The sequence below is a fragment of the Mauremys reevesii genome, linkage group 12 (genome assembly GCF_016161935.1).
Source record: "Mauremys reevesii isolate NIE-2019 linkage group 12, ASM1616193v1, whole genome shotgun sequence".
In the NCBI taxonomy this organism is placed as follows: Eukaryota; Metazoa; Chordata; order Testudines; family Geoemydidae; genus Mauremys; species Mauremys reevesii.
The window spans coordinates 3,737,149-3,806,551 of record NC_052634.1 but is presented as its reverse complement, the minus strand read 5'-3'; the positions used below and the strand labels follow the sequence as shown (position 1 = coordinate 3,806,551).

The 69,403-nt window shown below is 45.7% G+C and overlaps 5 protein-coding genes and 1 long non-coding RNA gene across 8 annotated transcripts in view; 5 read left to right on the top strand and 1 right to left on the bottom strand.

Moving 5' to 3' along the window:
- The window catches only part of LOC120375803 (nicotinamide N-methyltransferase-like), a 10,978-nt gene extending 2,250 nt beyond the window's left edge, over window positions 1–8,728 (top strand). The window contains exons 2-3 of one of the 2 annotated variants that reach the window (XM_039496740.1): window positions 6,312–6,519; window positions 7,368–8,728. In XM_039496740.1, coding sequence (XP_039352674.1) covers window positions 6,312–6,519; window positions 7,368–7,803 — 644 coding nt within the window. In that variant the 3' untranslated portion in view covers window positions 7,804–8,728. Of the gene's footprint in view, window positions 1–24; window positions 540–6,311; window positions 6,520–7,367 lie in introns of those variants that run through there. The other variant, XM_039496741.1, reaches the window with a different exon arrangement.
- Window positions 8,729–12,083: 3,355 nt separating this feature from the next.
- Window positions 12,084–17,077, top strand: LOC120375870 (nicotinamide N-methyltransferase-like). The gene is made up of 3 exons (XM_039496861.1): window positions 12,084–12,300; window positions 14,546–14,753; window positions 16,388–17,077. Exons 1-3 carry the CDS (start codon window positions 12,141–12,143, stop codon window positions 16,812–16,814), a joined length of 795 nt encoding a protein of 264 aa, XP_039352795.1. The 5' UTR covers window positions 12,084–12,140; the 3' UTR covers window positions 16,815–17,077.
- A 4,266-nt stretch (window positions 17,078–21,343) lies between these two features.
- LOC120375569 lies at window positions 21,344–48,306 on the bottom strand. Its single transcript, XR_005586638.1, has 3 exons — window positions 48,292–48,306; window positions 24,973–25,144; window positions 21,344–23,133 (listed from the first exon to the last, which is right to left on the bottom strand). It is a non-coding gene; the product is annotated as an uncharacterized LOC120375569 (long non-coding RNA).
- Window positions 31,759–35,328, top strand: LOC120375563 (nicotinamide N-methyltransferase-like). 2 transcript variants are annotated; one of them, XM_039496258.1, is made up of 3 exons: window positions 31,759–32,044; window positions 33,784–33,991; window positions 34,837–35,328. In XM_039496258.1, the coding sequence occupies exons 1-3, from the start codon at window positions 31,807–31,809 to the stop codon at window positions 35,270–35,272; spliced, it is 882 nt and encodes a 293-aa protein (XP_039352192.1). In that variant the 5' UTR covers window positions 31,759–31,806; the 3' UTR covers window positions 35,273–35,328. The 2 variants fall into 2 exon arrangements, with proteins under 2 accessions (XP_039352192.1, XP_039352193.1); XM_039496259.1 differs by having other exon boundaries at window positions 31,759–32,053; window positions 33,796–33,991.
- On the top strand, window positions 39,469–44,485 carry LOC120375565 (nicotinamide N-methyltransferase-like). The gene is made up of 3 exons (XM_039496261.1): window positions 39,469–39,764; window positions 41,991–42,198; window positions 43,108–44,485. The coding sequence occupies exons 1-3, from the start codon at window positions 39,605–39,607 to the stop codon at window positions 43,532–43,534; spliced, it is 795 nt and encodes a 264-aa protein (XP_039352195.1). The 5' UTR covers window positions 39,469–39,604; the 3' UTR covers window positions 43,535–44,485.
- A 7,875-nt stretch (window positions 48,307–56,181) lies between the features above and the next one.
- LOC120375564 (nicotinamide N-methyltransferase-like) lies at window positions 56,182–61,809 on the top strand. The gene is made up of 3 exons (XM_039496260.1): window positions 56,182–56,400; window positions 58,615–58,822; window positions 60,457–61,809. Exons 1-3 carry the CDS (start codon window positions 56,241–56,243, stop codon window positions 60,881–60,883), a joined length of 795 nt encoding a protein of 264 aa, XP_039352194.1. The 5' UTR covers window positions 56,182–56,240; the 3' UTR covers window positions 60,884–61,809.
- Window positions 61,810–69,403: the final 7,594 nt, after the last annotated feature.

The following is a 69,403-nucleotide window of genomic DNA, read 5'->3' as shown; positions in this document are numbered from 1 at the left end:
TTGTATATGTGTATGTCTCTGTAGGGGAAAGGAGGCCGAGAAAGTGGCAAAATTAAGGAAAACCATCAAACAAGTTCTAAAATGTGATGTCCACCAAAGCAACCCCATGGATCCAATCGTCCTGCCTCCAGCTGACTGCCTCATTTCATCACTGTGCTTGGAAGCTGCTTGCAAAGATCTGACCACTTATCGCATTGCTCTGAAGAACATCAGCTCCCTGTTAAAGCCAGGAGGGCACTTGGTGCTGAGTGGAGTTTTGGGCTGCAGTTTCTACATGGTTGGCCCCAAAAGGTTCTCGTGTTTGGTCCTGGGAGAGGAATTTCTGAGGGAAGCCCTCAGTGACACCGGCTTCATCATTCAGGAGTTTGAGGTTCTCGTAAGGGACGATAATATCGATGACAGCTCTGATTTCTCTGGGAAGTTCTTCATTCTTGCTCGCAAAGAGGAAGCAATATAAATCCTTTGGGGAGTACAGGTAAAGGAAACCCTCCCTGAAGAAAGTGAGATAATATTACCAATAAATATAACAATGAAATCAATGCAGTATTTTCTCCATCCATGTTAAATACATTAAGCCTTTGTTGTGAAATACACAATGCCAGTGACAAATTGTTACTGGCTAAGTACCAATCAATCAGAGCTAGAAAACTTGTTAAGTGTTTTCTTTTTTGTTCTTCTCTTTCTTGGATGCCTTAAAAATAGAACTAACCCATAGATGTCCTTGTTAGGCATGAGGCTAACACAATTCACACTTTTTAAGACCCTCAGATGCCCATAGTGAACATGTTTGGTTGTGAGCGGACTGCCAGCTGGTCCAGGCACTGGGGTCCCACAAAACTCGGCCAGGACATCTCAGTCTCGACCCACAGCTACTCTTGCTACTCCAGTGCTCGTCACCCAGAGCTATGCTGCCCATACACCTCCGTCATACCAAGTGTGGCATTCATCACACAAGTGCCTCAGCTCCACTAATTATATCCCCCTCACAGTTTTTCCTCAACATGGATTTTGAAGCCCATGGTGCATCGGGGAAAATCTTGACACATTTTCCCGCCCCCGTAATTCACTTCACAGGCTTCTGCCTTCTGCTTTCTGAACGTTAGGAGGCATCAGTGTGCAGAGCTGATCTGAAAGCAGCGTCTATAGACAGACAGACAGACCTGGACAGTCTGTTTCTTTATTGTTTTCTTTTCAGACTGGGAGCTCTTCAGAGCAACGATTGTGCCTTTCTATGTGTCTGTGCAATGCCTAGCCCACTTGGCTGCTACTATAATACCAGTACGGATACTAACACTGCAAATGCTGGGTACCTATTAACATAGCTAACCATGCATTCCCCTTAGGAGAGCATTGGGGTTTTTTTGCTTTGGCCTTTGGTCAGTGCCTTTCAGCCTGTATATTACTATAGTAGGTCAGGCAAACCTAACCCAGCAGATGATGCGGCTGCAGGTCTTTTTGTCTTTGTCTTTTCCAAGGAAAGCACATTCACGGCCCCACAGCCAGCTTGGACACCTTCCCTCTGGCTCCCAACATGCTACTATTAACAGTCTCTCAGATCAGAGCAACCTGGGGGGGTCACAGATGATAAGGCAGTTCCTGAGGGAGCCTCCCAGGTCCACCTTGGAAAAGAGCCTGTGTGTGTGTGTGTGGTGATTGGGCACCAGTCTCACCCCAGTCTGGGGGCACTGTGTGCCTCAGTTCCCCTCCTTCTTAGTCCCCTGAGGCATCACACACCCATGACAGGTGATTCAATTTAATCCCCCACTCTCGATTCCTGCTTTATTGAGCCAGAAACAAAACGACGACAACCAGTTCACTTGACTCAGCTAAGCATAATCTGTTTTGTTGTCATCTTTGCAATTTAAACATGAGTGTCACAATATCTGGTGTTTTCTTAAAGTCCCACCTGCTGAAGTCACCTGATGATGTGAGAATCTCAGCTTCCGTTTTTTGGAGGGGTGTGGGGAGAGGGGGCAAGTAAGTTTCTAGCCCTCATGGTTTTGGGGGGGAACCCTGAAAAACACGACCTGAGTGTACGCAACAGGCTCAGCAAGCAAAGAAAAAGGACCCAGCGTATATAATTATTTTTATTTTAAAGTCCCTTGATTTTTAAGCCTGTCGTGTTTTTTGGGGCCTTGTGGTGTCCCTTGCTTGGGGTTGGCCATACTGCTTTCCCTTGTCATTAGGGTTTCCCAGGATAGTCCTGCTACCCTTCCCAGCAGGTCTCTCCTAAGCCATTCACCTAGTTAGTGTGTAAACTTCCCCACCTGCTTCCCTTTCCCCGGCACTCTCAGAAACAGAGAGAGTGCTGCCAGCCCCTTTTACAGCAGGCGTGCTCCCAGCCTGGACTCAGGTGATCCTAATCTCATGCTCTTAGGCAGGCCTGTGCTCCCCCTGCTCAGGTTTTCACCAAGAGCTGCTCAGCCCCATCCTTCAGAGGAAAACCAGGACAGCTAGAGCTATGCCCGAGCTCCCTTCAAGGGCGAGCTCCCCTTATGATGGGGCCACAGGGAGGAGATGGAACACAGAAGCCCAGGGACGCAGGGCCAGCCCTAGAACAAATGGTGCCCCAGGTGAGGAGTGTCCTCAGCGCCCCCTCCCTCCCCCACACACATTTGCTAAACTTTTGAATATCTTACAGCACCCTGAGCTCGGCACCCTCCCAATCCCGGCACCCGGGTCACCTGCTCCTAAATCTGGCTCTGAATGGATGTACTCCTGTCAGATTGTCACCTGCACCCCTGACCCACATCCCTGCCTTGTGAAGTGCCCTCAGGGCATCAGTCGAACCTGTTTATCCCAGAAGGTAACACGAGGATGAGTCGGAGGTTAAATAACTAACTGCAAATTGCCCAAGAGAGTCAGGCAAGGGAACATGGCTTAGTGGCACGTAGTCCTAGTCCACTTTCTCTGAGGTAAAATGAGGGGTTAAGTACAAGAGGAAGAGCAATAAACCTGTTTAGATACAAGCGATGTCAGGGCAGCGCTTCAATAAACAACATATTTCCCTTCACCCCTTCCCTCCTGTGCAGCTGGGACGCTGACCTGGTCAAGGCTGAAATGGAAGCGGTGCCTCCTCGGACATGAGGCCAAAGTCCCCAAGGGCTCAGTTGACTCTGGTGGAGTTACGCCACCAGCAGAGAATTTAGCCCAATGCTCCTTCTACAGAGAGGCTCCTTTCCAGTTCTCTCAGGGTATTAGCCAGAAGAGTTTTAGACCCAGATCCACAAAGGGACTTGGGCGTTGCAGCATTCAGCATCATGGCACCTAACTTTTAGATGCCTAGAAAGTCACAGGAACAACACAGCGATCCACCAATGCAATGAATAGGGAGTGTGGAAGCAGGGAAAGAATTAACAAGGATTTGAAGGGATCTTAATGCATGTCAGTTAGTTAGCATGACTTAGGCTAACTGTGACCAAGCTGTGGATGCGTTCCAGAGGGACTTCCAAGCCAGCAGACTCACCAGTACTCCTAAGAACATGATGTACGGACTTGGAAGTCTCTGAATGTATTTGAGCACTTAACAACTCTTAACCCTTAACAACTCTTTATAATAAACCTTTAGTTTTAGACACTAAAGCAGGGGTAGGCAACCTATGGCACGTGTGCCGAATGCGGCACGCGACCTGATTCTCAGTGACACTCACACTGCCCAGGTCATGGCCACCGGTTCGGGGGGCTCGGCATTATAATTTAATTTTAAATGAAGCTTCTTAAACATTTTAAAACCTTATTTACTTTACATGCAACAATATTTTAGTTATATATTATAGACTCATAGAAAGAGACCTTCCAAAAACATTGAAATGTATTACTAGCATGCGAAACCTTACATTAGAGTGAATAAATGAAGACTCGGCACACCACTTCTGAAAGGTTGCCGATCCCTGCACTAAAGGATTGGCTGTCAGCACGGTATTTTGGGTAGGATCCAAACTAATATTGCCCTGGTAACGTGGCTGACGCTATGGGGTCAGAAGGACGTTTGGTATATGTGAGCAGAGTTTTTAAATAACTTCTCACTGCACTGGACCTAGGTGCTGATTGGGAGCCAGAGAACTGGAATGCAGTAAGGTGGCTGGGGGGGATTTCTTTTTTTTTGAACTTCTTGATAACCAGTGTGGAGATCAGAAGTACAGTCTGTGAGTGCTTGGTGAGTTTAACTTCAGTGTTAACCACTAGTTTGGGGAGTCTCTGCTCTCCCTTCTGCAGCCTGCCCTGACCCTGGCATTTTCAGTGAGGGCAGCCCCGGGCACCCCGGGTCACAGGGGCGTGTGAGGGAGTTGTGCAGAAAGCCTGTAATCTGATACTTGGACAAAAGAAGGTGGAGCCATGGCCGGGAAGAGCGGAGGAATCCCATATAAACCCAGATCGGGAACAGCTGGGCAGTTGAACGTTTCCAAACTCAGAGAGAAAATGGACCAGAGTCCCCCTAAGAAAGAATCTTTGGAGAAACTTTTTGATCCAAAAGAGTTTTTGAAAACGTATTATTCCTTTGACTCCACAAGCAGTGAAAAAAATGATATTTTGATGTTTCTTCTGAGAAACTTCTTTAAGACCTTCATTTTGGGTGAGTCGGGTGTGTTTTGTGCCATTCTGTTTGCACAAAGGCTGTTTTATAGTGGGAAACGTGTTGGTGGAAACATGAATGTGTAGATCTGGATTTCTTTTAGCAGAGGAGATTTTCCCTAATTATCTTTCTACCCCTGTTTTATGGCGTGATGGGTCACAGCTGGTCATCCTCATTACAAAAGCCTGCCACAATAGGTGCATTGAGAGTAGTATTGTCCTCTAGCATAATAACTCTTGTGTGTGCAATGACAACACTGGGCTGTGCTAATGACCTAGATGGGTCTCCCAAAGTCAATAGGAGAGTCTGAGATGAAGCATAAAATGGGGCCCCCTACAGGCTGAAGAATCAACAGTGGAGAAGGTGCACCTGGATCGTGGCAGCATGGAAGAGGGGAGAGGAGAGAGAGAGAGGTGGAGAGCCTGCATCAGTGCTTGTGCACTGGGTTCTTTAGGGGGCAGTAGTTGGTGACATCACTGGTGACAGTGGGTATGGCACAGACCAGGACAGAGCAAATCCTCCTTGACTCGTTTGTGCCTTAAGTACAGTCTCTCTACATGACTGATCAGCTCCTCATCCCATGCAGTAGAGCTCTGTGCCATTCCCCATCAAGCCCTGGTCCCAGCATTGCGATGATGAATGGCTGGTGGTAGAGCAGAAGTCAGCATGTGCCATTGAGCCGGGAGTCGCTAGTCAAGGAGCTCCCCTGCTGTCCCCGAAAGAGGGACTTTCTCCCAAGCTGTACATGTATCTAGGCTTGTGGGCCTGTACGATGTACTTTTAAAACTACCTGGGCTGTGTGGGTATTGCTAACTCCAAGCCAAGTGAGTTTAAATAATAGATTTTAAAAAACAGCACATCTTGGGTTTTGTTTTGGTGCCTTCTGGATTTTGAGCTTTTCGGGTTGTTATTTTTTTAAAGCTTTCTCCACAACTCCTCAGGGTAGAAACTAGCTTTAATTGAATGTGTTTATTGAAATGAAAGATGAGATGAGATCTCCCAGTGCCAGCTTTAAGAAAGACACGGACGAATCAGAGAGGGCCCAGGGGAGAGCAACAAACAAAGAGGGAAGGCTTAAAAACCTGACTTATGATTGGCACAATTCAATGTTCATGTTTTTTATAATTTCAGTGGAGAAGATCAATGTTTATTTTTAAGTTTCTTTATTTTGATTGATTTAAATGTTCACACTTGTGGGAAATTATATGACACTTGGGTGGGGGGAGTCAGAGAACAAGTATTTAATGACAGTAGACACAAATTTAAAAAGTTCAAGTTTTATAACCTTTAAAACACCAATTGTCAATATCACATGTCAAAATATTACAGCTAAATATCATCAAATCCAAGTCAAAGAAGTTCTGGAGCAGGATTTCTCTTACTTTGTCTAGCTGTATATTTCAGTTACTATCAATGGAAATGCTTTTTAGTCAGTCTGTGTGTCTATGGTGACATCAATCTTTATTGACGTTTACTGATACAAATCAAATCCTTTTCAACCTACTTATGAGGCAACCTCATCATACCATCCCCTCCATAAACTTATCAAGCTCAGTCTTGAAGCCAGTAAAGGGTCCTTTGCTGCATTTTCTCTCTCCTGGAACTGGCCTTCTTAAAACCCTTTATAAACCCAGAGAGGAAATTGTCCAGCTTGAACCCTCGGCCCCCTAAACCTCCTCCTCTCCCATCCTCTGCTGCTGTATGTGCTGATACACAGGTATTTTGCATTTCAAACCAGATGGTGTTAAAGGCAACACCCTGATTTATATTGGCGGTGGGCCCAGCATTTGCGAACTACTCTCTGCCTGTGAGTCCTTCGAGGAGATCATTGTCACAAACCATATGGATCGGAACTGCCAGGAACTGCAGAAATGGCTAAAGAAAGAGCCAGGAGCATTTGACTGGACTCCGCTGGTGAAATACGTGTGTGAGCTGGAAGGGGACAGGTACGGGAGGGAGACCTAGTTCTGTTACAATTTAACTAAGGAAAATATGTCAAAATCCCTTTTAATTTGTGGATCTTCCTTCTCTGGGGTGCTTTTTTCCTAAGAAGTATTATGTATTATGGTGGTGTTCAATACATATAAAAAGAAAGAAATGGATTGAAGGAAAGGAAAAATTTAAGAGAAGTATGGAACCAGGACTCCTCTCCAGCGATCCCAGCAAGGGATTCCTATCAATTCAGCAGACTCAGGGCTTGAACTTGCAACGCTTGCAAGAGGAAGGTTTACTCTTACAAGGGTAATTCCCAGCGCCCCCGGCAGAGTGGCAAACACTTCAGGATTAGACCCCCCCCTTCACTCCCATTTTAGCCTTCAAAATGAGATGGTAAGTGCCAGATGTTCCAAACAGCTGAGCACACGGGGTGCTGAGCTCCTTAGATTATTGGCCACGCTTTATATAATCTTCCATTTATATGAATGGCCTATAAAGGGTGAACAAATGGTGCACGATTCGCACCATTTTCTACAGACTTGTTGATAACCAAACATTTATGACGCATAGTATTTGTGTCTGTAAAATGCCGGTGTCATTTATTAACCCTTATGAAAGCATTGTAAATGGGAGCTTTATATAAAGTGTGACCAACTCTGGCTAAATGGGAGCTGAGCTCTTCTGAAAATCTGGCTTTAAGCAGGTGAATTCCACCCAGCAGAGATTTCGTGTGACTATGTAACTCTCATCCACTGAGCCGATTGCAGATATATTGACTGTGTGCACTAGTCCGAGATATGAAGGGTTCTTTGGCACAACAGTAGCACATTTATCTTCAGTGTTATATTTATCTTTCCAGGAAAAAGTGGGCTGAGAAGGAAGAGAAATTACGAAGAACGGTCAAGCAGGTTCTGGAATGTGATGTCACCAAATTCAACCCTGTGACCTTTGCCTCTCTGCCCGCTGCTGACTGCCTGTTCTTGAACCATTCTTTTAAAGCAATTTGCAAAGACCTGAGTACCTACCGTGCTGCCCTGAAGAATGTCAGCTCCCTGTTAAAGCCAGGGGGTCATTTGCTGATGGTGACCACAATGAAGTGTAATTACTATATGGTTGGCCAACACAAGTTTCCCTGCCTCTTTCTGGAGAAGGAGTTTCTGGAGGAAGCAGTGAAGGAGGCCGGTTATGATATTTTGAAGTTTGAGGTGACTCCCATATGCCATACAGCTAGTTTGGTAGAGCATGAGGGGATCTCTTACCTAGTTGCTTCCAAAGGGAAGGGCAAAGAAGATTAAAGAGAAAATACATCAGCCCAAGGCAAGTAGAGAGGCAGAATAGATTAGCTGTAGATACTGGTAGACCTGAAAATCAATGTGCGCTATAGAGCTTTGATGACCTCCAAGCACCTTGGAGAACCTGTTTGTTCAAGATGCACTAGCTTGAACCCCTTGTTGTGCCACTAAAGCTGCCCTCATCTCTGTCCTTTCCCATTCAGAGCTGCCATAATGTCTCCCTGGCCTCCAACCCCACTGTGCTTCATCTTCTCCCTGCTCTTGCCATGTTTTGCCTAGTCTCATGCTGCAGCTGTGCAATTAATGATAATTACATAATGAATCATATAAAGTCCTTCTCACTGCTAATGGACTGGAGCCTGCTCCCAGTAGTCAGTGGCAAAACTCCTATTGGCTTCAGTGGTGCAGCACTGGGCCCAATCAGTGCTGGATTTGGAATTATTGATGGACGAGGTTTAGAAAGAGGATCAAAACACATCTACAGGCCTAACCACCGCAGACCTTTAAGAACAGAGGTTCTGCCCCTGAGCTGATTCTACATTCAAATTCCACAAATAGCTACATTAGATAATGGGTTGAGCTACTCCTTTCTTACCACAAATTTTGGAGCTCACACCCATGTCACGTGTTTAGCTTTGTGCCTTTCTATGCCATCTGCACTAGAGTGTGAACTGCTTGGGGCAGGCATCATGCCTCCTTGGGAGTCTTGTCTCCCGGCACTGAGAACATGGCTCACACTGGACACATCGTTATCAATAACGGCAATAACCTCACTGTGATTTTAACATTGATCAGTTTGAACTGATTGGCTGGGGCTTGACAGCTGCATTGGCCCATGGTGTTGGATGAATGATTTGTTTTGGTGAATAATTGCAATCTCCACCCAATCGGTGCTTGCCTAATAAAGATCTGTTTCCCATATGCAATAATCTGTGTTTCCAGGTCTTATTATTACCTTTGCAGAAGGAGATTTACAGGTTAATATATCTGGATTAAAACTATATCATTTTGTGTACACAGGGATAAAAAACCTGAGGCTGGCCCAGGTCAGCTGACCAGGGCTCATGGGGATTGGATTCCGGGGCTGGAAAATTGCTGCATAGACATTTGGGCTTGGACTGGAGCCCGAGCTCTGGAACCAGACCAGCCACAGCCATGCCCGGCATGCAGCTCTTTTACCCCTGTGTAGACATACCCTGAGTCAGTCCTCTCGTCTCTTAAGGGGACACAAGTGAAAGGCTCTAAATTCTCTCCTGAAAACCCTCTAAAGCAGAGGCTCAGTGCTGAATGTAAAAGGAAAGTTGAGTGAAATACCACTACACTTTTTCTCTCCCCAAAAGGGGAAAAATCACAACCAATGTACACCTCTCACTGCTGCAGAATACACCTAAAACAGGTGAAAAGATGTTGCAGAAACCATTACTGCGCAGTTGGCAGATGCGTTCTTGGGGATCCATCACACATCACCAGAAATGATAACAGCGGTTCAGTGAGAGCCTGTAGCTTGCTCACGTGCCCTTCTCCAATGCCCCTGAAGTTTCCCTTTAAACACCAGCTCAGATATATTTCGTTCTCCCTCTCTTCCACCAGCTAATACTTTTCTGCTTCCTGTGAGTTCTACAAGAATCTATCTCGGTGTGAAGAATGAAACCCCGTGATGGTTACATGAAGAATGCAATTTGCATGTGCAATAAGGGGTTAAAGTGTCAACAGGAAGGGCTACCGGTATCCAGCAGGATCAGAGGGCAGGGCACAGATCCATTGTGTAAGATGTAATGTCCAGATGAGTTTATCCCCCCGTTAAGCTACCAGAGGTAGGCAGGAGATAGCGAACAGAGATGGGTGAGTAATGCTTTCCTGTCATGGCCAAACATACGACATTTCAGAAATGTTCCTGTTCTGCATTGTGAGGGACCTGAGACTTTTCCAGTTTTTCTCAAATAAGTAGAAGGAGTGAAAGACCCAGCCCAGACTAGCAAGTAGCCGGAGCTACTTTGCAAGTAGCCTGGAAAAAACAGGTTCTGCTCTGCCTTATTTAGAGCAGTGACGAGAACTTCTCCCACCCCCACACTGATTGCCCTAACTAGCAGACTATTAGCTATTCTTAGGGGGTGAATCTCTGCTGTGTTGTGCTCTGCATTGTCTACACCAATGCTGCATTACAGCTGGAGATATTTTAACTGAAACATTATTATGGACCAGGATTTATCTTTTATCAAAGGAGATTTTCTTAGTTACCTTTCACCCCTGGTGGTAGAACGGGATGGGTCAGTGGTTCTTGTTAACAGACCCTGTCAACACAGCTGCATTGAGTGTAACATTGTCCTCCAGAGAAATGACCAACAACTCCAGTTTGTGCAGTGACAGCACTGGACCGTGCCCACGAGTCAGGTGGGCCATCCAAAGTCAATGGGGGAGCAGGAGGGGGGCATAAAAATGGGGCTCCTCAGAGTCCAAGAAGCAACACTGGAGGAGATGGAACAGTACCGGGCCATGGCAGCATGACAGGGTAAAGGGGAGAGAAATGGTGAGCACATGTGCAGGGTTCTTCAGGGCAAAGGCTGCAGGGGTCAGGGAGAGCATGGGAGATGGAGCTCACTGCACAAATCAGGGCAGCGTAAATTGTCCCATCTCACCCAGTGCCTAGATTACAGTCTCTCTAGAGGTGTGATCAGCTCCTCATCCCATGCAATCCTCCATCCAGCCCTAATCCCAGAATTGCACGCATGAGTCGGTGATATTAAAGAAGCCAGCATGGGCCATCAAGCCAGGAGTTGTCCGTCACGTAGTTTCCATGGTGCCACTCACAGCGGGTGTTTGTCCCGGGCTGTTCATGCTCCAGGGCTTGTGGCCACCTGGAAGGTACTTAAAGTTCCAGCTGCAAAGAAAAATGCCAAATACTGCGAAACTCACAATTAATATGATACGATGATGCAACACTGCTGCTTTATGTCTTCCCTCCCCTTGGACCCAGGTACTTCTATGTGCAATGTTGGATGGAAGGTGAGCCACAGTCACGCCCTGTTTCTGGGCAGAGCACCATCTGTGTACAGCTACTGGGCACTGCCATCCAGGGCTGCCTATCCATGACCAGCAGCAGGGCATGTAAGGTGACTCTTCCTACTTCACTGGGCCAGACCTTGAAGTTCTCATTTGAATGGGGCTCAAGCAAGCCTAAGTGACAACCTCAGTTTTTAGCCTGTTACATCACAGGTATTCAGACTGTTGTATCTGTTGATCATTGTCACAATAGACCTTTCACATGCTGATCTCAAAGCATTTTACAGACATCCCTGTGTGAGGGAAATGCTGCATACAGGGTCCTTCGTTGCATTTAACTCTCATGGGAAATGACCTTCTTGAAACCCTTAAGAAATGTAGTGGAGAAATCCTTAAGCTTGCTAAACTCAGCCTCTATCCATCCAACTTTATTGTCCATTCCCTGCTGCTGTGTGTCCCGAGAAGTTGGGATTGTTTATTCCAAATCAGACGATATTAAAGGGGAGACCCTGATTGATATCTGCACCAGCCCCACCATATACCAGCAAAACCTTCTAGGAGATCATTGCCACAGACTTAGATGGACCAGAACCCCAAGGAGATGCAGAAATGGCTGCAGAATGAGCTGGGAGCATTTGACTGAGCTCCGGACCAGACCAGATCCAACCAGACCAGATCATCGGAGCTCAGGACCAGATCATCCTCCTATGGCTAGTGTAGACATAGCCTCAGACTAGGGTGACATATGTCCCATTTTGACTGGGACAGTCCCTTTTTTAAGCCCTGTCTCAACCGTCCCCATTTTTTTTTGGCATGTGTCCCATTTGTTCTTGCCAACTGATCATCAGCTGGGAACAGCAAATGGGGCAAATGCCCAGTTTGGCCAAAAAAAGTGGGGTGCAACCCCTTGTGGGACACGGAGGAACGTGCGGGTGGAGGTGGGAGAGCGGCAACGCCAACCCTGAGAGGAAGGGAGGGAAGGCTCAGGAGAGCAGCTGGGGCTGGGCCAGCCCAACGCAGGTGGGTGGCAAGGGGCTTCAGGCTGGCCCCATACAGGGAGCCTCGGGCCAGCCCCACCCGGTGTCCCATTTTCCCTTTGGGAAAATATGGTCACCCTACCTCAGACACTTTCTTCCCCGTATATTCTTTTCTGCTGCTGCTTCTTTCGATTCTACAGACTGAGAAAATCTTGCAGAACCTGTGGGTTCTTTCAGCCTGAAAAATATCCTCGTCTGAAGTGAAAGTGAAATTTGCAAGTACAAGGAGGAGTTGAAGTATCCATAGGAAGAGCTATCAGTCTCCACTGGGAACAAACACAGAGCAGAAGTTGTTTGTGCAAGATGGAATCTCCAGCTAGTTTCACAGCGGGAGACGCTTACCAGAAAGATTTTGACCCTGCAGTGTATTTGAAGACCTACTATTCCTTCGGTTCCAGTCATTGCCAAGGGAATGAATTTCTGGAATTAAACCTGAGAAGCCTGTTTAAGATATTCACTTCAGGTCAGTACAGTGTCCTGTGGGCATAGTGCTCTAGGGCTGAGATGTTCTCAGCTTTTCCCTTGCCCTGTGATCTCATGCTCGTTTAATAATGCTGTCTGTGACGGGAGACAACAAGGCTCTATAAGGGCAGTAAGGCTTTTGGGACAGGAATCTTGTCTTCATACTCATGGCATGTCTGGGGCATGCCCATAATAAATAATTTTGGAAGCGTTTCTAATTGTAATTAGCAGCTGTAGAGGCCATGATGGTTCAGCATGATGTGGGGTTTTGTACGTTACACACACTAATCTCTGGAGCTACATACACTAAGCTACTGAAAGTGTTTCAGAGTATGTCAGCCCCTTTGTTTTCTAAGTGTTGCAGGTAGTTTTAGCTACTTGATTTTCCCCTTTAAAATCCATACGTCAGTGGCAATCTCAATTCTGGAGAGGTCGAGGGCTGGAATAATGGGAGGTGCTGTGGGTCAGGATTGAGGGCTATTGGCAGAGCTGTGGCTGGAGGAGACCTAGACTAGAGAAAGGTAGGGACTGAGTCAGGATTGAAGACCGTCTGCAGTTGCAGAGGTGTGTATAGTGAAGCTCGGGATTAGAATAACAAGTGTATTGTGATATAGGATTGAGCTGCATTAGCAGAGCTGTGTGCGTAGAGCCCAGGAGGGGAAGAGCGAGTGGAAGCTGCGGCTCAAGAATGAGATGCAGTGGCAGAATTGAGGCTGAGGCCCAAGGCTGGAATGGCAGAGTCAGGATGGGGTACCCACAGTCATCAACCCCAGACTTTCATGAGAATTAAAATCACTGACTCGGATGGACTGGCAATTGCAACTAGTAAAAGGAGCAGGTGACCTGGTTCCCTACATCCTACTATGATCAATGTTGCAATCTGGAATGGTCCTCACTGTTGCACAAGCAGTTAAGTCCTTTAATATCACAGGAATTAAAAAAAAATCCTGCCTCTTCATAAATTAATCTGATTTCTTTCCTGCTATATGTTATGAAAAGTAACAGCTGGATTCTAAACCTGGAAATGGACTAGGGGTTACTGATGCTACTACAAACCCTGGACAACTTCTCCACAGCATCTTATAGCTGTGAGCCCAACCATATGCTAAGCAGTTTATAACTAGGCTATTCTGGGTTACCCTTCCCACTGCTCGTTCCCTACTCTGGTTTTCTAGTTGTTTAAGCTAATCTAGCAAAATTTTTAAAGCATGTTCAGGATCATGGTCTCAGAACAGCTATGGTAATGAGCATCTATAGAATGATTATTGCGATAGTAGAGAGATCGGGACCCTGTTTGTGCTCAGCGCTGTACAAGCACATAAGAAATCCTTAGCCTAGAGAGCTCTGAGACTGAAGTCCTTATTCTTGGTTCCTTATTCATGGTTCCGAGACCCTTATTCAAAGGCCAAAATGATTAAAAAATATATTGATCAATGCGATTGAACTGATCAAAATGTAAAAGATAATGATCGGATTATTCGATTACTAACGAAGTAAGGAGCTGGGTTTTGACGAGCTGAACATGACAAAATTAGGCTTGGGTCACCCCAAGTGACACATCCCTGTCACTGTTAGACTATTCCGAAGGAACTGAGGCACGCCGCTGGCTGACCTGAAGTTTTGTTACTGCGCAATACTCTGCCTCATGTCACACTACCAATCCACTTATTTGGTCATTCAATTAATAAATAATTAAGTTATCGGTCATTTAAATTTTTAGCACATTCAATCACATACATTTGATGAAATTTCTAAAAATAATTATTCTTACATTGACATATTTTTAAATAATTGTGGAGGTTAAATACACAACTGGGAACAATGGATAGGAAGCTAGTACCACAAACAAGGAATTGGGAATAAGGAGCCAACTTCAGCCTCGGCAGAGAGTTTATAATCTAAATAGACAAGATGTACAAAGGCAGGATTGTTATTCCCACTTAACACATGAAGGACTGAGGCTCATGGAGATTAAGTGACGCACCAAAGTCACACAGCGAGTCTGTGGCAGATTTCATTAGTCCTAGGCAAAGGCCCTAACCAGGACACACCGCGTTAGGCGATGAGGCTGTTGCTGGAGGAGTGTTCCATCCTACATACCATTCACAGGAGGCCTCAAAGAAGCAATTAAAAAAAAACCAAACACCCCCCCCCACCCAACCCCAATCAGCAGTGAGTACAACTTCTCTGACATATGGGTCATGCAATGCGCCAATGTAACTGCGTTCCCTGACGTTCCAAACCAGGTGGGGTGAAAGGCGACACCCTGATTGACATCGGCAGTGGCCCCACCATTTATCAGCTCCTCTCCGCCTGCGAGAACTTTAAGGAGATCATCGCTTCGGACTATACAGACCGGAACCGCCAGGAACTGGAGAAATGGCTGAAGAATGAGCCAGGAGCGTTTGACTGGACTCCAGTGGTGAAATACGTGTGTGAGCTAGAAGGAGACAGGTAAGGGAAGGAGACCTGGCTACTGATGATCCAGGGATGTCTTGTCACTGAAATGAACCCCTGCAGGAGAGGGGACCTCTTACTAGAGTATGATGTAAAAACACAATGACAAACTGACTAGGACACCCCACAGGCTGACATGTGACAGATGCAGGGAGGCTCGAGAATTGGGAATCTACTGGAAGCACTTGCTCATGGATCCAGCTGCCATGTCTGAAAGCTGCCAGCTGAACCCTATAGGTCATGTGTCACCATTACTATTAGTTATAATTATTATGATATTATCTTAATTACCCTAGTACCCACAAGCCATAGCCACATAGTTGCTAGAACTAGTGGTGCTGGGGGCGCTGCAGAACCTCCTGGCTTCCATCACATACAGGGTTTACAGTTTAGTTTAATGGCTGTCAGCACCCACACTATACAAATTGTTCCAGCAGCCCCTGCGCTGTAGTAATACAAATAATAAATAATAATACATTACCTGAAGCGAAGCAGCATATACGTGTTTCACATAAATATTTCCAAGTACATCAACCCTTATCTTTTCAGAGGGCAGTGAATAGTTTTAGCTACTTGATTTTAATTGAAATCCACACCAGTGGCAGTCTCAGTTCAGGAGAGGTGCCAGGCTGGAAGAGCAAGCAGTAGGTTAGGAGTGAGGGGCATCAGCAGAGCCATGGATCTGTGTGTAGGGGGAGCAGGACTGGCATAGCAAGGGTCAGGGAATGCAGGTCTGGATAGAGGTGGATTGGCAAAGCTGGAGAGGTGGGGAGACCCCTGGACTGGAACAGCAGGGGGGTTGTTCAGGCAGAGCTGTTGAAGGATGCAGCCCAGGACTGGAATGATGGGGGGTTGGGGGAAGAAGGGCTGCAGATTAGAGGCATGAGACTCTATTTATCTGGGAACTCGTACAGCCCCCATCGCCATAGTGTCTGAGAGACTCTCTGTTTTTATTCATGCATTGACTCTTAACACCCTTGTGACATTACGCCCATTATCCAGAGAGGGAACTGAGGCACAGAGCGACTGTGACTTATTCAAAGCCACGCAGAAGGATCTGTGGCAGAGCACAGAACTGATTGCAGGTCTACAGGGTTCTGGGTTAGCATACTAAACACTGGAGCCTCCTCCTTCCCTCCATAGATCAGACGCGCAGAAGGTATTGATGCAAAGAGAAAATGCTGAGCTGTCCAAAGCTCCGCATGCTCCTGGATCAGAAGGAATGGAGAGTCACACCAATATCCTTTCTTGCTACTGCTGCATTGCTCTGCAGTTTGCCAATTGTGAAATGCCTAACTCCCAGGGAAAGTTTCCTCCTAACTCCAGCTAGTCAGGGGTTCATTTATGCCCTGAAGCAGGAGGGTTTATAGCCCTTCAGGTCTTGGTTATCCCTACTGTAATGTAACTGGCTATTATCCGTGTATATATCAGATCCTTTTGTCTAATTCTTGGCCTCAGCGGTGTCTTGTGACAATGAGCTCCACTGGTTAGTTGTGTGCTGTGTGAAAAAAGTGTCTCCTCTTATTAGTTTTAAATGTGCTGCCTTTCGAGTCCATTGAACATCCCCTTGCTGAGGTCTGATGGACAGACTGAAAATCATGCAATAGTACACAATATAACATTTCTTGCAGGGAAAAGTGGGCTGAGAAGGAAGATAAGTTGAGAAAGAAAGTCAAGCAGGTTCTGAAATGCGATGTGTCCAAATCCAACATCTTGGCCCCTGTGTCTCTGCCCCAGGCTGACTGCCTGCTCTCCACACTGTGCTTGGAAAATGCGTGCAAAGACCTGAACAGTTATCGTGCAGCACTGAAGAACATCAGTTCTCTGTTAAAGCCAGGAGGCCATTTGGTGATGCTGATATTCCTGAAAGAAACCTACTACGTGGTAGGCCAGCGCAGGTTCTCCAGCCTCTACCTGGAGCAGGAGTCGGTGGAGGAAGCGGTGAGAGAGGCCGGGTATGACATACAGTGTGTTGAGGTGACCCCAAAACGTTCCGAAAGCACATTTTCTGATATTGAGGCTGTGATGAGTCTGGTTGCGTGCAAGCAGCCTGCTTAGTCCTGCTGTAAATGAGCAGGAAAGATCCTCGGTGCAAAGGAAAGGTCAGGGCTGGCCTTAGGGAAAAAGCACCGGGGGCAAACTAGTATTTTGGCTGTGTGAGGGGCAGGGAGTTGTAGGGGGCAGGGAGCACAGGGGAGCTGGGGTGGGGGCTTCTCAAAGCCAAACCCGCATGTAATTTTGCATTGGCATCTGCATAAATCAAAGAATATAGAATTGAGAGATGGGACGTGACCCAAGGACCCCTTGACACCAAGCGGCAGATGGCCCCGGAGTACATAGGTGTAGAGGGATCTCCTGGGTTCGTCAAAAGGGGTCATGTAAGGTCTCTAATGAAAGCCTGTGTCACACTGATCATCATAATCATTGCAAGATGTATGTATGGAAAACATGAATAGTTATGGATATATACTAAAACTTATGTTCCCTCGGACTGTGAGTTAAGGCAGGCCACCAGGTGATCCACATACCTCTGTCAGGCAAGACAGAGATGCGTATGTCACTCTGGCTCATCATGTGCAAACTGAGCATTGTGTGGTTCCCAAAGGACACCCATTTACAGTCTGAGCAAAATTCTAATTAATTGATTGCAGGGGCTTCAGGAAAAAATAAGCCAGCAGGGGTTATTATCTTGTTTAGGCATAAGGCAATGAACTATTGAAACTATATCTGGGGTCCAGATGAACCTCCAGTTATTCTTTTAGTCTGTGAGGACTGCCAGCAGGATTGATTTGATGAGAAGTGATCTCAGCTAAACTGGTTGAAAATGCTGAGAAAGGGATGGGGGGTAAGCTATCTTGTATGAAATATTTGAATGCCTTGTTAGGTAAGTGTCGGCTCTAGAAAGCACGTTATGATTTTGTTTTGTATGTAACCACTGCTTTGCAATATCCTCACTTGCTGTCCTTGTATCTCTGTTTTGATAATAAACTTATTCCTGTTTTCACTCTATGTATATATTGAAGTGTGCTGAGCTGAGTGGTGATCCTCAGTTGAATCTTGCAAGCTGGTACGTGTTTTTCCTTTAGGGAGTAGCAGCTCTGAGAGTTCTGTGACGGTTCAGTAGAACACGTGCTGGGCGTGCCAGAGGCCATTCTGAGAACTCAGGGGGAAGTATGTGCCTACTGATAATCTGTACCAAGAAAGCGAGGCCTACAAGGGGCAGGAAGGCAGTGCTTGTGCTGCCAGAGGCTAGTGGTTTCACATTGCGGGCACAGACAAGATCTCCTCACACTGAGGGCAGGCAGTGGTAAGGGTTCCCGAAGGAAGTGTCACAATACAAGCAGCAACTATCCCATTCCTCCAGCCCCCTCTGCCAATCCCAAGCTGCTCTCTAGAGTACAGTTTCCCAAGCTGTGTCCTGTCCAGGTTTAAATGTCTCAAGTGATGGAGTTCACAGCTAGAGCCAGGCAAAAAAAATTGGCCAAAATTGTTTTTGGTGAAAAACACAGATTTGGTGATATCAAAAATGTCACAAATTTGTGTTGGTTTAACTGAACTATTTTGACCGAAAAAAACAAAGTATCTGCTGTTTTGACTTATTCCAACCCTGGAATACTTTCAGAATGAAAAGTTTTAACGACTTTTCATTTCAAAATGTCCTTCAATTTACTTTAGAAATACAGAAATATAAAAACAAAATAGATTTTGAGCATTTTGAGAATTTTCTCAAAATCTAGAGAAAACACAGTTTCCTGTTGAACTAAATATTCCATTTGACCCAAAATGAATTTTCTTTTACTTTTTGATTCACCAAAAATTCAGCAAAATATTTTTTTTTCAGATCAACCCAAACAAGTGTTTTAAAAAAATATTTCAGCATGGCCAGAGAACCCCAAAATTCATTATTTGGAACTGGGATTCCAACAGAAAGTAGGCAGCCAATGCCAACCTTTTGAGCCAAGCCTTGAATGGAACCGGTTGGCTATTTCCATTGGTGGCAACAGGTGAACTTAGACAAGCTACATAGCAAGGGGGTGGCTGAGCAGTAGTGCTCTGCAATGCCATGAGGGAGAGACTTCGATTTGGTTTGAGTGGATGTGGAAAGCGTTTCAGGGCATAGCAAAGAGCACTGGTCTGGGGATGTCCAAGGTGAGGATCAACAGAAAGCAGATCATCTGGGTTCAAAATCACTGCCTAATCCAGGCTCCAAGCTTCATCTGACCGGGAGGCAGGTGACTCCCTGCAGCCTCTCATTGTCTTTACAGGGCTCTCATCCCAGGACAGTGCAGGTCTCACCCTGCTTAGTTTATGAAACCTAAGGAGGTCACAGTCTGTCACAGCTCAGCTACACTCGGTGCTGAAAGTGTGGGTGTGGGTGTGGGGGGTGCCTCAAGGGAGTCACAAACCCACCCAAAAACTGAAACCAACCTGGGGATACGCTTTAAGCACTGCTGCTTGCAGATGATAGAATTGCCAACCCCACGCATTCTTTTCATGCCACTTTAAGCCCTGGCTGCAAGTCAGAGCAGTTGTTGACACCAGAGATGCGAATAGCTTGAGAAAAGCTCTCCTTGTCTATCCAATCAAAAGCAGATTGTTCTTTCCAAGTTACAATTGCTAACTTGTGGGGGGAAAAAACACCCCACCCTCTTGGGTGACACTCTCAAAGTGGTGTCACACAGTCTGGTGGAATCTGGAGAGAAATGACGGCTTTGTTTAGAATTAGTTGGACCAGGTCCACTGGGCTGGCTATGGCTGTGTCCACACACAGCTCCCATTAACTGGGCTGGGAGTGCATTACAGGAAAGATGATTAGCCTGAAGGGAAACTGCTGTATTCAAAACAACCTATGCCTCACTTTCTCCATCTGTGCAGGACTGTAGCCAGTAGGTTCAGGGATTGGGCAAAGGAGCATTAATGCTGGGGAGATGAGCCAGGGAGGCAGCCCTGGGGTATTTACTGGAGTTCTCTATCTATCTATGGAAAAGGTACAACGTTACGTGAGCAGCACTCAGACCTTTCCCCATACATAGATCCTCTCCTTCCTGCCTAAGAATTTAGAAAACAGTCCTGGAAACACTCTGTGCTAGGGCTCGCAGCCATGAGGCCCTTGGCTTTGCACATTTGCTTGCTGGTAACTGTACTGAGATCCATCAAAGGATTTCACAGAGGGCACCACCAGACAGCAGCAGCTTTTGGTTACTCTTGACCTGAGGCAGACAGAATCATACTAGGGAAATACTCCGCAGTCCACTACTGATCCCCAGAGCCAGCCAGTTGCCCACAAGGGGGCTTTTTCATTAGGTTAAACAGGCTTGTAAGGCAAGGAGCAGCCCCAAACGGTCCCAAGGGTCTGTGAAAATATTACACACATATCTCCAGCCTATGTAAATACCCTTTCAAAAGCTTGCATGGGGGAGGCCCCTCCCAGACACACACCAGCACCCAAATTCTCTTCCACATTACTGTAATTCACAATGGTCTGAAAAGAAAGGACTGGGAATGGGGAGATTCTTATGTGCAATATTTTCAACGGAGTCAGGCCATTCCCACCACACAGACTAGAGCCCCTATTTTCTAATTACCGTAACTCATGCTTCATGAAAGAAAGACAAATACACACGCTTCCTGGAGCATAGGAAAGAGTGATTGCAACAGAGATACAGTCTCCCCATCTGAATGTTTACCAAGCAGCAGGGGCTCCATTAGAGCACTGGGATTTTCTGCCCTCTGAAAGAAAAATGTTGTGGAGTGAAAGGTTTTGAGAAGCCCTGAAAAGAAAATGGATCTGAGGCTGAAGACTTGACCCCAGTAGATTTTTCCATTGATGGCAGAAGCAGGGAGAGCTTTACTGGACCCTGAGGGATCCCAGGTTCTGTACTTCAGCTCTGTAAATCCTAGAGCATGAGAGCACCACTAAGAAGGGGTCTCTTGGTTAGACAAGTCACCTTGCATATTGATTAAAAATAAGGATTTTTGTATGGAAAAAGCCAATCATCCTCTAACTGACTCTGAACAATGGAAGCTACAAACATGTGGCAAATGCTCGTTTCTGGCTCTTTTGAATGTGCAGATACCATAGGCATAGGCATAGCCACACTTTGTAACGGCAGCTGACAATATTCCATTGCGTGCAGTCACTTTAATCTGACCGTTTTTTGCCTTGGGCATCTCTCTTTGGCAGCCATGCAAGAAGAGCTGGAGTAAAAGATAGCTGCATCAAGTTGATGTTGCAAAAATTTTTTATCTTTCTGAAAGGATGTGTGGCTTCCACCCCTAACCCTCCCATAGCTGTTGCCTTTCTTAGGTGGAGCCCTGCCTCTGTCTCCCGCCTGACTCGGGTATTTCCAGGCTAAACAGTTCCCGGACTTCATTGCGTTATTTCCAGCAAATGACAGTCTAACTAAGCAGGCCTGTTTTGCTTCTGCCGCCAAGATTGATAACCGTGTAACTTCCCGCAGTTATAAATTACCACACAGCTCTTTCTAAACAAGCACATTTATTCTTATGGTAAAAGTATTACACAGCAAACATTAAAAACACTAAAAGAACCTACATGCACGCTAATAAGCTTGCCAGAGATCACCTCCTCCCTTCTCGCCACAAGGGCTCTAGTTGACATCAGTCCTTCCAACCCTGCCCTAAAGAGTAGGACCCTCCGCGAGCCTGAGGCCTTGTCCCTTTGCTGGATCAGAATGAAGGCCGCTCTGAATCAGTTTAAACTCAGGCTATTTATTCAAGAATCCTTTCTTTGTCTGTTGGGTCCCTGGAAAATCCAGTTGGAAGAAATGTGAATACATAATCAGCCAGACAATGGATTTGCCAGGGCAAAGCTTCAAAAGGGCTGATAAGTGGAGGAAATATATAAGCATACCCCCTCCTCCTAGAGAAGTTGCACACAATCTCACAATAGCACATAAGCAATTGCATTTTTAATACAATGCTCTCCAAAATGTATTAAGCTTAACGTTTGTCCAGGAAATTGCCACCTGTCACACCACAGTCCTGGCCCTCTCCAACTGTGCTGATGGTACCTCAGTCCAGTCCAATAGCACCTCCTGACACTCCAACTCCTGGATGAACTGTGTGATGGTGGTTGGGATATAAATAAGCAGTGATTAGAATGAGACCTACTAGACTCAGCCACCTGTGAACTATGAACCCAATTCATCTCCCATTGAAGCCAGCGGCAAGACTCCTATCAGACTCTAAATCCAAAATCTAATGAAACTAAGTCCCTGATTCAGTAAAGTGCTTAAACATGTGCTCAAGTCCCATTGAAGTTAATGGAGCTTAAACACATTCCTGAATCAGGGTCTAAGAGTGGATTTGAATTCATCTCTCCAGAGGTATCAGGCTAGTGCATTCAACCCTAATACCACCTACCTCCCCATTCTGTACCTTTACAAAGGAAGAAGCATAGTAAAAGGGCATCTGTCCAATGGCAGAGCAGGAAACAAATACAGGAGCCGTTGCTTACCATTCATGTCAGCATTGTTGTAAAAACTGGGCCTATAAATTTACCCGAGTTGTGAGCTCATCTGTGGGAAAGTGAATAAAAATTTAAGAAATATTCCAATAACCTGTAACAATGAATGTTAATCAGAAAAGGTACAAAAGGGAAACAAAAAGACTGAATTAGTCTAAACAAAAAAGGCCTCCTGATAGAACTCAAGGATTGTGTTAACATCATGTCTGGTAAGCAAGGGGTGTAGGGCCAGAAATCAATGAATCCGATCTGGTGTGTTGGAAAATAGGCCTAATTGATGGACAACAAAATGAGAGGACGGGCTATTCCACCCATTAGTTCCTTTTGGGGTCTTTAAAAACAGACTTTTGAGGGAAAATCAGGCATGGAGAGATGTGAATGCTAGCTGACTGGAAGATGAGAAAAGGGGAAGGTGTGAGCGTCACCATCATGGCTGCCAACTCCATGGTCTTCTGGGATTTAGTGTGACTCCACTGTGCCTTTTTTGTCCCAATCCCAAGAGATGTCCTGACCAGACCAGGCCAAAGAGAGGGACCTCAGATGACCTCACCATGCCCACCAGATCTGGCTAACCCCTGAGCACTCCCTGGGACGCGAAACTAGTGCCTCACATAGACACATACTCTTATGTGCCCTTTCCTTTCCCGCACCTTAGTTCTTTTCTTTCCTATCCCTCTCCTTTTCCCTTCTGTCTAACAATAGTATGGCTTAGTTTTTTGAAGGTGACGCTGGCTTCTATCACTTGGCGCTTCTTCCCACTACCACGACAACAATTATAATGATGAGGAAAATTACTCCTACGACAATCCCGATGATATTCAGTATGCGGGCAGTGCGGGAAGCTTGGGACGCTCGCTCCATGTCACCTGTCCCAGCTGCATTCTCTACCTGGAAGGGAAGCACAGCCCACCCCACCCATCAAAACAGTTATTTAAATTCCAGGCTTATAAAACCCCACCCCAAAGGGCTCCCATCCAACGCACCGTGTGATGTTATTATACACAAGGACACAGGAATTACAAAGAAACAATCAAAAAGCAGCTTCATGTCTTCCTCTCACCTACCACATGTCATTTGATTAACTGTCACATGACCAACATAGCTTAAAGCGCATAAGAACAGCCATACTAGGTCCATCTAGCCCAGTATCCTGTCTTCTGACAGTGCCAGGTGCTTCAGTGGGAATGAACAGAACAGGTAATTATCAAGTGATCCATCCCCTGTCGTCCACTCCCAGCTTCTGGCAGTCAGAGGTTTAGGGACACCCAGAGCATGGGGTTGCATCCCTGACCATCTTGGCTGCTAGCCATTGCTGGACCTGTCCTGCATGAATTTATCTAGTTCTTTTTTTAACCCAGTTGTACTTTTGGTGATTTACAACATCCCCTGGCAAGTAGTTTCACAGGTTAATTGTGTGTTGTGTGAAGAAGTACTTCCTCATATTTGTTTTAAACTTGCTGCCTATTAATTTCATTGGGTGACCTCTGGTTCTTGTGTTATGTGTTAAGGGGTTAGTACCACTTCCCTATTCACTTTCTCCACAACCTTCATGATTTTGTAGACCTCTATTATGTCCCCCCTTAGTCGTCTTTTTTCTAAGCTTAACAGTCCCAGTCTTTTTAATCTCTCCTCAGATGGAAGCTGTTCCAGACCCCTAATTCTAATATATATATTTTGAGATGAGACAACCAGAACTGCACACAGTATTCAAGGTGTGGGTGTAAAACGAATGTATATATTGGCATTATGATATTTTCTGTCTTATCTATCCCTATCCTAGTGGCTCCTAACATCCCTGTGTATTTACTTCATTGATCAACAAGTCTCTTAGAGCAATGACAGCTCCAATACGCCACTTGGTTATTGCTCAGAAGAAAATACACATCAGCTGGGTATCTCAATAAAATGGAAAAAAAACGACCTTTCACAGACAAAGGTTTCAAGTAGAGGAATTTTCCTACTTAGCACATCAGCTCACTGACGGATTTGCCCATAAAATTCTGTATCTTTGAGAGCTGGGAAAAAACCAGTGCAAATGATTTGTATAGATGCAAAAATGCAATTCCTAATGACTCCTCATGAAAGAAGCTGTGCTGTCAGGGACTGATGTCCTCTGTTTACACCCAGAATTGTCCCAGCACATATTCATAACTGTGGATCTATCTACATGGTTAGTTGTGTGATGTGAATACACAGAAAGAGGATTAAGAATGCATTGGTCACAAGGACACTCATGGCAGAATTTGATCACCCCAGGGCAAAGGTCCTCAGCTACTGTCCCAAGAAGGCAAAAATCCTTAAGCTAATCCCCATCCTTAAGCTAATGGTCAGAACACTGGACACAGAAGTCAGCGCTGTGTCTCTCCACTCACAAGGCACACAAACACCCCACACTCCAGTGCTCACACGCATATCCTTCATTTACACCCAACACCACCAGCAAAGCAACAGTTCAAGAGAAATGTCCATTTCCAGTCAATTCAACTTTGGAAGCAACAATTCCCACAACTTGCTTAAAGTAGCTCAGAAAATTGCTAAAGGAAAACCGCACTGTTCCCTATAACTTCTGGGAATAAAATCCAAAAGTTTAAACACCTTTGCATTGAAAATTAGGGTTAGCTTCTCCAACTCTCTCTGTAACAGACATTTGAAGACCATCTTTGTAAATCAAAGTTTGGAAATGTATCAACAAAAAAATAAATACACTTAAATAAATACCAAACTTACTCTGAGAGAAAAGATGAGAGCAGCTATTCCAAGCGGGAGGCAGCAACACAACAAGTTAAAGATCGACAGGGCAAGGTAAGTAGGGACATTTCTTTGAGTTGTCTCCATCTTCAGAAGCTTCCTGTTTAAATTCTCTATTGCTGAAGCTAGGAAGGCTTTGAAGAATAGTAAGCTACACACCTGTTTCAAATTAAATTTCTGTGATGAATCTAGTAGGATTTTCAGACTAGAATCCTGTATAGGGGTGGGGGGTGCGACTGCACTGCTAATCAACTCTGGATAGTGTAAAACAGAACGCTGTTCTTGAGGAGTGGGCAATTCAGCTTCCAGCTGTCTTAGGTTATAAAAAGTAGAGCTGCTCAGAAAAACTTCTCCATCAGAGACGGCAGTGCCATCAAAACGGAACTGCTTCTCAAAATGCCCATTTCACAGCCATTTCATTGTGGAGAAAACCTCGGGGAGGGAGGGGGAAGTTGTCCCATTTCAACATTTGTAGAACAAAATATTTTTAGCTTCCATTTCAATATTTTTTGTTGTTTTGTGTTATAAGATAGATTGTAATATACATTGAAAAAGCCAAGAATTTTCTTTTGTGGAGAATTTCAAAGTTGGAATGAAAGCCAAATGTCAACACCATTGTCAACACCACAAAACCCCTTTGCAAAATGGAATTTCCGTCCTCCTCACAGACCTAACAGCAAGTTATCTACAGGGGCTTTTTCTATAGGTTTTTTTTTCTGGTTTACACCACCCATCATGACCTGTGGCTTGAGCATTTCTTTTTCTTTTGGGGGCAGGCACTTTGCAACCAGCGGGGAAGTACTGGTTTCAAGCAGCCACGAGTTATTGTTTATATTACAGTAGCATCTAGAGGCTCCAACTGAGATCAGGGTCTACGGTGCTGCATGCTGCACAGACACACGCTGAGAGGCAGCCCCTTCTCCAAAGAGCTTCCAATCTCAAAAGACAAAACAAAGGGAGGGAAGAAAGGAAGAAAGGAAATATTATTGTTCTCCTTTTACAGAGGGGAAGCTGAGATGGAGAGAGATGAAGTGACTTGACCAGAAAATCTGTGGCAAAGCAGATGCCGAATACAGATCTCCTGAGTCCCTGTCTAGTGCCCTACCCATAAAACTGCTACTCCCCACCCACTCAGTCATCATCCCACCTCCTCCTTCAATTCCCTCTGCTATTCCCTATGCCCCTGAGGAGGAACAGAAGAGTTCCTCAACCACTTAACAGCAGGAAGAGAAAGGCAGTCAAGACAAGAACATCGTGTCTTGCTCCAGTACATGATTATATTGAATTGTAGCAGCGCAACATTAAGATGCAGATGCTACCATGAGATGTCAAGAGATTGTAACTGTACTTTATGGGGGCTCCCGCTGACTGCATGTGACAGCAAAGTGGCTCACCCTCAGGCTGGCAGGTGTGTAGTTTTGCACCTGTGGAGGTCAGCCTGGCTGTTGTGTTCATTGTGCTGCTGAGACGAATGTATGTTTATATTAGGGAGGCAATGAGAGTCAAACTGCTCTTCCTCCCAGCTGACCCACGGACTCCCACTGGCCTCGCTAGGGAGAAAGAGCATGCCCAACTCTGACATGTGTCGAATCATTCACAGTGCTTGGGGTGCCAGCCTCAGCAGAACTGCTACTGCATTATGGCACATGTCCAAACGAGGCTGACAAGTCCCATTGTCTTTTGGAAAGCAACAACAAATCCTACAAACACGGCACCACACCTGCCTGCCCCCTACACTTCCTCAAGCCCGCAGAGAATTTACTACATGACCTAACACCGCACTGGTTGGCTGCCCTCCGATCACACTCTGATATGGATTTCAGGGCATGTGATCTTTGATCCCAACTCTTTGAATAAAAGCACACACAAGTAAGCATTGTCTTACTCTGACATGCCTTCTGCTCACAGACGAGGGGGCAAAACGGGTTGCAGCTAAGGCAGTGCTCAGAGGAAGATAACAGAGCAACCACTGCACGAGGTACATAGGCATTGGGGACAACCCTACAGCCCCCTGGCTTTGGCAAGACTCCTGATTCATTTTCCCAAGGCTCTAGGAAGTGCTGTGGGCTTCTGAACTCAAGAAATTCCCTTGTGGGATTTGTTCTCCAGGACAGGGCGAGGTGGAGTTTTCTGACATTGAACGAGGGGAATAGGGAAGGGATGGTGGAGATTAGCTGTGCTTGGAAGTTCTGCAGACCCCTCTTTCCAGGGGCTTGGCTGGCTGAAAGATTTAATGTCACAGACATCAGCTAATGGCTGCTATATTCATATATTATATAGTAACATCTAGTTTAAATTTCCATAGCCCCTTTCATCCCAAATTTCTAAACAAGCTGTAAGTGCTACGGACCTGAATTCCAGGCAGATGACACTCTGTGAGTGTGTTCACAACTTAAAAAACTGGGTTCCCCATTTCACCAACAAAATGCAGCCTCCTCTGGAATGGAGCATAGTAGTCAGAACTCTGCACAATAGTGAAGGGAATTGGAAATGTTAGCCAAGGATACTGAGGCAGATCCCTGCCTCCATGAAAGTGCCCATGAAACATACCATGCAGAGTAGACAGAACCCAGGTTGTTAAGACCTCCTCTCCTCCCCTCTCCCCAAGAGAAGAGTAGGTTCCAAGCAGGAGGCAACAACTTGTGAACAATGCAGCGAGCCCCTGTCTAAACTAGGGGTTTGCACTGGTGCAGCTATTGATGAGTGAGTAAAGCCTGAGGAATATCTTTGTGATGGAATCTAAGGAAGTACTTTGGCTCTGTCCTGCCTTTCACTGCTGAGCTGCTCCTGCATCTCTCCATTGTGATTTGTGTGCTGGCGACCTACTGTGCTCCTGTGCTGACCCATAGTCAGCACACTCCCCTCTCTGGGGGGGAATCTTCCCCTTCCTATGCTGGGAACATTGCTTGGCTGCAGGCATTGTTATTGCAGCTTGATCTAGGAGTGATAATACATGTCCATGCCTGTGTGAATGCTTGTTGTGGCCAAATGCTGCACGGTCAACACTTCCATAGGGTCCGTCAAAGGCTGTAGCCTCAGCAAGGATTGATACTGTAATCCTCATAAGCTTATTTCCCCACTGAAGCAATGAGATGAAACTAAGGCCTTGGAGATTTCATCACAATGGTAGCTGCATCTATGCAAGTCCCTGGTATAAGCAGGCCAAGTGACTGACTGTCTGCTAGGATTTTGCCTTGGGTTCTGCTCAACCCTGATTGTGACTGAGTTCCAAGACAAGCAAAGTCTACCTACAGTGGAAGGTAGTGCTGGCCTTTAATGGCTATAACCCGGACAGATCTCCAGAATGCCTTAATAAGATCTCAGAATGTGCAATAGTCTCCAACTAACTGGCACCATCAAAGTCATTTAAAACGGGACTAGACAGAGCAGACAGGGTGACAATCTCACAGTAGCCCATGGACTAGACTGATCTAATAGGGCTTTTCCATCTACAGTACATGTGAGTTTTTTTGAGATTTCCTGTCACTCTTCAAAAAGTTGTCACTGTAGTTTTCTTTACTGACGTACAAATAGCCGTACCCAAGAAGAAATTTAATCTAGAAAAATCCCATGGATTTAAACAGGTGTGCAGTGTGCAGAGCTGATCTGAAAGCAGCGTCTATAGACAGACAGACAGACCTGGACAGTCTGTTTCTTTATTGTTTTTTTTTAAGACTGGGAGCTCTTCAGAGCAATGATTGTGCCTGTCTATGTATCTGTGCAATGCCTAGCCCACTTGGCTGCTACTATAATACCAGTACGGATACTAACACTGCAAATGCTGGGTACCTATTAACATAGCTAACCATGCATTCCCCTTAGGAGAGCATTGGGGTTTTTTTGCTTTGGCCTTTGGTCAGTGCCTTTCAGCCTGTATATTACTATAGTAGGTCAGACAAACCTAACCCAGCAGATGATGCGGCTGCAGGTCTTTTTGTCTTTGTCTTTTCCAAGGAAAGCACATTCACGGCCCCACAGCCAGCTTGGACACCTTCCCTCTGGCTCCCAACATGCTACTATTAACAGTCTCTCAGAGCAGAGCAACCTGGGGGAGTCACAGATGATAAGGCAGTTCCTGAGGGAGCCTCCCAGGTCCACCTTGGAAAAGAGCCTGTGTGTGTGTGTGGTGATTGGGCACCAGTCTCACCCCAGTCTGGGGGCACTGTGTGCCTCAGTTCCCCTCCTTCTTAGTCCCCTGAGGCATCACACACCCATGACAGGTGATTCAATTTAATCCCCCACTCTCGATTCCTGCTTTATTGAGCCAGAAACAAAACGACGACAACCAGTTCACTTGGCTCAGCTAAGCATAATCTGTTTTGTTGTCATCTTTGCAATTTAAACATGAGTGTCACAATATCTGGTGTTTTCTTAAAGTCCCACCTGCTGAAGTCACCTGATGATGTGAGAATCTCAGCTTCCGTTTTTTGGAGGGGTGTGGGGAGAGGGGGCAAGTAAGTTTCTAGCCCTCATGGTTTTGGGGGGGAACCCTGAAAAACACGACCTGAGTGTACGCAACAGGCTCAGCAAGCAAAGAAAAAGGACCCAGCGTATATTATTATTATTATTATTTTAAAGTCCCTTGATTTTTAAGCCTGTCGTGTTTTTTGGGGCCTTGTGGTGTCCCATGCTTGGGGTTGGCCATACTGCTTTCCCTTGTCATTAGGGTTTCCCAGGATAGTCCTGCTACCCTTCCCAGCAGGTCTCTCCTAAGCCATTCACCTAGTTAGTGTGTAAACTTCCCCACCTGCTTCCCTTTCCCCGGCACTCTCAGAAACAGAGAGAGTGCTGCCAGCCCCTTTTACAGCAGGCGTGCTCCCAGCCTGGACTCAGGTGATCCCAATCTCATGCTCTTAGGCAGGCCTGTGCTCCCCCTGCTCAGGTTTTCACCAAGAGCTGCTCAGCCCCATCCTTCAGAGGAAACCAGGACAGCTAGAGCTATGCCCGAGCTCCCTTCAAGGGCGAGCTCCCCTTATGATGGGGCCACAGGGAGGAGTTGGAACACAGAAGCCAAGGGACGCAGGGCCAGCCCTAGAACAAATGGTGCCCCAGGTGAGGAGTGTCCTCAGTGCCCCCTCCCTCCCCCACACACATTTGTTAAACTTTTGAATATCTTACAGCACCCTGAGCTCGGCACCCTCCCAATCCCGGCACCCGGGTCACCTGCTCCTAAATCTGGCTCTGAATGGATGTACTCCTGTCAGATTGTCACCTGCACCCCTGACCCACATCCCTGCCTTGTGAAGTGCCCTCAGGGCATCAGTCGAACCTGTTTATCCCAGAAGGTAACACGAGGATGAGTCGGAGGTTAAATAACTAACTGCAAATTGCCCAAGAGAGTCAGGCAAGGGAACATGGCTTAGTGGCACGTAGTCCTAGTCCACTTTCTCTGAGGTAAAATGAGGGGTTAAGTACAAGAGGAAGAGCAATAAACCTGTTTAGATACAAGCGATGTCAGGGCAGCGCTTCAATAAACAACATATTTCCCTTCACCCCTTCCCTCCTGTGCAGCTGGGATGCTGACCTGGTCAAGGCTGAAATGGAAGCGGTGCCTCCTCGGACATGAGGCCAAAGTCCCCAAGGGCTCAGTTGACTCTGGTGGAGTTACGCCACCAGCAGAGAATTTAGCCCAATGCTCCTTCTACAGAGAGGCTCCTTTCCAGTTCTCTCAGGATATTAGCCAGAAGAGTTTTAGACCCAGATCCACAAAGGGACTTGGGCGTTGCAGCATTCAGCATCATGGCACCTAACTTTTAGATGCCTAGAAAGTCACAGGAAGAACACAGCGATCCACCAATGCAATGAATAGGGAGTGTGGAAGCAGGGAAAGAATTAACAAGGATTTGAAGGGATCTTAATGCATGTCAGTTAGTTAGCATGACTTAGGCTAACTGTGACCAAGCTGTGGATGCGTTCCAGAGGGACTTCCAAGCCAGCAGACTCACCAGTACTCCTAAGAACATGATGTACGGACTTGGAAGTCTCTGAATGTATTTGAGCGCTTAACAACTCTTAACCCTTAACAACTCTTTATAATAAACCTTTAGTTTTAGACACTAAAGCAGGGGTAGGCAACCTATGGCACGTGTGCCGAATGCGGCACGCGACCTGATTCTCAGTGACACTCACACTGCCCAGGTCATGGCCACCGGTTCGGGGGGCTCGGCATTATAATTTAATTTTAAATGAAGCTTCTTAAACCTTTTAAAACCTTATTTACTTTACATGCAACAATATTTTAGTTATATATTATAGACTCATAGAAAGAGACCTTCCAAAAACATTGAAATGTATTACTGGCATGTGAAACCTTACATTAGAGTGAATAAATGAAGACTCGGCACACCACTTCTGAAAGGTTGCCGATCCCTGCACTAAAGGATTGGCTGTCAGCACGGTATTTTGGGTAGGATCCAAACTAATATTGCCCTGGTAACGTGGCTGACGCTATGGGGTCAGAAGGACGTTTGGTATATGTGAGCAGAGTTTTTAAATAACTTCTCACTGCACTGGACCTAGGTGCTGATTGGGAGCCAGAGAACTGGAATGCAGTAAGGTGGCTGGAGGGATTTCTTTTTTTTTGAACTTCTTGATAACCAGTGTGGAGATCAGAAGTACAGTCTGTGAGTGCTTGGTGAGTTTAACTTCAGTGTTAACCACTAGTTTGGTGAGTCTCTGCTCTCCCTTCTGCAGCCTGCCCTGACCCTGGCATTTTCAGTGAGGGCAGCCCCGGGCACCCCGGGTCACAGGGGCGTGTGAGGGAGTTGTGCAGAAAGCCTGTAATCTGATACTTGGACAAAAGAAGGTGGAGCCATGGCCGGGAAGAGCGGAGGAACCCCATATAAACCCAGATCAGGAACAGCTGGGCAGTTGAACGTTTGCAAACTCAGAAAGAAAATGGACCAGAGTCCCCCTAAGAAAGAATCTTTGGAGAAACTTTTTGATCCAAAAGAGTTTTTGAAAACGTATTATTCCTTTGACTCCACAAGCAGTGAAAAAAATGATATTTTGATGTTTCTTCTGAGAAACTTCTTTAAGACCTTCATTTTGGGTGAGTCGGGTGTGTTTTGTGCCATTCTGTTTGCACAAAGGCTGTTTTATAGTGGGATACGTGTTGGTGGAAACATGATTGTGTAGATCTGGACTTCTTTTAGCAGAGGAGATTTTCCCTAATTATCTTTCTACCCCTGTTTTATGGCGTGATGGGTCACAGCTGGTCATCCTCATTACAAAAGCCTGCCACAATAGGTGCATTGAGAGTAGTATTGTCCTCTAGCATAATAACTCTTGTGTGTGCAATGACAACACTGGGCTGTGCTAATGACCTAGATGGGTCTCCCAAAGTCAACAGGAGAGTCTGAGATGAAGCATAAAATGGGGCCCCCTACAGGCTGAAGAATCAACAGTGGAGAAGGTGCACCTGGATCGTGGCAGCATGGAAGAGGGGAGAGGAGAGAGAGAGAGGTGGAGAGCCTGCATCAGTGTTTGTGCACAGGGTCCTTTAGGGGGCAGTGGTTGGCAACATCACTGGTGACAGTAGGTATGGCACAGACCAGGACAGAGCAAATCCTCCTTGACTCGTTTGTGCCTTAAGTACAGTCTCTCTACATGACTGATCAGCTCCTCATCCCATGCAGTAGAGCTCTGTGCCATTCCCCATCAAGCCCTGGTCCCAGCATTGCGATGATGAATGGCTGGTGGTAGAGCAGAAGTCAGCATGTGCCATTGAGCCGGGAGTCGCTAGTCAAGGAGCTCCCCTGCTGTCCCCGAAAGAGGGACTTTCTCCCAAGCTGTTCATGTATCTAGGCTTGTGGGCCTGTACGATGTACTTTTAAAACTACCTGGGCTGTGTGGGTATTGCTAACTCCAAGCCAAGTGAGTTTAAATAATAGATTTTAAAACACAGCACATCTTGGGTTTTGTTTTGGTGCCTTCTGGATTTTGAGCTTTTCGGGTTGTTATTTTTTTAAAGCTTTCTCCACAACTCCTCAGGGTAGAAACTAGCTTTAATTGAATATGTTTATTGAAATGAAAGATGAGATGAGATCTCCCAGTGCCAGCTTTAAGAAAGACACGGACGAATCAGAGAGGGCCCAGGGGAGAGCAACAAACAAAGAGGGAAGGCTTAAAAACCTGACTTATGATTGGCACAATTCAATGTTCATGTTTTTTATAATTTCAGTGGAGAAGATCAATGTTTATTTTTAAGTTTCTTTATTTTGATTGATTTAAATGTTCACACTTGTGGGAAATTATATGACACTTGGGTGGGGGGAGTCAGAGAACAATTATTTAATGACAGTAGACACTGAGATTTAAAAAGTTCAAGTTTTATAACCTTTAAAACACCAATTGTCAATATCACATGTCAAAATGTTACAGCTAAATATCATCAAATCCAAGTCAAAGTAGTTCTGGAGCAGGATTTCTCTTACTTTGTCTAGCTGCATATTTCAGTTACTATCAATGGAAATGCTTTTTAGTCAGTTTGTGTGTGTGTGGTGAAATCAATCTTTATTGACGTTTACTGATACAAATCAAATCCTTTTCATCCTACTTATGAGGCAACCTCATCATACCATCCCCTCCATAAACTTATCAAGCTCAGTCTTGAAGCCAGTCAGGGTCCTTTGCTGCATTTTACCTCTCCTGGAACTGGCCTTCTTAAAACCCTTTATAAACCCAGAGAGGAAATTGTCCAGCTTGAACCCTCGGCCCCCTAAACCTCCTACTCTCCCATCCTCTGCTGCTGTATGTGCTGACACACAGGTATTTTGCATTTCAAACCAGATGGCGTTAAAGGCAATACCCTGATTCATATTGGCAGTGGGCCCAGCATTTGCGAACTGCTCTCTGCCTGTGAGTCCTTCGAGGAGATCATTGTCACAAACCATATGGATTGGAACTGCCAGGAACTGCAGAAATGGCTAAAGAAAGAGCCGGGAGCATTTGACTGGACTCCGCTGGTGAAATACGTGTGTGAGCTGGAAGGGGACAGGTACGGGAGGGAGACCTAGTTCTGTTACAATTTAACTAAGGAAAATATGTCAAAATCCCTTTTAATTTGTGGATCTTCCTTCTCTGGGGTGCTTTTTTCCTAAGAAGTATTATGTATTATGGTGGTGTTCAATACATATAAAAAGAAAGAAATGGATTGAAGGAAAGGAAAAATTTAAGAGAAGTCTGGAACCAGGACTCCTCTCCAGCGACCCCAGCAAGGGATTCCTATCAATTCAGCAGACTCAGGGCTTGAACTTGCAACGCTTATAAGAGGAAGATTTACTCCTACAAGAGTAATTCCTCCCACCCCTGGCAGAGTGGCAAACACTTCAGGATTAGACCCCCCCTCACTCCCATTTTAGCCTTCAAAATGGGCCGTAAGTGCCACATGTTCCAAACAGCTGAGCATACGGGGTGCTGAGCTCCTTAGATTATTGGCCACACTTTATATAATCTTCCATTTATATGAATGGGCTATAAAGGGTGAACAAATGGTACACGATTCTCACCATTTTCTACAGACTTGTTGATAACCAAACATTTATGACACATAGTATTTGTGTCTGTAAGATGCCGGTGTCATTTATTAACCCTTATGAAAGCATTATAAATGGGAGCTTCATATAAAGTGGGACCAACTCTGGCTAAATGGGAGCTGAGCTCTTCTGAAAATCTGGCCTTAAGCAGGTGAATTCCACCCAGCAGAGATTTAGTGTGACTATGTAACTCTCATCCACTGAGCCGATTGCAGATATATTGACTGTGTGCACTGGTCCGAGATATGAAGGGCTCTTTGGCACAACAGCAGCACATTTATCTTCAGTGTTATATTTATCTTTCCAGGAAAAAGTGGGCCGAGAAGGAAGAGAAATTACGAAGAACGGTCAAGCAGGTTCTGGAATGTGATGTCACCAAATTCAACCCTGTGACCTTTGCCTCTCTGCCCCCTGCTGACTGCCTGTTCTTGAACCATTCTTTTGAAGCAATTTGCAAAGACCTGAGTACCTACCGTGCTGCCCTGAAGAATGTCAGCTCCCTGTTAAAGCCAGGGGGTCATTTGCTGATGGTGACCACAATGAAGTGTAATTACTATATGGTTGGCCAACACAAGTTTCCCTGCCTCTTTCTGGAGAAGGAGTTTCTGGAGGAAGCAGTGAAGGAGGCCGGTTATGATATTTTGCAGTTTGAGGTGACTCCCATATGCCATACAGCTAGTTTGGTAGAGCATGAGGGGATCTCTTACCTAGTTGCTTCCAAAGGGAAGGGCAAAGAAGATTAAAGAGAAAATACATCAGCCCAAGGCAAGTAGAGAGGCAGAATAGATTAGCTGTAGATACTGGTAGACCTGAAAATCAATGTGTGTTATAGAGCTTTGATGATCTCCAAGCACCTTGGAGAACCTGTTTGTTCAAGATGCACTAGCTTGAACCCCTTGTTGTGCCACTAAAGCTGCCCTCATCTCTGTCCTTTCCCATTCAGCGCTGCCATAATGTCTCCCTGGCCTCCAACCCCACTGTGCTTCATCCTCTCCCTGCTCTTGCCATGTTTTGCCTAGTCTCATGCTGCAGCTGTGCAATTAATGATAATTACATAATGAATCATATAAAGTCCTTCTCACTGCTAATGGACTGGAGCCTGCTCCCAGTAGTCAGTGGCAAAACTCCTATTGGCTTCAGTGGTGCAGCACTGGGCCCAATCAGTGCTGGATTTGGAATTATTGATGGATGAGGTTTAGAAAGAGGATCAAAACACATCTACAGGCCTAACCACCGCAGACCTTTAAGAACAGAGGTTCTGCCCCTGAGCTGATTCTACATTCAAATTCCACAAATAGCTACATTTGATAATGGGTTGAGCTACTCCTTTCTTACCACAAATTTTGGAGCTCACACCCATGTCACGTGTTTAGCTTTGTGCCTTTCTATGCCATCTGCACTAGACTGTGAACTGCTTGGGGCAGGCATCATGCCTCCTTGGGAGTCTTGTCTCCCGGCACTGAGAACATGGCTCACACTGGACACATCGTTATCAATAACGGCAATAACCTCACTGTGATTTTAACATTGATCAGTTTGAACTGATTGGCTGGGGCTTGACAGCTGCATTGGCCCATGGTGTTGGATGAATGATTTGTTTTGGTGAATAATTGCAATCTCCACCCAATCGGTGCTTGCCTAATAAAGATCTGTTTCCCATATGCAATAATCTGTGTTTCCAGGTCTTATTATTACCTTTGCAGAAGGAGATTTACAGGTTAATATATCTGGATTAAAACTATATCATTATGTCTACACAGGGATAAAAAACCTGAGGCTGGCCCGGGTCAGCTGACCAGGGCTCATGGGGATTGGATTCCGGGACTGGAAAATTGCTGCATAGACATTTGGGCTTGGACTGGAGCCCGAGCTCTGGAACCAGACCAGCCACAGCCATGCCACAGCTCTTTTACCCCTGTGTAGACATACCCTGAGTCAGTCCTCTCTTCTCTTAAGGGGACACAAGTGAAAGGCACTAAATTCTCTCCTGAAAACCCTCTAAAGCAGAGGCTCAGTGCTGAATGTAAAAGGAAAGTTGAGTGAAATACCACTACACTTTTTCTCTCCCCAAAAGGGGAAAAATCCCAACCAATGTACACCTCTCACTGCTGCAGAATACACCTAAAACAGGTGAAAAGATGTTGCAGAAACCATTACTGCGCAGTTGGCAGATGCGTTCTTGGGGATCCATCACACATCACCAGAAATGATAACAGCGGTTCAGTGAGAGCCTGTAGCTTGCTCACGTGCCCTGCCCCAATGCCCCTGAAGTTTCCCTTTAAACACCAACTCAGATATATTTCGTTCTCCCTCTCTTCCACCAGCTAATACTTTTCTGCTTCCTGTGAGTTCTACAAGAATCTATCTCGGTGTGAAGAATGAAACCCCCTGATGGTTACATGAAGAATGCAATTTGCATGTGCAATAAGGGGTTAAAGTGTCAACAGGAAGGGCTACCGGTATCCAGCAGGATCAGAGGGCAGGGCACAGATCCATTGTGTAAGATGTAATGTCCAGATAAGTTTATCCCCCCGTTAAGCTACCAGAGGTAGGCAGGAGATAGCGAACAGAGATGGGTGAGAAATGCTTTCCTGTCATGGCCAAACATACGACATTTCAGAAATGTTCCTGTTCTGCATTGTGAGGGACCTGAGACTTTTCCAGTTTTTCTCAAATAACTAGAAGGAGTGAAAGACCCAGCCCAGTCTAGCAAGTAGCCGGAGCTACTTTGCAAGTAGCCTGGAAAAAACAGGTTCTGCTCTGCCTTATTTAGAGCAGTGACGAGAACTTCTCCCACCCCCACACTGATTGCCCTAACTAGCAGACTATTAGCTATTCTTAGGGGGTGAATCTCTGCTGTGTTGTGCTCTGCATTGTCTACACCAATGCTGCATTACAGCTGGAGATATTTTAACTGAAACATTATTATGGACCAGGATTTATCTTTTATCAAAGGAGATTTTCTTAGTTACCTTTCACCCCTGGTGGTAGAACGGGATGGGTCAGTGGTTCTTGTTAACAGACCCTGTCAACACAGCTGCATTGAGTGTAACATTGTCCTCCAGAGAAATGACCAACAACTCCAGTTTGTGCAGTGACAGCACTGGACCGTGCCCACGAGTCAGGTGGGCCATCCAAAGTCAATGGGGGAGCAGGAGGGGGGCATAAAAATGGGGCTCCTCAGAGTCCAAGAAGCAACTCTGGAGGAGATGGAACAGTACCGGGCCATGGCAGCATGACAGGGTAAAGGGGAGAGAAATGGTGAGCACATGTGCAGGGTTCTTCAGGGCAAAGGCTGCAGGGGTCAGGGAGAGCATGGGAGATGGAGCTCACTGCACAAATCAGGGCAGCGTAAATTGTCCCATCTCACCCAGTGCCTAGATTACAGGCTCTCTAGAGGTGTGATCAGCTCCTCATCCCATGCAATCCTCCATCCAGCCCTAGTCCCAGAATTGCACGGATGAGTCGGTGATATTAAAGAAGCCAGCATGGGCCATCAAGCCAGGAGTTGCCCGTCACGTAGTTTCCATGGTGCCACTCACAGCGGGTGTTTGTCCCGGGCTGTTCATGCTCCAGGGCTTGTGGCCACCTGGAAGGTACTTAAAGTTCCAGCTGCAAAGAAAAATGCCAAATACTGCAAAACTCACAATTAATATTATAAGATGATGCAACACTGCTGCTTTATGTCTTCCCTCACCTTGGACCCAGGTACTTCTATGTGCAATGTTGGATGGAAGGTGAGCCACAGTCACGCCCTGTTTCTGGGCAGTGCACCATCTGTGTACAGCTACTGGGCACTGCCATCAAGGGCTGCCTATCCATGACCAGCAGCAGGGCATGTAAGGTGACTCTTCCTACTTCACTGGGCCAGACCTTGAAGTTCTCATTTGAATGGGGCTCAAGCAAGCCTAAGTGACAACCTCAGTTTTTAGCCTGTTACATCACAGGTATTCAGACTGTTGTATCTGTTGATCATTGTCACAATAGACCTTTCACATGCTGATCTCAAAGCATTTTACAGACCTCCCTGTGTGAGGGAAATGCTGCATACAGGGTCCTTCCTTGCATTTTACTCTCATGGGAAATGACCTTCTTGAAACCCTTAAGAAATGTAGTGGAGAAATCCTTAAGCTTGCTAAACTCAGCCTCTATCCATCCAACTTTATTGTCCATCCCCTGCTGCTGTGTGTCCCGAGAAGTTGGGATTGTTTATTCCAAATCAGACGATATTAAAGGGGAGACCCTGACTGATATCTGCACCAGCCCCACCATATACCAGCAAAACCTTCCAGGAGATCATTGCCACAGACTTAGATGGACCAGAACCCCCAGGAGATGCAGAAATGGCTGCAGAATGAGCTGGGAGCATTTGACTGAGCTCCGGACCAGACCAGATCCAACCAGACCAGATCATCGGAGCTCAGGACCAGGTCATCCTCCTATGGCTAGTGTAGACATAGCCTCAGACTAGGGTGACATATGTCCCATTTTGACTGGGACAGTCCCTTTTTTAAGCCCTGTCTCAACCGTCCCCACTGTTTTTTGGCATTTGTCCCATTTGTTCTTGCCAACTGATCATCAGCTGGGAACAGCAAATGGGACAAATGCCCAGTTTGGCCAAAAAAAGTGGGGGGCAACCCCTTGTGGGACATGGAGGAACGTGCGGGTGGAAGTGGGAGAGCGGCAACGCCAACCCTGAGAGGAAGGGAGGGAAGGCTCAGAAGAGCAGCTTCGGCTGGGCCAGCCCAACGCAGGTGGGTGGCAAGGGGCTTCAGGCTGGCCCCATACAGGGGAGCCTTGGGCCAGCCCCACCCGGTGTCCCATTTTCCCTTTGGGAAAATATGGTCACCCTACCTCAGACACTTTCTTCCCCGTATATTCTTTTCTGCTGCTGCTTCTTTCGATTCTACAGACTGAGAAAATCTTGCAGAACCTGTGGGTTCTTTCAGCCTGAAAAATGTCTTAGTCTGAAGTGAAAGTGAAATTTGCAAGTACAAGGAGGAGTTGAAGTATCAAGAGGAAGAGCTATCAGTCTCCACTGGGAACAAACACAGAGCAGAAGTTGTTTGTGCAAGATGGAATCTCCAGCTAGTTTCACAGCGGGAGACGCTTACCAGAAAGATTTTGACCCTGCAGTGTATCTGAAGACCTACTATTCCTTCGCTTCCAGTCATTGCCCAGGGAATGAATTTCTGGAATTAAACCTGAGAAGCCTGCTTAAGATATTCACTTCAGGTCAGTACAGTGTCCTGTGGGCATAGTGCACTAGGGCTGAGACGTTCTCAGCTTTTCCCTTGCCCTGTGATCTCATGCTCGTTTAATAATGCTGTCTGTGACGGGAGACAACAAGGCTCTATAAGGGCAGTAAGGCTTTTGGGACAGGAGTCTTGTCTTCATACTCATGGCATGTCTGGGGCATGCCCATAATAAATAATTTTGGAAGCGTTTCTAATTGTAATTAGCAGCTGTAGAGGCCATGATGGTTCAGCATGATGTGGGGTTTCTGGAGCTACATACACTAAGCTACTGAAAGTGTTTCAGAGTATGTCAGCCCCTTTGTTTTCTAAGTGTTGCAGGTAGTTTTAGCTACTTGATTTTCCCCTTTAAAATCCATACGTCAGTGGCAATCTCAATTCTGGAGAGGTCGAGGGCTGGAATAATGGGAGGTGCTGTGGGTCAGGATTGAGGGCTATTGGCAGAGCTGTGGCTGGAGCAGACCTAGACTAGAGAAAGGTAGGGACTGTGAGTCAGGATTGAAGACCGTCTGCAGTTGCAGAGGTGTGTATAGTGAAGCTCGGGATTAGAATAACAAGTGTATTGTGATATAGGATTGAGCTGCATTAGCAGAGCTGTGTGCGTAAAGCACAGGAGGGGAAGAGCGAGTGGAAGCTGCAGCTCAAGAATGAGATGCAGTGGCAGAATTGAGGGTGAGGCCCAAGGCTGGAATGGCAGAGTCAGGATGGGGTACCCACAGTCATCAACCCCAGACTTTCATGAGAATTAAAATCACTGACTCGGATGGACTGGAAATTGCAACTAGTAAAAGGAGCAGGTGACCTGGTTCCCTACATCCTACTATGATCAATGTTGCAATCTGGAATGGTCCTCACTGTTGCACAAGCAGTTAAGCCCTTTAATATCACAGGAATTAATTTATGAAGAGGCAGGATTTTTTTTAAATCTGATTTCTTTCCTGCTATATGTTATGAAATGTAACAGCTGGATTCTAAACCTGGAAATGGACTAGGGGTTACTGATGCTACTACAAACCCTGGACAACTTCTCCACAGCATCTTATAGCTGTGAGCCCAACCATATGCTAAGCAGTTTATAACTAGGCTATTCTGGGTTACCCTTCCCACTGCTTGTTCCCTACTCTGGTTTTCTAGTTGTTTAAGCTAATCTAGCAACATTTTTAAAGCATGTTCAGCATCATGGTCTCAGAACAGCTATGGTAATGAGCATCTATAGAATGATTATTGCGATAGTAGAGAGATCGGGACCCTGTTTGTGCTCAGCGCTGTACAAGCACATAAGAAATCCTTACTCTAGAGAGCTCTGAGACTGAAGTCCTTATTCTTGGTTCCTTATTCATGGTTCCGAGACCCTTATTCAAAGGCCAAAATGATTAAAAAATATATTGATCAATGCGATTGAACTGATCAAAATGTAAAAGATAATGATCGGATTATTCGATTACTAACGAAGTAAGGAGCTGGGTTTTGACGAGCTGAACATGACAAAATTAGGCTTGGGTCACCCCAAGTGACACATCCCTGTCACTGTTAGACTATTCCGAAGGAACTGAGGCACGCCGCTGGCTGACCTGAAGTTTTGTTACTGCGCAATACTCTGCCTCATGTCACACTGCCAATCCACTTATTTGGTCATTCAATTAATAAATAATTAAGTTATCGGTCATTTAAATTTTTAGCACATTCAATCACATACATTTGATGAAATTTCTAAAAATAATTAGTCTTACATTGATATATTTTTAAATAATTGTGGAGGTTAAATACACAACTGGGAACAATGGATAGGAAGCTAGTACCACAAACAAGGAATTGGGAATAAGGAGCCAACTTCAGCCTCGGCAGAGAGTTTATAATCTAAATAGACAAGATGTACAAAGGCAGGATTGTTATTCCCACTTAACACATGAAGGACTGAGGCTCATGGAGATTAAGTGACGCACCAAAGTCACACAGCGAGTCTGTGGCAGATTTCATTAGTCCTAGGCAAAGGCCCTAACCAGGACACACCTCGTTAGGTGATGAGGTTGTTGCTGGAGGAGTGTTCCATCCTACATACCATTCACATGAGGCCTCAAAGAAGCAATTAAAAAAAAACCAAACACCCCCGCCCCACCCAACCCCAATCAGCAGTGAGTACAACTTCTCTGACATATGGGTCATGCAATGCGCCAATGTAACTGCGTTCCCTGACGTTCCAAACCAGGTGGGGTGAAAGGCGACACCCTGATTGACATCGGCAGTGGCCCCACCATTTATCAGCTCCTCTCCGCCTGCGAGAACTTTAAAGAGATCATCGCTTCGGACTACACAGACCGGAACCGCCAGGAACTGGAGAAATGGCTGAAGAATGAGCCAGGAGCGTTCGACTGGACTCCAGTGGTGAAATACGTGTGTGAGCTAGAAGGAGACAGGTAAGGGAAGGAGACCTGGCTACTGATGATCCAGGGATGTCTTGTCACTGAAATGAACCCCTGCAGGAGAGGGGACCTCTTACTAGAGTATGATGTAAAAACACAACGACAAACTGACTAGGACACCCCACAGGCTGACATGTGACAGATGCAGGGAGGCTCGAGAATTGGGAATCTACTGGAAGCACTTGGATCCAACTGCCATGTCTGAAAGCTGCCAGCTGAACCCTATAGGTCATGTGTCACCATTACTATTAGTTATAATTATTATGATATTATCTTAATTACCATAGTACCCACAAGCCATAGCCACATAGTTGCTAGAACTAATGGTGCTGGGGGCGCTGCAGAACCTCCGGGCTTCCATCACATTCAGGGTTTACAGTTTAGTTTAATGGCTGTCAGCACCCACACTATACAAATTGTTCCAGCAGCCCCTGCGCTGTAGTAATACAAATAATAATACATTACCTGAAGTGAAGCAGCATATACGTGTTTCACATAAATATTTCCAAGTACATCAGCCCTTATCTTTTCAGAAGGCAGTGAATAGTTTTAGCTACTTGATTTTAATTGAAATCCACACCAGTGGCAGTCTCAGTTCAGGAGAGGTGCCAGGCTGGAAGAGCAAGCAGTAGGTTAGGACTGAGGGGCATCAGCAGAGCCATGGATGTGTGCGTAGGGGGAGCAGCACTGGCATAGCAAGGCTCAGGGAATGCAGGTCTGGATAGAGGTGCATTGGCAAAGCTGGAGGGGTGGGGAGAGCCCTGGACTGGAACAGCAGGGGGGCTGTTCAGGCAGAGCTGTTTTAAATGTGCTGCCTTTTGAGTCTATTGAACATCCCCTTGCTGAGGTCTGATGGACAGACTGAAAGTCATGCAATAGTACACAATATAACATTTCTTGCAGGGAAAAGTGGGCTGAGAAGGAAGATAAGTTGAGAAAGAAAGTCAAGCAGGTTCTGAAATGCGATGTGTCCAAATCCAACATCTTGGCCCCTGTGTCTCTGCCCCAGGCTGACTGCCTGCTCTCCACATTGTGCTTGGAAAATGCGTGCAAAGACCTGAAGAGTTATCGTGCAGCACTGAAGAACATCAGTTCTCTGTTAAAGCCAGGAGGCCATTTGGTGATGCTGATATTCCTGAAAGAAACCTACTACATGGTAGGCCAGCGCAGATTCTCCAGCCTCTACCTGGAGCAGGAGTCGGTGGAGGAAGCGGTGAGAGAGGCCGGGTATGACATACAGTGTGTTGAGGTGACCCCAAAATGTTCCGAAAGCACATTTGCCGATGTTGAGGCTGTGATGAGTCTGGTTGCGTGCAAGCAGCCTGCTTAGTCCTGCTGAAAATGAGCAGGAAAGATCCTCGGTGCAAGGGAAAGGTCAGGGCTGGCCTTAGGGAAAAAGCACCGGGGGCAAACTAGTATTTTTGCTGTGTGAGGGGCAGGGAGTTGTAGGGGGCAGGGAGCACAGGGGAGCTGGGGTTGGGGCTTCTCAAAGCCAAATCCGCATGTAATTTTGCATTGGCATCTGCATAAATCAAAGAATATAGAATTGAGAGATGGGACGTGACCCAAGGACCCCTTGACACCAAGCGGCAGATGGCCCCGGAGTACATAGGTGTAGAGGGATCTCCTGGGTTCGTCAAAAGGGGTCATGTAAGGTCTCTAATGAAAGCCTGTGTCACACTGATCGTCATAATCATTGCAAGATGTATGTATGGAAAACGTGAATAGTTATGGATATATACTAAAACTTATGTTCCCTCAGACTGTGAGTTAAGGCAGGCCACCAGGTGATCCACATACCTCTGTCATGCAAGACAGAGATGCGTATGTCACTCTGGCTCATCATGTGCAAACTGAGCATTGTGTGGTTCCCAAAGGACACCCATTTACAGTCTGAGCAAAATTCTAATTAATTGATTGCAGGGGCTTCAGGAAAAAATAAGCCAGCAGGGGTTATTATCTTGTTTAGGCATAAGGCAATGAACTTTTGAAACTATATCTGGGGTCCAGATGAACCTCCAGTTATTCTTTTAGTCTGTGAGGACTGCCAGCAGGATTGATTTGATGAGAAGTGATCTCAGCTAAACTGGCTGAAAATGCTGAGAAAGGGATGTGGGGTAAGCTATCTCGTAGGAAATATTTGAATGCCTTGTTAGGTAAGTGTCGGCTCCAGAAAGCACGTTATGATTTTGTTTTGTATGTAACCACTGCTTTGCAATATCCTCACTTGCTGTCCTTGTATCTCTGCTTTGATAATAAACTTATTCCTGTTTTCACTCTATGTATATATTGAAGTGTGCTGAGCTGAGTGGTGATCCTCAGTTGAATCTTGCAAGCTGGTACGTGTTTTTCCTTTAGGGAGTAGCAGGTCTGAGTGTTCTGTGACTGTTCAGTGGAACACGGGCTGGGCGTGCCAGAGGCCATTCTGAGAACTCAGGGGGAAGTATGTGCCTACTGATAATCTGTACCGAGAACGCGAGGCCTACGAGGGGCAGGAAGGCAGTGCTTGTGCTGCCAGAGGCTAGTGGTTTCACGTTGCGGGCACAGACAAGATCTCCTCACACTGAGGGCAGGCAGTGGTAAGGGTTCCCGAAGGAAGTGTCACAATACAAGCAGCAACTATCCCATTCCTCCAGCCCCCTCTGCCAATCCCAGGCTGCTCTCTAGAGTACAGTTTCCCAAGCTGTGTCCTGTCCAGGTTTAAATGTCTCAAGTGATGGAGTTCACAGCTAGAGCCAGGCAAAAAAAATTGGCCAAAATTGTTTTTGGTGAAAAACACAGATTTGGTGATATCAAAAATGTCATAAATTTGTGTTGGTTTCACTGAACTATTTTGACCAAAAAAAACAAAGTATCTGCTGTTTTGACTTATTCCAACCCTGGAATACTTTCAGAATGAAAAGTTTTAATGACTTTTCATTTCAAAATGTCCTTCAATTTACTTTAAAAATACAGAAATATAAAAACAAAATAGATTTTGAGAATTTTGAGAATTTTCTCAAAATCTAGAGAAAACACAGTTTCCTGTTGAACTAAATATTCCATTTGACCCAAAATGAATTTTCTTTTACTTTTTGATTCACCAAAAATTCAGCAAAATATTTTTTTTTCAGATCAACCCAAACAAGTGTTTTAAAAAAATATTTCAGCATGGCCAGAGAACCCCAAAATTCATTATTTGGAACTGGGATTCCAACAGAAAGTAGGCAGCCAATGCCAATCTTTTGAGCCAAGCTTTGAACGGAACAGGTTGGCTATTTCCATTGGTGGCAACAGGTGAACTTAGACAAGCTACCTAGCAAGGGGGTGGCTGAGCAGTAGTGCTCTGCAATGCCATGAGGGAGAGACTTCGATTTGGTTTGAGTGGATGTGGAAAGCGTTTCAGGGCATAGCAAAGAGCACTGGTCTGGGGATATCCAAGGTGAGGATCAACAGAAAGCAGATCATCTGGGTTCAAAATCACTGCCTAATCCAGGCTCCAAGCTTCATCTGACCGGGAGGCAGGTGACTCCCTGCAGCCTCTCATTGTCTTTACAGGGCTCTCATCCCAGGACAGTGCAGGTCTCACCCTGCTTAGTTTATGAAACCTAAGGAGGTCACAGTCTGTCACAGCTCAGCTACACTCGGTGCTGAAAGTGTGTGTGTGGGTGTGGGGGGTGCCTCAAGGGAGTCACAAACCCACCGAAAAACTGAAACCAACCTGGGGATACGCTTTAAGCACTGCTGCTTGCAGATGATAGAATTGCCAACCCCACGCATTCTTTTCATGCCGCTTTAAGCCCTGGCTGCAAGTCAGAGCAGTTGTTGACACCAGACACACTCCTATGTGCCCTTTCCTTTCCCTCACCTTAGTTCTTTTCTTTCCTATCCCTCTCCTTTTCCCTTCTGTCTAACAATAGTATGGCTTAGTTTTTTGAAGGTGACGCTGGCTTCTATCACTTGGCGCTTCTTCCCACTACCACGACAACAATTATAATGATGAGGAAAATTACTCCTACGACAATCCCGATGATATTCAGTATGCGGGCAGTGCTGGAAGCTTGGGACGCTCGCTCCATGTCACCTGTCCCAGCTGCATTCTCTACCTGGAAGGGAAGCACAGCCCACCCCACCCATCAAAACAGTTATTTAAATTCCAGGCTTATAAAACCCCACCCCAAAGGGCTCCCGTCCAACGCACCGTGTGATGTCATTATACACAAGGACATAGGAATTACAAAGAAACAATCAAAAAGCAGCTTCATGTCTTCCTCTCACCTACCACATGTCATTTGATTAACTGTCACATGACCAACATAGCTTAAAGCGCATAACAACAGCCATACTAGGTCCATCTAGCCCAGTATCCTGTCTTCTGACAGTGCCAGGTGATTTCAGTGGGAATGAACAGAACAGGTAATTATCAAGTGATCCATCCCCTGTCGTCCACTCCCAGCTTCTGGCAGTCAGAGGTTATGGGACACCCAGAGCATGGGGTTGCATCCCTGACCATCTTGGCTGCTAGCCATTGCTGGACCTGTCCTGCATGAATTTATCTAGTTCTTTTTTTAACCCAGTTGTACTTTTGGTGATTTACAACATCCCCTGGCAAGTAGTTTCACAGGTTAATTGTGTGTTGTGTGAAGAAGTACTTCCTCATATTTGTTTTAAACTTGCTGCCTATTAATTTCATTGGGTGACCTCTGGTTCTTGTGTTATGTGTTAAGGGGTTAGTACCACTTCCCTATTCACTTTCTCCACAACCTTCATGATTTTGTAGACCTCTATTATGTCCCCCCTTAGTCGTCTTTTTTCTAAGCTTAACAGTCCCAGTCTTTTTAATCTCTCCTCAGATGGAAGCTGTTCCAGACCCCTAATTCTAATATATATATTTTGAGATGAGACAACCAGAACTGCACACAGTATTCAAGGTGTGGGTGTATCACGAATGTATATATTGGCATTATGATATTTTCTGTCTTATCTATCCCTATCCTAGTGGCTCCTAACATCCCTGTGTATTTACTTCATTGATCAACAAGTCTCTTAGGGCAATGACAGCTTCAATACGCCACTTGGTTATTGCTCAGAAGAAAATACACATCAGCTGGGTATCTCAATAAAATGAAAAGAAAAACGACCTTTCACAGACAAAGGTTTCAAGTAGAGGAATTTTCCTACTTAGCACATCAGCCCACTGACGGATTTGCCCATAAAATTCCGTATCTTTGAGAGCTGGGAAAAAACCAGTGCAAATGATTTGTATAGATGCAAAAATGCAATTCCTAATGACTCCTCATGAAAGAAGCTGTGCTGTCAGGGACTGATGTCCTCTGTTTACACCCAGAATTGTCCCAGCACATATTCATAACTGTGGATCTATCTACATGGTTAGTTGTGTGATGTGAATACACAGAAAGAGGATTAAGAATGCATTGGTCACAAGGACACTCATGGCAGAATTTGATCACCCCAGGGCAAAGGTCCTCAGCTACTGTCCCAAGAAGGCAAAAATCCCCATCCTTAAGCTAATGGTCAGAACACTGGACACAGAAGTCAGCGCTGTGTCTCTCCACTCACAAGGCACACAAACAGCCCACACTCCTGTGCTCACATGCATATCCTTCATTTACACCCAACACCACCAGCAAAGCAACAGTTCAACAGAAATGTCCATTTCCAGTCAATTCAACTTTGGAAGCAACAATTCCCACAACTTGCTTAAAGTAGCCCCAGAAAATTGCTAAAGGAAAACTGCACTGTTCCCTATAACTTCTGGGAATAAAATCCAAAAGTTTAAACACCTTTGCATTGAAAATTAGGGTTAGCTTCTCCAACTCTCTCTGTAACAGACATTTGAAGACCATCTTTGTAAATCAAAGTTTGGAAATGTATCAACAAAAAAATAAATACACTTAAATAAATACCAAACTTACTCTGAGAGAAAAGATGAGAGCAGCTATTCCAAGCGGGAGGGAGCAACACAACAAGTTAAAGATCGACAGGGCAAGGTAAGTAGGGACATTTCTTTGAGTTGTCTCCATCTTCAGAAGCTTCCTGTTCAAATTCTCTATTGCTGAAGCTAGGAAGGCTTTGAAGAATAGTAACACTGCTTCCTCTGTTAAATCTTTCAGTAGGGGAGGGAGTAGTAACCAAGGGAAACATACTGTTGAGCAAAGCATGCACGTGGGTGAGTTTACAGACTCCTTTCCCAAACCCACCCCATCAACTACTGGTTGAGTTTGTAACCAAGCTACACACCTGTTTCAAATTAAATTTCTGTGATGAATCTAGTAGGATTTTCAGACTAGAATCCTGTATGGGGGTGGGGGGTGCGACTGCACTGCTAATCAACTCTGGACAGTGTAAAACAGAACGCTGTTCTTGAGGAGTGGGCAATTCAGCTTCCAGCTGTCTTAGGATATAAAAAGTAGAGCTGCTCAGAAAAACTTCTCCATCAGAGACGGCAGTGCCATCAAAACGGAACTGCTTCTCAAAATGCCCATTTCACAGCCATTTCATTGTGGAGAAAACCTCGGGGAGGGAGGGGGAAGTTGTCCCATTTCAACATTTGCAGAACAAAATATTTTTAGCTTCCATTTCAATATTTTTTGTTGTTTTGTATTATAAGATAGATTGTAATATACATTGAAAAAGCCAAGAATTTTCTTTTGTGGAGAATTTCAAAGTTGGAATGAAAGCCAAATGTCAACACCATTGTCAACACCACAAAACCCCTTTGCAAAATGGAATTTCCGTCCTCCTCACAGACCTAACAGCAAGTTATCTACAGGGGCTTTTTCTATAGGTTTTTTTTTCTGGTTTACACCACCCATCATGACCTGTGGCTTGAGCATTTCTTTTTCTTTTGGGGGCAGGCACTTTGCAACCAGCGGGGAAGAAAGGAAATATTATTGTTCTCCTTTTACAGAGGGGAAGCTGAGGTGGAGAGAGATGAAGTGACTTGACCAGAAAATCTGTGGCAAAGCAGATGCCGAATACAGATCTCCTGAGTCCCTGTCTAGTGCCCTACCCATAAAACTGCTACTCCCCAGCCACTCAGTCATCATCCCACCTCCTCCTTCAATTCCCTCTGCTATTCCCTATGCCCCTGAGGAGGAACAGAAGAGTTCCTCAACCACTTAACAGCAGGAAGAGAAAGGCAGTCAAGACAAGAACATCGTGTCTTGCTCCAGTACATGATTATATTGAATTGTAGCAGCGCAACATTAAGATGCAGATGCTACCATGAGATGTCAAGAGATTGTAACTGTACTTTATGGGGGCTCCCGCTGACTGCATGTGACAGCAAAGTGGCTCACCCTCAGGCTGGCAGGTGTGTAGTTTTGCACCTGTGGAGGTCAGCCTGGCTGTTGTGTTCATTGTGCTGCTGAGACGAATGTATGTTTATATTAGGGAGGCAATGAGAGTCAAACTGCTCTTCCTCCCAGCTGACCCACGGACTCCCACTGGCCTCGCTAGGGAGAAAGAGCATGCCCAACTCTGACATGTGTCGAATCATTCACAGCGCTTGCGGTGTCAGCCTCAGCAGAACTGGTACTGCATTATGGCACATGTCCAAACGAGGCTGACAAGTCCCATTGTCTTTTGGAAAGCAACAACAAATCCTACAAACACGGCACCACACCTGCCTGCCCCCTACACTTCCTCAAGCCCGCAGAGAATTTACTACATGACCTAACACCGCACTGGTTGGCTGCCCTCCGATCACACTCTGATATGGATTTCAGGGCATGTGATTTTTGATCCCAACTCTTTGAATAAAAGCACACACAAGTAAGCATTGTCTTACTCTGACATGCCTTCTGCTCACAGACGAGGGGGCAAAACGGGTTGCAGCTAAAGCAGTGCTCAGAGGAATATAACAGAGCAACCACTGCACGAGGTACATAGGCATTGGGGACAACCCTACAGCCCCCTGGCTTTGGCAAGACTCCTGATTCATTTTCCCAAGGCTCTAGGAAGTGCTGTGGGCTTCTGAACTCAAGAAATTCCCTTGTGGGATTTGTTCTCCAGGACAGGGCGAGGTGGAGTTTTCTGACATTGAACGAGGGGAATAGGGAAGGGATGGTGGAGATTAGCTGTGCTTGGAAGTTCTGCAGACCCCTCTTTCCAGGGGCTTGGCTGGCTGAAAGATTTAATGTCACAGACATCAGCTAATGGCTGCTATATTCATATATTATATAGTAACATCTAGTTTAAATTTCCATAGCCCCTTTCATCCCAAATTTCTAAACAAGCTGTAAGTGCTACGGACCTGAATTCCAGGCAGATGACACTCTGTGAGTGTGTTCACAACTTAAAAAACGGGGTTCCCCATTTCACCAACAAAATGCAGCCTCCTCTGGAGTGGAGCATAGTAGTCAGAACTCTGCACAATAGTGAAGGGAATTGGAAATGTTAGCCAAGGATACTGAGGCAGATCCCTGCCTCCATGAAAGTGCCCATGAAACATACCATGCAGAGTAGACAGAACCCAGGTTTTTAAGACCTCCTCTCCTCCCCTCTCCCCAAGAGAAGAGTGGGTTCCAAGCAGGAGGAAACAACTTGTGAACAATGCAGCGAGCCCCTGCCTAAACTAGGGGTTTGCACTGGTGCAGCTATTGATGAGTGAGTAAAGCCTGAGGAACATCTTTGTGATGGAATCTAAGGAAGTACTTTGGCTCTGTCCTGCCTTTCACTGCTGAGCTGCTCCTGCATCTCTCCATTGTGATTTGTGTGCTGGCAACCTACTGTGCTCCTGTGCTGACCCATAGTCAGCACACTCCCCTCTCTGGGGGGGAATCTTCCCCTTCCTATGCTGGGAACATTGCTTGGCTGCAGGCATTGTTATTGCAGCTTGATCTAGGAGTGATAATACATGTCCATGCCTGTGTGAATGCTTGTTGTGGCCAAATGCTGCACGGTCAACACTTCCATAGGGTCCGTCAAAGGCTGTAGCCTCAGCAAGGATTGATACTGTAATCCTCATAAGCTTATTTCCCCACTGAAGCAATGAGATGAAACTAAGGCCTTGGAGATTTCATCACAATGGTAGCTGCATCTATGCAAGTCCCTGGTATAAGCAGGCCAAGTGACTGACTGTCTGCTAGGATTTTGCCTTGGGTTCTGCTCAACCCTGATTGTGACTGAGTTCCAAGACAAGCAAAGTCTACCTACAGTGGAAGGTAGTGCTGGCCTTTAATGGCTATAACCCGGACAGATCTCCAGAATGCCTTAATAAGATCTCAGAATGTGCAACAGTCTCCAACTAACTGGCACCATCAAAGTCATTTAAAACGGGACTAGACAGAGCAGACAGGGTGACAATCTCACAGTAGCCCATGGACTAGACTGATCTAATAGGGCTTTTCCATCTACAGTACATGTGAGTTTTTTTGAGATTTCCTGTCACTCTTCAAAAAGTTGTCACTGTAGTTTTCTTTACTGACATACAAATAGTCGTACCCAAGAAGAAATTTAATCTAGAAAAATCCCATGGATTTAAACAGGTGTTTCCTATCCAGCAAGGGATTCCTATCAATTCAGCAGACTCAGGGCTTGAACTTGCAACGCTTGCAAGAGGAAGGTTTACTCCTACAAGGGTAATTCCCACCACCCCCGGCAGAGTGGCAAACACTTCAGGATTAGACCCCCCTTCACTCCCATTTTAGCCTTCAAAATGGGCCGGTAAGTGCCAGATGTTCCAAACAGCTGAGCACACGGGGTGCTGAGCTCCTTAGATTATTGGCCACACTTTATATAATGGGCTATAAAGGGTGAACAAATGGTGCACGATTCGCACCATTTTCTACAGACTTGTTGATAACCAAACATTTATGACGCATAGTATTTGTGTCTGTGAGATGCCGGTGTCATTTATTAACCCTTATGAAAGCATTATAAATGGGAGCTTCATATAAAGTGGGACCAACTCTGGCTAAATGGCAGCTGAGCTCTTCTGAAAATCTGGCTTTAAGCAGGTGAATTCCACCCAGCAGAGATTTCGTGTGACTATGTAACTCTCATCCACTGAGCCGATTGCAGATATATTGACTGTGTGCACTGGTCCGAGATATGAAGGGTTCTTTGGCACAACAGTAGCACATTTATCTTCAGTGTTATATTTATCTTTCCAGGAAAATGTGGGCTGAGAAGGAAGAGAAATTACAAAGAACGGTCAAGCAGGTTCTGGAATGTGATGTCACCAAATTCAACCCTGTGACCTTTGCCTCTCTGCCCGCTGCTGACTGCCTCCTCATATGCCATTGTTTAGCAGAAACTTGCAAAGACCTGAGTACCTACCGAGCTGCCCTGAAGAATGTCAGCTCCCTGTTAAAGCCAGGGGGTCATTTGCTGATGGTGACCACAATGAAGTGTAATTACTATATGGTTGGCCAACACAAGTTTCCCTGCCTCTTTCTGGAGAAGGAGTTTCTGGAGGAAGCAGTGAAGGAGGCCGGTTATGATATTTTGAAGTTTGAGGTGACTCCCATATGCCATACAGCTAGTTTGGTAGAGCATGAGGGGATCTCTTACCTAGTTGCTTCCAAAGGGAAGGGCAAAGAAGATTAAAGAGAAAATACATCAGCCCAAGGCAAGTAGAGAGGCAGAATAGATTAGCTGTAGATGCTGGTAGACCTGAAAATCAATGTGCGCTATAGAGCTTTGATGACCTCCAAGCACCTTGGAGAACCTATTTGTTCAGGATGCACTAGCTTGAACCCCTTGTTGTGCCACTAAAGCTGCCCTCACCTCTGTCCATTCCCATTCAGAGCTGCCATAATGTCTCCCTGGCCTCCAACCCCACTGTGCTTCATCCAGTGCAGCTGCACCCTACCGTGCTTCATCCTCTCCCTGCTCTTGCCATGTTTTGCCTAGTCTCATGCTTCAGCTGTGCAATTAATGATAATTACATAATGAATCATATAAAGTCCTTCTCACTGCTAATGGACTGGAGCCTGCTCCCAGTAGTCAGTGGCAAAACTCCTATTGGCTTCAGTGGTGCAGCACTGGGCCCAATCAGTGCTGGATTTGGAATTATTGATGGATGAGGTTTAGAAAGAGGATCAAAACACATCTACAGGCCTAACCACCGCAGACCTTTAAGAACAGAGGTTCTGCCCCTGAGCTGATTCTACATTCAAATTCCACAAATAGCTACATTTGATAATGGGTTGAGCTACTCCTTTCTTACCACAAATTTTGGAGCTCATACCCATGTCACGTGTTTAGCTTTGTGCCTTTCTATGCCATCTGCACTAGACTGTGAACTGCTTGGGGCAGGCATCATGCCTCCTTGGGAGTCTTTTCTGCTTCCTGTGAGTTCTACAAGAATCTATCTCGGTGTGAAGAATGAAACCCCCTGATGGTTACATGAAGAATGCAATTTGCATGTGCAATAAGGGGTTAAAGTGTCAACAGGAAGGGCTACCGGTATCCAGAAGGATCAGAGGGCAGGGCACAGATCCATTGTGTAAGATGTAATGTCCAGATAAGTTTATCCCCCCGTTAAGCTACCAGAGGTAGGCAGGAGATAGCGAACAGAGATGGGTGAGAAATGCTTTCCTGTCATGGCCAAACATACGACATTTCAGAAATGTTCCTGTTCTGCATTGTGAGGGACCTGAGACTTTTCCAGTTTTTCTCAAATAAGTAGAAGGAGTGAAAGACCCAGCCCAGACTAGCAAGTAGCCGGAGCTACTTTGCAAGTAGCCTGGAAAAAACAGGTTCTGCTCTGCCTTATTTAGAGCAGTGACGAGAACTTCTCCCACCCCCACACTGATTGCCCTAACTAGCAGACTATTAGCTATTCTTAGGGGGTGAATCTCTGCTGTGTTGTGCTCTGCATTGTCTACACCAATGCTGCATTACAGCTGGAGATATTTTAACTGAAACATTATTATGGACCAGGATTTATCTTTTATCAAAGGAGATTTTCTTAGTTACCTTTCACCCCTGGTGGTAGAACGGGATGGGTCAGTGGTTCTTGTTAACAGACCCTGTCAACACAGCTGCATTGAGTGTAACATTGTCCTCCAGAGAAATGACCAACAACTCCAGTTTGTGCAGTGACAGCACTGGACCGTGCCCACGAGTCAGGTGGGCCATCCAAAGTCAATGGGGGAGCAGGAGGGGGGCATAAAAATGGGGCTCCTCAGAGTCCAAGAAGCAACACTGGAGGAGATGGAACAGTACCGGGCCATGGCAGCATGACAGGGTAAAGGGGAGAGAAATGGTGAGCACATGTGCAGGGTTCTTCAGGGCAAAGGCTGCAGGGGTCAGGGAGAGCATGGGAGATGGAGCTCACTGCACAAATCAGGGCAGCGTAAATTGTCCCATCTCACCCAGTGCCTAGATTACAGTCTCTCTAGAGGTGTGATCAGCTCCTCATCCCATGCAATCCTCCATCCAGCCCTAATCCCAGAATTGCACGCATGAGTCGGTGATATTAAAGAAGCCAGCATGGGCCATCAAGCCAGGAGTTGCCCGTCACGTAGTTTCCATGGTGCCACTCACAGCGGGTGTTTGTCCCGGGCTGTTCATGCTCCAGGGCTTGTGGCCACCTGGAAGGTACTTAAAGTTCCAGCTGCGAAGAAAAATGCCAAAATACTGCGAAACTCACAATTAATATGATAAGATGATGCAACACTGCTGCTTTATGTCTTCCCTCCCCTTGGACCCAGGTACTTCTATGTGCAATGTTGGATGGAAGGTGAGCCACAGTCACACCCTGTTTCTGGGCAGTGCACCATCTGTGTACAGCTACTGGGCACTGCCATCCAGGGCTGCCTATCCATGACCAGCAGCAGGGCATGTAAGGTGACTCTTCCTACTTCACTGGGCCAGACCCTGAAGTTCTCATTTGAATGGGGCTCAAGCAAGCCTAAGTGACAACCTCAGTTTTTAGCCTGTTACATCACAGGTATTCAGACTGTTGTATCTGTTGATCATTGTCACAATAGACCTTTCACATGCTGATCTCAAAGCATTTTACAGACATCCCTGTGTGAGGGAAATGCTGCATACAGGGTCCTTCGTTGCATTTTACCTCTCATGGGAAATGACCTTCTTGAAACCCTTAAGAAATGTAGTGGAGAAATCCTTAAGCTTGCTAAACTCAGCCTCTATCCATCCAACTTTATTGTCCATCCCCTGCTGCTGTGTGTCCCGAGAAGTTGGGATTGTTTATTCCAAATCAGACGATATTAAAGGGGAGACCCTGACTGATATCTGCACCAGCCCCACCATATACCAGCAAAACCTTCCAGGAGATCATTGCCACAGACTTAGATGGACCAGAACCCCCAGGAGATGCAGAAATGGCTGCAGAATGAGCTGGGAGCATTTGACTGAGCTCCGGTCCAGACCAGATCCAACCAGACCAGATCATCGGAGCTCAGGACCAGGTCATCCTCCTATGGCTAGTGTAGACATAGCCTCAGACTAGGGTGACATATGTCCCATTTTGACTGGGACAGTCCCTTTTTTAAGCCCTGTCTCAACCGTCCCCATTTTTTTTTTTTGGCATTTGTCCCATTTGTTCTTGCCAACTGATCATCAGCTGGGAACAGCAAATGGGACAAATGCCCAGTTTGGCCAAAAAAAGTGGGGGGCAACCCCTTGTGGTACATGGAGGAACGTGCGGGTGGAAGTGGGAGAGTGGCAACACCAACCCTGAGAGGAAGGGAGGGAAGGCTCAGGAGAGCAGCTGGGGCTGGGCCAGCCCAACGCAGGTGGGTGGCAAGGGGCTTCAGGCTGGCCCCATACAGGGGAGCCTCGGGCCAGCCCCAGCCGGTGTCCCATTTTCCCTTTGGGAAAATATGGTCACCCTACCTCAGACACTTTCTTCCCCGTATATTCTTTTCTGCTGCTGCTTCTTTCGATTCTACAGACTGAGAAAATCTTGCAGAACCTGTGGGTTCTTTCAGCCTGAAAAAAGTCTTAGTCTGAAGTGAAAGTGAAATTTGCAAGTACAAGGAGGAGTTGAAGTATCAAGAGGAAGAGCTATCAGTCTCCACTGGGAACAAACACAGAGCAGAAGTTGTTTGTGCAAGATGGAATCTCCAGCTAGTTTCACAGCGGGAGACGCTTACCAGAAAGATTTTGACCCTGCAGTGTATTTGAAGACCTACTATTCCTTCGGTTCCAGTCATTGCCCAGGGAATGAATTTCTGGAATTAAACCTGAGAAGCCTGCTTAAGATATTCACTTCAGGTCAGTACAGTGTCCTGTGGGCATAGTGCTCTAGGGCTGAGACGTTCTCAGCTTTTCCCTTGCCCTGTGATCTCATGCTCGTTTAATAATGCTGTCTGTGACGGGAGACAACAAGGCTCTATAAGGGCAGTAAGGCTTTTGGGACAGGAATCTTGTCTTCATACTCATGGCATGTCTGGGGCATGCACATAAATAATTTTGGAAGCGTTTCTAATTGTAATTAGCAGCTGTAGAGGCCATGATGGTTCAGCATGATGTGGGGTTTTGTACGTTACACACACTAATCTCTGGAGCTACATACACTAAGCTACTGAAAGTGTTTCAGAGTATGTCAGCCCCTTTGTTTTCTAAGTGTTGCAGGTAGTTTTAGCTACTTGATTTTCCCCTTTAAAATCCATACGTCAGTGGCAATCTCAATTCTGGAGAGGTCGAGGGCTGGAATAATGGGAGGTGCTGTGGGTCAGGATTGAGGGCTATTATCAGAGCTGTGGCTGGAGGAGACCTAGACTAGAGAAAAGTAGGGATTGTGAGTCAGGATTGAAGACCGTCTGCAGTTGCAGAGGTGTGTATAGTGAAGCTCGGGATTAGAATAACAAGTGTATTGTGATATAGGATTGAGCTGCATTAGCAGAGCTGTGTGCGTAGAGCCCAGGAGGGGAAGAGCGAGTGGAAGCTGCGGCTCAAGAATGAGATGCAGTGGCAGAATTGAGGGTGAGGCCCAAGGCTGGAATGGCAGAGTCAGGATGGGGTACCCACAGTCATCAACCCCAGACTTTCATGAGAATTAAAATCACTGACTCGGATGGACTGGCAATTGCAACTAGTAAAAGGAGCAGGTGACCTGGTTCCCTACATCCTACTATGATCAATGTTGCAATCTGGAATGGTCCTCACTGTTGCACAAGCAGTTAAGCCCTTTAATATCACAGGAATTAATTTATGAAGAGGCAGGATTTTTTTTAAATCTGATTTCTTTCCTGCTATATGTTATGAAATGTAACAGCTGGATTCTAAACCTGGAAATGGACTAGGGGTTACTGATGCTACTACAAACCCTGGACAACTTCTCCACAGCATCTTATAGCTGTTTATAACTAGGCTATTCTGGGTTACCCTTCCCACTGCTCGTTCCCTACTCTGGTTTTCTAGTTGTTTAAGCTAATCTAGCAACATTTTTAAAGCATGTTCAGGATCATGGTCTCAGAACAGCTACGGTAATGAGCATCTATAGAATGATTATTGCGATAGTAGAGAGATCGGGACCCTGTTTGTGCTCAGCGCTGTACAAGCACATAAGAAATCCTTAGCCTAGAGAGCTCTGAGACTGAAGTCCTTATTCTTGGTTCCTTATTCATGGTTCCGAGACCCTTATTCAAAGGCCAAAATGATTAAAAAATATATTGATCAATGCGATTGAACTGATCAAAATGTAAAAGATAATGATCGGATTATTCGATTACTAACGAAGTAAGGAGCTGGGTTTTGACGAGCTGAACATGACAAAATTAGGCTTGGGTCACCCCAAGTGACACATCCCTGTCACTGTTAGACTATTCCGAAGGAACTGAGGCACGCCGCTGGCTGACCTGAAGTTTTGCTACTGCGTAATACTCTGCCTCATGTCACACTACCAATCCACTTATTTGGTCATTCAATTAATAAATAATTAAGTTATCGGTCATTTTTTTTTTTTTTCACATTCATACACACACATTGATGATAAAAAAAAAAAAAAAATTTACATTGATATATTTTTAAATTAAATAATTGTAAATACAACAACTGGGAAAATGGGGGGGGGCTAAGTACTACACACAAGGAATTGGAATAAAGGAGCCAACTTCAGCCTCGGCAGAGAGTTTATAATCTAAATAGACAAGATGTACAAAGGCAGGGATGTTATTCCCACTTAACACATGAAGGACTGAGGCTCATGGAGATTAAGTGACGCACCAAAGTCACACAGCGAGTCTGTGGCAGATTTCATTAGTCCTAGGCAAAGGCCCTAACCAGGACACACCTCGTTAGGCGATGAGGCTGTTGCTGGAGGAGTGTTCCATCCTACATACCATTCACAGGAGGCCTCAAAGAAGCAATTAAAAAAAACCAAACACCCCCCCCCACCCAACCCCAATCAGCAGTGAGTACAACTTCTCTGACATATGGGTCATGCAATGCGCCAATGTAACTGCGTTCCCTGACGTTCCAAACCAGGTGGGGTGAAAGGCGACACCCTGATTGACATCGGCAGTGGCCCCACCATTTATCAGCTCCTCTCCGCCTGCGAGAACTTTCAGGAGATCATCGCTTCGGACTACACAGACTGGAACCGCCAGGAACTGGAGAAATGGCTGAAGAATGAGCCAGGAGCGTTCGACTGGACTCCAGTGGTGAAATACATGTGTGAGCTAGAAGGAGACAGGTAAGGGAAGGGGACCTGGCTACTGATGATCCAGGGATGTCTTGTCACTGAAATGAACCCCTGCAGGAGAGGGGACCTCTTACTAGAGTATGATGTAAAAACACAACGACAAACTGACTAGGACACCCCACAGGCTGACATGTGACAGATGCAGGGAGGCTCGAGAATTGGGAATCTACTGGAAGCACTTGCTCATGGATCCAGCTGCCATGTCTGAAAGCTGCCAGCTGAACCCTATAGGTCATGTGTCACCATTACTATTAGTTATAATTATTATGATATTATCTTAATTACCATAGTACCCACAAGCCATAGCCACATAGTTGCTAGAACTAGTGGTGCTGGGGGCGCTGCAGAACCTCCGGGCTTCCATCACATACAGGGTTTACAGTTTAGTTTAATGGCTGTCAGCACCCACACTATACAAATTGTTCCAGCAGCCCCTGCGCTGTAGTAATACAAATAATAAATAATAATACATTACCTGAAGCGAAGCAGCATATACATGTTTCACATAAATATTTCCAAGTACATCAGCCCTTATCTTTTCAGAGGGCAGTGAATAGTTTTAGCTACTTGATTTTAATTGAAATCCACACCAGTGGCAGTCTCAGTTCAGGAGAGGTGCCAGGCTGGAAGAGCAAGCAGTAGGTTAGGGCTGAGGGGCATCAGCAGAGCCATGGATGTGTGTGTAGGGGGAGCAGGACTGGCATAGCAAGGGTCAGGGAATGCAGGTCTGGATAGAGGTGCATTGGCAAAGCTGGAGGGGTGGGGAGAGCCCAGGACTGGAACAGCAGGGGGGCTGATCAGGCAGAGCTGTTGAAGGATGCAGCCCAGGACTGGAATGATGGGCGGTTGGGGGAAGAAGGGCTGCAGATTAGAGGCATGAGACTCTATTTATCTGGGAACTCGTACAGCTCCCATCGCCATAGTGTCTGAGAGACTCTCTATTTTTATTCATGCATTGACTCTTAACACCCTTGTGACATTACCCCCATTATCCAGAGAGGGAACTGAGACACAGAGCGACTGTGACTTATTCAAAGCCACACAGAAGGATCTGTGGCAGAGCACAGAACTGATTGCAGGTCTACAGGGTTCTGGGTTAGCATACTAAACACTGGAGCCTCCTCCTTCCCTCCATAGATCAGACGCGCAGAAGGTATTGATGCAAAGAGAAAATGCTGAGCTGTCCAAAGCTCCGCATGCTCCTGGATCAGTAGGAATGGAGAGTCACACCAATATCCTTTCTTGCTACTGCTGCATTGCTCTGCAGTTTGCCAATTGTGAAATGCCTAACACCCAGGGAAAGTTTCCTCCTAACTCCAGCTAGTCAGGGGTTCATTTATGCCCTGAAGCAGGAGGGTTTATAGCCCTTCAGGTCTTGGTTATCCCTACTGTAATGTAACTGGCTATTATCCGTGTATATATCAGATCCTTTTGTCTAATTCTTGGCCTCAGCGGTGTCTTGTGACAATGAGCTCCACTGGTTAGTTGTGTGCTGTGTGAAAAAAGTGTCTCCTCTTATTAGTTTTAAATGTGCTGCCTTTTGAGTCCATTGAACATCCCCTTGCTGAGATCTGATGGACAGACTGAAAATCATGCAATAGTACACAATATAACATTTCTTGCAGGGAAAAGTGGGCTGAGAAGGAAGATAACTTGAGAAAGAAAGTCAAGCAGGTTCTGAAATGCGATGTGTCCAAATCCAACATCTTGGCCCCTGTGTCTCTGCCCCAGGCTGACTGCCTGCTCTCCACACTGTGCTTGGAAGCTGCGTGCAAAGACCTGAACAGTTATCGTGCAGCACTGAAGAACATCAGTTCTCTGTTAAAGCCAGGAGGCCATTTGGTGATGCTGATATTCCTTAAAGGAACCTACTACGTGGTAGCCCAGCGCAGGTTCTCCTGCCTCTACCTGGAGCAGGAGTCGGTGGAGGAAGCGGTGAGAGAGGCCGGGTATGACATACAGTGTGTTGAGGTGACCCCAAAACGTTCCGAAATCACATTTGCCGATATTGAGGCTGTGATGAGTCTGGTTGCGTGCAAGCAGCCTGCTTAGTCCTGCTGAAAATGAGCAGGAAAGATCCTCGGTGCAAGGGAAAGGTCAGGGCTGGCCTTAGGGAAAAAGCACCGGGGGCAAACTAGTATTTTGGCTGTGTGAGGGGCAGGGAGTTGTAGGGGGCAGGGAGCACAGGGGAGCTGGGGTGGGGGCTTCTCAAAGCCAAACCCGCATGTAATTTTGCATTGGCATCTGCATAAATCAAAGAATATAGAATTGAGAGATGGGACGTGACCCAAGGACCCCTTGACACCAAGCGGCAGATGGCCCCGGAGTACATAGGTGTAGAGGGATCTCCTGGGTTCATCAAAAGGGGTCATGTAAGGTCTCTAACGAAAGCCTGTGTCACACTGATCATCATAATCATTGCAAGATGTATGTATGGAAAACGTGAATTGTTATGGATATATACTAAAACTTATGTTCCCTCGGACTGTGAGTTAAGGCAGGCCACCAGGTGATCCACATACCTCTGTCAGGCAAGACAGAGATGCGTATGTCACTCTGGCTCATCATGTGCAAACTGAGCATTGTGTGGTTCCCAAAGGACACCCATTTACAGTCTGAGCAAAATTCTAATTAATTGATTGCAGGGGCTTCAGGAAAAAATAAGCCAGCAGGGGTTATTATCTTGCTTTTGAAACTATATCTGGGGTCCAGATGAACCTCCAGTTATTCCTTTACTCTGTGAGGACTGCCAGCAGGATTGATTTGATGAGAAGTGATCTCAGCTAAACTGGTTGAAAATGCTGAGAAAGGGATGTGGGGTAAGCTATCTCGTAGGAAATATTTGAATGCCTTGTTAGGTAAGTGTCGGCTCCAGAAAGCACGTTATGATTTTGTTTTGTATGTAACCACTGCTTTGCAATATCCTCACTTGCTGTCCTTGTATCTCTGCTTTGATAATAAACTTATTCCTGTTTTCACTGTATGTATATATTGAAGTGTGCTGAGCTGAGTGGTGATCCTCAGTTGAATCTTGCAAGCTGGCATGTGTTTTTCCTTTAGGGAGTAGCAGCTCTGAGAGTTCTGTGACTGTTCAGTAGAACACGTGCTGGGCGTGCCAGAGGCCATTCTGAGAACTCAGGGGGAAGGTATGTGCCTACTGATAATCTGTACCAAGAAAGCGAGGCCTACGAGGGGCAGGAAGGCAGTGCTTGTGCTGCCAGAGGCTAGTGGTTTCACGTTGCGGGCACAGACAAGACTTCCTCACACTGAGGGCAGGCAGTGGTAAGGGTTCCCGAAGGAAGTGTCACAATACAAGCAGCAACTATCCCATTCCTCCAGCCCCCTCTGCCAATCCCAGGCTGCTCTCTAGAGTACAGTTTCCCAAACTGTGTCCTGTCCAGGTTTAAATGTCTCAAGTGATGGAGTTCACAGCTAGAGCCAGGCAAAAAAAATTGGCCAAAATTGTTTTTGGTGAAAAACACAGATTTGGTGATATCAAAAATGTCACAAATTTGTGTTGGTTTCACTGAACTATTTTGACCGAAAAAAACAAAGTATCTGCTGTTTTGACTTATTCCAACCCTGGAATACTTTCAGAATGAAAAGTTTTAATGACTTTTCATTTCAAAATGTCCTTCAATTTACTATAGAAATACAGAAATATAAAAACAAAACTCAAAATCTAGAGAAAACAGTTTCCTGTTGAACTAAATATTCCATTTGACCCAAAATGAATTTTCTTTTACTTTTTGATTCACCAAAAATTCAGCAAAATATATTTTTTTCAGATCAACCCAAACAAGTGTTTTAAAAAAATATTTCAGCATGGCCAGAGAACCCCAAAATTCATTATTTGGAACTGGGATTCCAACAGAAAGTAGGCAGCCAAGCCTTGAATGGAACCGGTTGGCTATTTCCATTGGTGGCAACAGGTGAACTTAGACAAGCTACATAGCAAGGGGGTGGCTGAGCAGTAGTGCTCTGCAATGCCATGAGGGAGAGACTTCGATTTGAGTGGATGTGGAAAGCGTTTCAGGGCATAGCAAAGAGCACTGGTCTGGGGATGTCCAAGGTGAGGATCAACAGAAAGCAGATCATCTGGGTTCAAAATCACTGCCTAATCCAGGCTCCAAGCTTCATCTGACCGGGAGGCAGGTGACTCCCTGCAGCCTCTCATTGTCTTTACAGGGCTCTCATCCCAGGACAGTGCAGGTCTCACCCTGCTTAGTTTATGAAACCTAAGGAGGTCACAGTCTGTCACAGCTCAGCTACACTCGGTGCTGAAAGTGTGGGTGTGGGTGTGGGGGGTGCCTCAAGGGAGTCACAAACCCACCGAAAAACTGAAACCAACCTGGGGATACACTTTAAGCACTGCTGCTTGCAGATGATAGAATTGCCAACCCCACGCATTCTTTTCATGCCGCTTTAAGCCCTGGCTGCAAGTCAGAGCAGTTGTTGACACCAGAGATGCGAATAGCTTGAGAAAAGCTCTCCTTGTCTATCCAATCAAAAGCAGATTGTTCTTTCCAAGTTACAATTGCTAACTTGTGGGGGGAAAAAACACCCCACCCTCTTGCGTGACACTCTCAAAGTGGTGTCACACAGTCTGGTGGAATCTGGAGAGAAATGACGGCTTTGTTTAGAATTAGTTGCACCAGGTCCACTGGGCTGGCTATGGCTGTGTCCACACACGGCTCCCATTAACTGGGCTGGGAGTGCATTACAGGAAAGATGATTAGCCTGAAGGGAAACTGCTGTATTCAAAACAACCTATGCCTCACTTTCTCCATCTGTGCAGGACTGTAGCCAGTAGGTTCAGGGATTGGGCAAAGGAGCATTAATGCTGGGGAGATGAGCCAGAGAGGCAGCCCTGGGGTATTTACTGGAGTTCTCTATCTATCTATGGAAAAGGTACAACGTTACGTGAGCAGCACTCAGACCTTTCCCCATACATAGATCCTCTCCTTCCTGCCTAAGAATTTAGAAAACAGTCCTGGAAACACTCTGTGCTAGGGCTCGCAGCCATGAGGCCCTTGGCTTTGCACATTTGCTTGCTGGTAACTGTACTGAGATCCATCAAAGGATTTCACAGAGGGCACCACCAGACAGCAGCAGCTTTTGGTTACTCTTGACCTGAGGCAGACGGAATCATACTAGGGAAATACTCCGCAGTCCACTACTGATCCCCAGAGCCAGCCAGTTGCCCACAAGGGGGCTTTTTCTTTAGGTTAAACAGGCTTGTAAGGCAAGGAGCAGCCCCAAACGGTCCCAAGGGTCTGTGAAAATATTACACACATATCTCCAGCCTATGTAAATACCCTTTCAAAAGCTTGCATGGGGGAGGCCCCTCCCAGACACACACCAGCACCCAAATTCTCTTCCACATTACTGTATTTCACAATGGTCTGAAAAGAAAGGACTGGGAATGGGGAGATTCTTATGTGCAATATTTTCAACGGAGTCAGGCCATTCCCACCACACAGACTAGAGCCCCTATTTTCTAATTACCGTAACTCATGCTTCATGAAAGAAAGACAAATACACACGCTTCCTGGAGCATAGGAAAGAGTGATTGCAACAGAGATACAGTCTCCCCATCTGAATGTTTACCAAGCAGCAGGGGCTCCATTAGAGCACAGGGATTTTCCGCCCTCTGAAAGAAAAATGTTGTGGAGTGAAAGGTTTTGAGAAGCCCTGAAAAGAAAATGGATCTGAGGCTGAAGACTTGACCCCAGTAGATTTTTCCATTGATGGCAGAAGCAGGGAGAGCTTTACTGGACCCTGAGGGATCCCAGGTTCTGTACTTCAGCTCTGTAAATCCTAGAGCATGAGAGCACCACTAAGAAGGGGTCTCTTAGTTAGACAAGTCACCTTGCATATTGATTAAAAATAAGGATTTTTGTATGGAAAAAGCCAATCATCCTCTAACTGACTCTAAACTATGGAAGCTACAAACATGTGGCAAATGCTCGTTTCTGGCTCTTTTGAATGTGCAGATACCATAGGTATACGCATAGCCACACTTTGTAACGGCAGCTGGAGAATCAGCTGCAATATTCCATTGCGTGCAGTCACTTTAATCTGACCGTTTTTTGCCCTGGGCGTCTCTCTTTGGCAGCCATGCAAGAAGAGCTGGAGTAAAAGATAGCTGCATCAAGTTGATGTTGCAAAAAAAAAAAAAAAAGTGTTTATTTCATTTTTATCTTTCTGAAAGGATGTGTGGCTTCCACCCCTAACCCTCCCATAGCTGTTGCCTTTCTTAGGTGGAGCCCTGCCTCTGTCTCCCGCCTGACTCGGGTATTTCCAGGCTAAACAGTTCCCGGACTTCATTGCGTTATTTCCAGCAAATGACAGTCTAACTAAGCAGGCCTGTTTTGCTTCTGCCACCAAGATTGATAACCGTGTAACTTCCCGCAGTTATAAATTACCACACAGCTCTTTCTAAACAAGCACATTTATTCTTACGGTAAAAGTATTACACAGCAAACATTAAAACCACTAAAAGAACCTACAGGCACGCTAATAAGCTTGCCAGAGATCACCTCCTCCCTTCTCGCCACAAGGGCTCTAGTTGACATCAGTCCTTCCAACCCTGCCCTAAAGAGTAGGACCCTCCGCGAGCCAGAGGCCTTGTCCTTTTGCTGGATCAGAATGAAGGCCGCTCTGAATCAGTTTAAACTCAGGCTATTTATTCAAGAATCCTTTCTTTGTCTGTTGGGTCCCTGGAAAATCCAGCTGGAAGAAACGTGAATAGGTAATCAGCCAGACAATGGATTTGCCAGGGCAAAGCTTCAAAAGGGCTGATAAGTGGAGGAAATATATTAGCATACCCCCTCCTCCTAGAGAAGTTGCACACAATCTCACAATAGCACATAAGCAATTGCATTTTTAATACAATGTTCTCCAAAATGTATTAAGCTTAACGTTTGTCCAGGAAATTGCCACCTGTCACACCACAGTCCTGGCCCTCTCCAACTGTGCTGATGGTACCTCAGTCCAGTCCAATAGCACCTCCTGACACTCCAACTCCTGGATGAACTGGGTGATGGTGGTTGGGATATAAATAAGCAGCGATTAGGATGAGACCTACCAGACTCAGCCACCTGTGAACTATGAACCCAATTCATCTCCCATTGAAGCCAGCGGCAAGACTCCTATCAGACTCTAAATCCAAAATCTAATGAAATTAAGTCCCTGATTCAGTAAAGTGCTTAAACATGTGCTCAGGTCCCATTGAAGTTAATGGAGCTTAAACACATTCCTGAATCAGGGTCTAAGAGTGGATTTGAATTCATCTCTCCAGAGGTATCAGGCTAGTGCATTCAACCCTAATACCACCTACCTCCCCATTCTGTACCTTTACAAAGGAAGAAGCATAGTAAAAGGGCATCTGTCCAATGGCAGAGCAGGAAACAAATACAGGAGCCGTTGCTTACCATTCATGTCAGCATTGTTGTAAAAACTGGGCCTATAAATTTACCCGAGTTGTGAGCTCATCTGTGGGAAAGTGGATAAAAATTTAAGAAATATTCCAATAACCTGTAACAATGAATGTTAATCAGAAAAGGTACAAAAGGGAAACAAAAAGACTGAATTAGTCTAAACAAAAAAGGCCTCCTGATAGAACTCAAGGATTGTGTTAACATCATGTCTGGTAAACAATGGGTGTAGGGCCAGAAATCAATGAACCCGATCTGGTGTGTTGGAAAATAGGCCTAACTGATGGACAAAAAAATGAGAGGACGGGCTATTCCACCCATTAGTTCCTTTTGGAGTCTTTAAAAACAGACTTTTGAGGGAAAATCAGGGATGGAGAGATGTGAATGCTAGCTGACTGGAAGATGAGAAAAGGGGAAGGTGTGAGCGTCACCATCATGGCTGCCAACTCCATGGTCTTCTGGGATTTAGTGTGACTCCACTGTGCCTTTTTTGTCCCAATCCCAAGAGATGTCCTGACCAGACCAGGCCAAAGAGAGGGACCTCAGATGACCTCACCATGCCCACCAGATCTGGCTAACCCCTGAGCACTCCCTGGGACGCGAAACTAGTGCCTCACATAAACACACTCCTATGTGCCCTTTCCTTTCCCTCACCTTAGTTCTTTTCTTTCCTATCCCTCTCCTTTTCCCTTCTGTCTAACAATAGTATGGCTTAGTTTTTTGAAGGTGACGCTGGCTTCTATCACTTGGCGCTTCTTCCCACTACCATGACAACAATTATAATGATGAGGAAAATTACTCCTACGACAATCCCGATGATATTCAGTATGCGGGCAGTGCGGGAAGCTTGGGACGCTCGCTCCATGTCACCTGTCCCAGCTGCATTCTCTACCTGGAAGGGAAGCACAGCCCACCCCACCCATCAAAACAGTTATTTAAATTCCAGGCTTATAAAACCCCACCCCAAAGGGCTCCCATCCAACGCACCGTGTGATGTCATTATACACAAGGACATAGGAATTACAAAGAAACAATCAAAAAGCAGCTTCATGTCTTCCTCTCACCTACCACATGTCATTTGATTAACTGTCACATGACCAACATAGCTTAAAGCGCATAAGAACAGCCATACTAGGTCCATCTAGCCCAGTATCCTGTCTTCTGACAGTGCCAGGTGATTTCAGTGGGAATGAACAGAACAGGTAATTATCAAGTGATCCATCCCCTGTCGTCCACTCCCAGCTTCTGGCAGTCAGAGGTTATGGGACACCCAGAGCATGGGGTTGCATCCCTGACCATCTTGGCTGCTAGCCATTGCTGGACCTGTCCTGCATGAATTTATCTAGTTCTTTTTTTAACCCAGTTGTACTTTTGGTGATTTACAACATCCCCTGGCAAGTAGTTTCACAGGTTAATTGTGTGTTGTGTGAAGAAGTACTTCCTCATATTTGTTTTAAACTTGCTGCCTATTAATTTCATTGGGTGTCCTCTGGTTCTTGTGTTATGTGTTAAGGGGTTAGTACCACTTCCCTATTCACTTTCTCCACAACCTTCATGATTTTGTAGACCTCTATTATGTCCCCCCTTAGTCGTCTTTTTTCTAAGCTTAACAGTCCCAGTCTTTTTAATCTCTCCTCAGATGGAAGCTGTTCCAGACCCCTAATTCTAATATATATATTTTGAGATGAGACAACCAGAACTGCACACAGTATTCAAGGTGTGGGTGTATCACGAATGTATATATTGGCATTATGATATTTTCTGTCTTATCTATCCCTATCCTAGTGGCTCCTAACATCCCTGTGTATTTACTTCATTGATCAACAAGTCTCTTAGGGCAATGACAGCTTCAATACGCCACTTGGTTATTGCTCAGAAGAAAATACACATCAGCTGGGTATCTCAATAAAATGAAAAGAAAAACGACCTTTCACAGACAAAGGTTTCAAGTAGAGGAATTTTCCTACTTAGCACATCAGCTCACTGACGGATTTGCCCATAAAATTCCGTATCTTTGAGAGCTGGGAAAAAACCAGTGCAAATGATTTGTATAGATGCAAAAATGCAATTCCTAATGACTCCTCATGAAAGAAGCTGTGCTGTCAGGGACTGATGTCCTCTGTTTACACCCAGAATTGTCCCAGCACATATTCATAACTGTGGATCTATCTACATGGTTAGTTGTGTGATGTGAATACACAGAAAGAGGATTAAGAATGCATTGGTCACAAGGACACTCATGGCAGAATTTGATCACCCCAGGGCAAAGGTCCTCAGCTACTGTCCCAAGAAGGCGAAAATCCCCATCCTTAAGCTAATGGTCAGAACACTGGACACAGAAGTCAGCGCTGTGTCTCTCCACTCACAAGGCACACAAACAGCCCACACTCCTGTGCTCACACGCATATCCTTCATTTACACCCAACACCACCAGCAAAGCAACAGTTCAAGAGAAATGTCCATTTCCAGTCAATTCAACTTTGGAAGCAACAATTCCCACAACTTGCTTAAAGTAGCCCCAGAAAATTGCTAAAGGAAAACCGCACTGTTCCCTATAACTTCTGGGAATAAAATCCAAAAGTTTAAACACCTTTGCATTGAAAATTAGGGTTAGCTTCTCCAACTCTCTCTGTAACAGACATTTTAAGACCATCTTTGTAAATCAAAGTTTGGAAATGTATGAACAAAAAAAAAATACACTTAAATAAATACCAAACTTACTCTGAGAGAAAAGATGAGAGCAGCTATTCCAAGCGGGAGGCAGCAACACAACAAGTTAAAGATCGACAGGGCAAGGTAAGTAGGGACATTTCTTTGAGTTGTCTCCATCTTCAGAAGCTTCCTGTTCAAATTCTCTATTGCTGAAGCTAGGAAGGCTTTGAAGAATAGTAACACTGCTTCCTCTGTTAAATCTTTCAGTAGGGGAGGGAGTAGTAACCAAGGGAAACATACTGTTGAGCAAAGCATGCACGTGGGTGAGTTTACAGACTCCTTTCCCAATCCCACCCCATCAACTACTGGTTGAGTTTGTAACCAAGCTACACACCTGTTTCAAATTAAATTTCTGTGATGAATCTAGTAGGATTTTCAGACTAGAATCCTGTATGGGGGTGGGGGGTGCGACTGCACTGCT

What these genes read in the sequence shown, in the direction of transcription:
- LOC120375870 (XM_039496861.1), top strand. Translation starts at nt 12,141, where the DNA reads ATGGAATCTCCAGCTAGTTTCACAGCGGGAGACGCTTACCAGAAAGAT. An exon ending in GTTTAAGATATTCACTTCAG is followed by an intron (nt 12,301 to 14,545) that starts GTCAGTACAGTG and finishes GTTCCAAACCAG; the next exon opens with GTGGGGTGAAAGGCGACACC. An exon ending in TGTGAGCTAGAAGGAGACAG is followed by an intron (nt 14,754 to 16,387) that starts GTAAGGGAAGGA and finishes CATTTCTTGCAG; the next exon opens with GGAAAAGTGGGCTGAGAAGG.
- LOC120375563 (XM_039496258.1), top strand. Translation starts at nt 31,807, where the DNA reads ATGGCCGGGAAGAGCGGAGGAACCCCATATAAACCCAGATCAGGAACA. An exon ending in CTTTAAGACCTTCATTTTGG is followed by an intron (nt 32,045 to 33,783) that starts GTGAGTCGGGTG and finishes ATTTCAAACCAG; the next exon opens with ATGGCGTTAAAGGCAATACC. An exon ending in TGTGAGCTGGAAGGGGACAG is followed by an intron (nt 33,992 to 34,836) that starts GTACGGGAGGGA and finishes TTATCTTTCCAG; the next exon opens with GAAAAAGTGGGCCGAGAAGG.
- LOC120375565 (XM_039496261.1), top strand. Translation starts at nt 39,605, where the DNA reads ATGGAATCTCCAGCTAGTTTCACAGCGGGAGACGCTTACCAGAAAGAT. An exon ending in GCTTAAGATATTCACTTCAG is followed by an intron (nt 39,765 to 41,990) that starts GTCAGTACAGTG and finishes GTTCCAAACCAG; the next exon opens with GTGGGGTGAAAGGCGACACC. An exon ending in TGTGAGCTAGAAGGAGACAG is followed by an intron (nt 42,199 to 43,107) that starts GTAAGGGAAGGA and finishes CATTTCTTGCAG; the next exon opens with GGAAAAGTGGGCTGAGAAGG.
- LOC120375564 (XM_039496260.1), top strand. Translation starts at nt 56,241, where the DNA reads ATGGAATCTCCAGCTAGTTTCACAGCGGGAGACGCTTACCAGAAAGAT. An exon ending in GCTTAAGATATTCACTTCAG is followed by an intron (nt 56,401 to 58,614) that starts GTCAGTACAGTG and finishes GTTCCAAACCAG; the next exon opens with GTGGGGTGAAAGGCGACACC. An exon ending in TGTGAGCTAGAAGGAGACAG is followed by an intron (nt 58,823 to 60,456) that starts GTAAGGGAAGGG and finishes CATTTCTTGCAG; the next exon opens with GGAAAAGTGGGCTGAGAAGG.